This window comes from Glycine max, chromosome 17 (assembly GCF_000004515.6).
Source record: "Glycine max cultivar Williams 82 chromosome 17, Glycine_max_v4.0, whole genome shotgun sequence".
NCBI classification, from domain to species: Eukaryota; Viridiplantae; Streptophyta; class Magnoliopsida; order Fabales; family Fabaceae; genus Glycine; species Glycine max.
The window spans coordinates 27429470-27501558 of record NC_038253.2 but is presented as its reverse complement, the minus strand read 5'-3'; the positions used below and the strand labels follow the sequence as shown (position 1 = coordinate 27501558).

Below are 72089 nucleotides of genomic sequence, written 5' to 3'. Positions count from 1 at the left end.
ATCCTAATCAAGCATCATCCTCAGATTCCTCTTGTTGGACTAAACTCGACCAGAACCATATTAAGACAAACATGCATACAACTAGGTTACCTACCCCGATCCCTCGTGATAATACGATAAACTAGCCCTGTCCTATCAAGTTCTAAGAATCAAACCAGTTCCCACTGTTGAATGATCCTAACAAAGCATGCATCTAGGTGATCAAGGCAAAAGCACACTGAAATGACATACTGATAGCACAGAGAACACATAAAACATCATTAAATAGATATACAGGTATTTACATCAAGTACCTACCAGGAAGAACTAATAGAGGATTTAGCTCTCCATATCTGGGAAGCTTCCTTTACAACAAAGAGAAGAGAACAATGAAGGATTGAAGAAATACAAGTAGTGGGGATGTCTCTTCCACCTCTAGAACCTCACAATCACACACAGACTCATCTCATGCTCTCAGGATGGCTTCCTCTTCAAGCTCAGTTCTCTGCCAGTCTTCACATAGCAAAAGCTCTCAAAACTTTCTAGAACTTGGACCTTTCTCTCTCTAGAAATCTCTGAAAATGGATAAGCTCAAGGAAAAGCCCAAACTCCCTCTCCATTTCTGATTTCAGGCTTAAATAGGTGGCCTTGTTGGTGCTTGCTAGCATAAATGGGTTTCGGCTTAGCGCTCGTTGTCTCGCTTAGCGGATGCATGCAAGTGGTGCACTTAGCAAGATGAGCTCTCGCTTAGCACATTTTTTCAGCTCATCCTTCTTCCAGATTCTTCCTTGTGCTCAGCCGCAAGAGTGGTGCGCTCAGCGGATGGCTCGCTAAGCCGACAGATTGGCTTAGCGAGAAGCTAAAAATCAGCACTTCACAAACGTTCCTAATTAACCTGAAATTGAAAGGAAATGCTTATTAAATACACAAAATGGGAGTACTAAGTACTTAGTACCTATATTTAACAAAAAGTAATTACAACACTATAAAATAACCATAAATGGGAGGAGTTAGATACAATTTGCACAGATTTATTACACAAAAGTTAGTCGTATTCATTGACTAACAACTCCTTCAAATTTACAGTTTTGCTTGTCCTCAAGCAAATAAAGAACAGCTCACTGGTCCCCAAGTGACAAGAATATGCAGTGACTATGTACAAAGGTGTATGCAACAAAAATTATTGATTGCATGATAATAGAATGAAGCAAAATGCCTTCATCACTTGTCTTTCACAAAGCATGCAGTTATTCAAAGAGAAGAAGATAATGTATCATATACAATTAATTGAAGTTAGGCATAAGATAGATATCAAGGAAAGTAGCTTAAACCATGGTCTCACGGCTACGGTTTCACTTAAGCACAAGTGTTTAAGCTATTCATCAACAACAACTAGCAAGAGGTCCAATCTTTGAACTTCATCTCAAGCCATAAAGTCGGAAATGCATAAACATAATCAGAAGGACTTTCACAGGCTTGTAGTGAGGCTTGGCTACAAAAATAATTGGTTTTTCTAGGATTCAAAGGCTTAGATTCTAAGAGAGCACAAATCCCAGACTTATCCAAGTAGTCTTTTCAATGCAATTAGCTTACTCACTAGCCTTTCACTTTAACTTGTATTTGACCTTATTACAACAACACATACTTTCCTTGATTGCTTTTTTTTTTTTGTGTGTGTGCTGATGTGTTTTGCCTTCCACTTTACATCCCAGTTAACTCCCCCAAATTTGGGGTAAATTGCCTTAAACCATCTACTCTTCTAGAATCTAAGCAAGGTATCTGGAAATAGTCATTTAAGTTCAGGGTTCAATTTTGAAAATATCATTCAACTTACAAAGGGTGCAAAGGATACAATTATAATTCAAGGCAAGCTTTTTGGTCAATTGGCTTGTATATACAATCATGGCCTTCATCATGTCCTCATTCATACATTTCATTCTAAAATTAAGAGATTGATGCAAAGACTATTACTCAAAGCTAGTCGTTCACTCACAGTTTAAGATCACACTCTCACCGGTTATGGTTCAAGCTTTTCTTTCTCAATCAACCTGTCTATTGATTAACAATTCTAATTGCAAGCTCACATCCTTGTTTTTTCTTTGTCTAACATACACACTAGCTCAAACTTATGAAAAGAAACACAATCTTCATCATAATCATGCATTCAGTCCAAAATCATATTATAACACCCATTTCACAAAAAGATAAAAGTGTTTCACTGCATAATCATCAAGATCAAGTTAAATTGTTTTATATGCTTCAAAACATGCATACTAACTATTCACAAAAAACACAAGTATATAAAGCCATCAACCAAAATCACTAAAAACAATGTACTGAAACTAATATAGTTATAATCATTATCCAAAAAGCAAAATCATCGGGAATTTAAAATCCGTGAGACAGATCCTGGGTATCCTGTGTCTGAGCATCCTCCTCATCTGTCAGATGAAGTAGCTAGAGGAGAAGTGTTCAGTGCCAGGACTGGTGTGATCGGGTCCTTTGGTATCTCAAGTCTGGGGTGGAAGGGTCAGCTGCAGGCTGTGGTGAGGAGAGGTCTGCCACTAGAGTAAAAGGCTTTGATGTGCCCTCAAGTGGTCTCTCAGGAGTAACAGCAGTCTCTGGTCTCACCTGTTCTTCACCTGCCTCATGATGAAGAGTGAATGGCTCTGGAATGGTGGTCTCGGAGGAAGCATCCTGTACCTGTTGGGGTACCTGGGCTGTGGGACCTTCACCTTCCCTGTCAAGAGAAGGTTGGGCCCCAGGCCAGACTACTCTTTCTAAGAACTGCTCCACTGATAGGATGGATCCTAGAGGAGCTACCACCTGTAGACAACAACAACAACAACAACAACAACAACAACAACAACGCCTTATCCCACTAGGTGGGGTCGGCTACATGGATCAACTTCCACCATAATGTTCTATCAAGTACCATACTTCTATCCAAACCATTAATTTCGAGATCCTTTTTGATAACCTCTCTTATAGTCTTTTTGGGTCTTCCTCTGCCTCGAATTGTTTGTCTTCTCTCCATCTGGTCTACTCTCCTCACTACAGAGTCTACCGGTCTTCCACCATCTTCTCTACAATAGGCGCTACTCCAACCCTCTCTCTAATAGTTTCGTTTCTAATTTTATCCTGTCGAGTCTTACCACACATCCACCGCAACATCCTCATCTCCGCTACACCTACTTTATTCTCATGTTGGCTCTTGACCGCCCAACATTCTGTTCCGTACAAAATCGCCGGTCTTACCGCAGTCCGATAAAACTTTCCCTTTAGCTTGATCGGTACCTTTGCATCACATAACACCCCCGATGCTTTTCTCCATTTCATCCATCCTGCTTGAATGCGATGATTCACATCCCCTTCAATTTCCCCATCATCCTGTATTACAGACCCAAGATATTTAAACCGTGTGACTTGAGGGATAATATGGTCTCCTATTTTCATCTCTGAGTTAGAAACCCTCCTTCTTTTGTTGAACTTACATTCCATATACTCCGATTTGCTTCTGCTTAGGCAAAAGCCATGTGTTTCTAGAGCTCGTCTCCAAGTTTCCAACCTCTCATTCAACTCCTCCCTCGACTCTCCAAGGAGGACTATGTCATCTGCAAAAAGCATGCATCTCGGCGCTATCTCTTTGATTTGTTCCGTGAGGACATCCAGAATTAAGGTAAAAAGGTAGGGGCTAAGGGTTGACCCTTGATGTAAACCAATTGTGATGGGAAAATCGTCTGACTCTCCACCCTGTGTCCTAACACTAGTCGATACCCTATCATACATATCTTGGATAGCTCGAATATATGCAACCCTAACCCCTTTCTTCTCTAGAGCTTTCCACAAAATCTCTCTAGGCACTCTATCATACGCTTTCTCCAAGTCAATAAAAATCAAATGCAAGTCTTGTTGGGCCATGCGATATTGCTCCATCACCCGCCGTAATAAATAAATCGCTTCCATGGTCGACCTACCCGGCATGAAACCAAATTGATTCTCAGTAACTTGAGTCTCCTTTCTTAATCTCCGTTCGATCACTCTTTCCCATAATTTCATGGTATGACTCATGAGCTTGATTCCCCTATAATTTGCACAATTTTGTATATCCCCCTTGTTCTTATAGATTGGCACTAACGTGCTTCTCCTCCATTCCTCCGGCATGCGTTTTGACCTCATAATTTCGTTAAAGAGTTCGGTGAGCCACTCAAGACCTCTATCTCCAAGAGTTTTCCACACTTCAATAGGTATGTTGTCTGGCCCCACCGCCTTACCATTACTCATTCTTTTCAACGCTTCCTTTACTTCCTGTTTCTGAATCCGACGATAGTACTTATAGTTCCGGTCCTCTTCTCTTGTGTCTAGACTGCTAGAGTCATATCCATATCCATCATTAAATAAGTTGTGGAAATACGCCTTCCACCTTTCCTTGATATCTTTTTCATGCACTAAGACTTTGCCTTCTTCATCCTTAACACACTTTACTTGATCTAAATCTCTAGTCTTCCTCTCTCTACCCTTAGCAAGCCTATATATAGATCTTTCTCCGTCCCTGGTTCCTAGAGCTTGGTATAGTCCGTCAAAAGCTTGGGCTCTTGCCTCACTCACCGCCTTTTTGGTTTCATTTCTAGCTATCTTATACTTATCCCAAGTTTCAGAATTTCTACACCTAGACCACTCCTTGAAACACTCCTTTTTTACTCTAACTTTGCTCTGAACATTTTCATTCCACCACCATGATTCTTTACCCCTAGGTCCAAAACCTCTAGATTCACCCAACTTCTCTTTAGCCACTTTAATAATTTCTTGGGACATCTTGTTCCACATATCATTTGCACTTCCTTGTGATTGTCCACACCAACCCTCCCATATCTTTTGTTGGAAGATTCCTTGTTTCTCACCCTTCAAGTGCCACCATTTGATCCTTGGTGCTACCAGAGGACTTCTTCTCTTTGCCCTATCTCTAATTCTTACATCCATAACCAAAAATCTATGTTGGGTAGTCAAGCTCTCTCCCGGGATAACTTTACAGTTCAAGCAATACTTCCTATCAGACTTCCTGATAAGGAAGAAATCTATCTGAGAACATGTCCCTCCACTTTTGTAAGTGATAAGATGTTCCTCTCTTTTCTTAAACCATGTATTGGCTATAGAAAGATCCAAAGCCTCCGAAAACTCCAAGATGGATTTACCCTCCCCATTCATCTCCCCTAGGCCAAAACCCCCATGCACCCCCTCAAAACCTCTAGCCACGCTACCTACATGTCCATTGAGATCCCCTCCTAGGAAAACTTTCTCTCCTTGGGGTATATCCTGAAGTACCCCTTCTAGATTCTCCCAAAATTTTACCTTAAAGTGTTCTGCTAACCCAACCTGAGGTGCGTACCCACTAATAACATTAAAGGTGTTTTGTCCCACTACCAATTTTAAGACTATGATACGATCTCCTACTCTTCTTACATCCACGACATCCTTCTTCCACTCCTTGTCCACGATAATCCCTACCCCATTTCTTGATCTGATTTTTCCCGTATACCACAGCTTAAATCCCGAGTTGTCTAATTCTTTCGCTTTTTCGCCTGTCCACTTAGTTTCTTGTAGGCACATAAAATTGATCTTCCTCCTCACCATAACATCCACTATTTCCATAGATTTTCCAGTAAGTGTGCCTATATTCCATGTACCAAAGCGAATCCTCCTGTCATGAACTAGCTTCTTTACCCACACTCGTTCACGAAAATGTGGGAACCCTTGCTGACTTTTCACTACATCCGGGCGGCGATGCAGCGACCCTTGCTCTTTTGACACTGTACTCGAGCCATACAGCGCGTTGCTTCCGGGCAACGACCTAGCATTCACATTATTACGTAATTGATCCATGTCATAGAGATTCGACAAAGTTTAACGTTGGCTGTCGAAAGCCTAACACAACCCTCTCCTTTTATCCGGGCTTGGGACCGGCTAAGAATAGCAAAGCTACCACCTGTAGACTCTGCAGCAAAATAATCTTTCCCTGATGAATACTTTGAAGCATGTCTTCAAAGCGCTATGAGTCAACATGAGTTAGAACTTAAGGAGCTACAAAAGTAGATGTTGGAGTAGGTGTTGGAGTTGCAGAAGTAGATGGAATATCAGTTGGCCTCACCCTGGCCCTCCTAGCCCCCCGGAAAGAAACTGTTAAATCATCAGCGTTCCAATAGTTCTTCCTAATGTAGGCCAAGTTAATGGTCGGGCTCAGGCGCTCAAATGTGAGGCTGTCAGAGACAACCCCTTAGGCTCGGCATAAGGCGGTAATCAAACCCAAGTATGCAAGAGTTAGACTGGGCAATGGAAGTTATCTGTCCTGAAATGAGAGCATCAATGTTCATGTCCATATGAGAGACCAGGCCAAAGATGAACCTGGCTCTGTCCACAGTAAGATCTGATGTATGAGATGTAGGGGCCAGGTTGGAATAAGAGAGAATACTCCACACCTGGGCCAATGTAGTCAGATCCTTCCTGAGAATCCTTCTCGAATGGCCCTCAGCATTCAAAATGAACCCCCTTCCTGGTATGCAAAGAGCAGTCTCAATCTCTCTATGGTCTATTGGTAACCTGCAGTATCGAGAGTAGGTGGGCAATGTCTCCCCCTCCTCTAGGACTACAGGAGTCTCTAGAAATGTGTTAAGGCTGTCGGCATCTATCTTCACCAAGTGGCCTCTAACTCTGGCTTGCTTTGGTGAAGGATCCTCAGAGTTGTAGAGGTTAGCATAAAATTCTTTCACCAAAGCAACATCAATAGTCCCATCAGCCAAGTTGGTGAGGCGTTTGTGAAGATTATGCCTCTCCAACTCTGTCTTGAAGTCATCAAACTCTGTGTGGTATATCTCAACCTTTCTTTTTGGCAAAATACTCCTTCCCAAAATGTTATCTGTATAATGGTTCCAAGAATCAAGTGAATGGAACCGTCTAGTATCATACTGAGCAGTTGGCCTTGCCCCAATGCTCCTACGCTTCTTGGAGGCCATCTGCAACACAAAGGAACTCAAAAAGTTAGTTAGACCATAAGTTATTCAAATTGAAAAATAGAAAAGTAAGACAGGCGGCCTAGCGGATCATGGTCCGCTTAGCGTGCCTTAACAAAATAAACACTACCGCTTAGCAACATGGGGGCCGCTTAGCGGAATCAAAGCCGCAAAAGGTATGCGCTAAGCTCAGCAGGGTTGCGCTTAGCGGCCCATGAATTTTAGAAAATTTCACTAAGTATGTGGGCTTAGCAAGCTAGGCTCGCTTAACCCAATGGCTACCGCAATGAAATGAGCTTAGCCCAGATAGGCTCGGCTTAGCGCGCGGCTTTCAATCAAAAAATTTTGACTAAGTTGCCTAGGCTTAGCGAATCAGCCCCGCTTAACCACAGGCAACTCATCAGGGAGATGAATGTTTATCCCCAAAAGATGAACTCGCTTAGCGCGGTAGGCGCGCTTAGCGAGTTCATCTAAAAATGCATATTTTCAAGCAATATTGATGAACTTGCTTAGTGCAGCATGCACGCTTAGCAAATTCATCACATTTTCCAGAAAAACACAAAAAATGAAGTTCATTTTATTCTCTTTTTTTAGCCTCTCAAAGGAATATCAAACATGCAAACCAGTCAAAACTATCTACACAGTACAATCATTCACAATGTCCTTACTTTTAACTAATCTAATATCGTTAAAACCCTAAAAATTAAAAGCTAAATTCTATGGTTCTCTACCCTAAGGTTCACCAAAGTAAAAGAATAAAGGGAATGAGGAACTTACTTGGATTGTTGCTTGCTGAAGATGCGTAGAAGATGCAGAAAGAATGAATGCACGAATTTGGTGAGAGAGAGGATGCAGGCAATGTTATGAAAATTTTAGGCAAATGTGAGTGTAATTGATGTTACACTCACTTAAGAAATTTTCGACCCTCTCTCTTAGTGAACCGCAACGCTAAGCGAGCCAGAGAGACATTTGGTTTCTCAAAGCGGTTCACTTAGCGGAACTGTGCGCTTAGCCCAAGTTTGAAATTCAAAATCTAAATTTATTTTTTCATAAAGCTGGGCTTAGCGCACAAAAGGGGCACTTGGCGAATTCTGCAGATCATAATAACTACAACTCTTGCTAAGCCTGACTCTGGGCCGGCTTAGCTAAAATAATGCATCTTGAATACACAGGGACTTGCACTTAGCGAATGATAGACTGCTTAGCGCTGCTATGGCCGCAAGGAATTTGGCTTAGCTGGCATGATTTGCACTTAGCTCAATAAAACCCAATTTAGGCCGCAAAAAAACGGGCTTAGCGGCGACGTCTCTCGCTTAGCCAATGAATACGATGCACTTAGCAATCAGAACATCACTTTGCCGAATTCAAATCGAATTGAAATGGGCTTAGCTCAGCCTTGGCCAGCTTAGCGGACCAAATCAGCTTGAGATGCAAGGGTTGAGCATAAGCGCTAGAGACTCTCAGCTTAGCGCATGACAAAAGATGTGCTTAGCGCGAGGCTTGCTCTTAGCGAAAGGACTTGTAGAAGCTAAGACATTTTCATGTTTTGATGATGCCAAAGGATCATGCGCTTCTCAAGTTTAATTCAAGACAAGAATCCAAGAAATTCAAGATATATGATCAAGATAGTCTCTAGAGACTTAGGAAGGGAATTCCAAGTTGAAACTGCAAGAGGTTTGGCCAAAAAATTTAAGATAAAATTTTTTTACAAAAGATTTACTCTCTGGTAATCGATTACCAGAGGATGTAATCGATTACCAGTGGCCAAAATACTTCCTGAAATGCTTTTAAAATGATTTTGAATACTGTTGAAAGCATGTAAACGATTACATGAGTATTGTAATTGATTACCAGCAGTTGAAACTATTTATAACAGCTATTAGAAATTTGAATTCAAATTTTACAATGTGTAATCGATTACACTTGGATGGTAATCGATTACCAGCAGTTATTGAACGTTTTTAATTCAAATTTTAAAGCCTGTAATCGATTACACAAGTCTTGTAATCAATTACCAGAGGAGATTTTCATAAAATATTTTCCAAGAGTCACATCTGTTCAATTGGTATATGAATGGTCATCAAAGGTCTATTTATATGTGACTTGGAACACAAATTTGGTTAGAGTTTTTCTGAACAAAAAGTCTTATCCTCTCAAAAGCAAAATTGTCTTATCCTCTAAAACATTCCTTGGCCAAAATACTTGCAATTCAATAAGGAATTATTTGAGTGCTTCATTGTTCAATCTATCTCTTTCAAAAGAGATTTCTTCTTCTCTTCTTCTTACTTCTGAAAAGGGATTAAGAGACCGAGGGTCTCTTGTTGTAAAGCAATTTGAACACAAAGGAAAGGCTGTCCTTGTGTGGTTCAAAACTTGTACAGGGATTTTACAAGATAGTGGAACTCTCAAGCGGGTTGCTTGGGGACTGGACATAGGCACAAGGGTGTGGCCGAACCAGTATAAAACTGAGTTTGCACTTTCTCTTCCCTTAAACTCTTTTATTTATTGTTGCTTTACATTTACATTCAGATTGGTTATTATGAATCATCTTTTAGAAATCTATCTTTAAGGGAACTTGGAACTTGCATTAAAATTAAAGTAGAATTTTAATTGGGGAAATAGTTTGTAATATCTTAATTCAACCCCCCCCCCCCTTCTTAAGATATCTGTGGCCACTTGTCTAACAAGTGGTATCAGAGCTTTATTCTTATATAAAGTTTAGAAGCTTCAAGAATTATGGCCTCAGCAAAATTCTTATTCCCAAAAGGAAATTCAATAAATAGGCCTCCTATTTTTAATGGAGAGGGTTACCACTACTAGAAAACTTGTATGCAAATCTTCATTGAGGCAATAGACTTAAACATTTGGGAAGCCATAGAAGTTGGACCTTATGTTCCCACCATGATGGCTAGAAATGCAACAATAGAAAAACCTAGAGAATATTGAACTGAAGATGAAAGAAGATTAGTGCAGTACAATTTAAAGGCTAAAAACATCATTACTTCAGCCCTAGGAATGGATGACTATTTTAGGGTTTCAAATTGCAAGAGTGCTACGGATATGTGAGACACTTTACAAGTTACACATGAGGGAACAACTGATGTCAAACGATCTAGGATAAATACTTTAACTCATGAGTATGAATTATTTAGGATGAAGACAAATGAAAGTATACAAGATATGCAAAAAATATTCATACATATAGTTAATCATCTTGCATCATTAGGAAGAATATTGCCAAACGACGATCTCATAAATAAAGTGTTAAGATGTCTAAGTAGAGAGTGGCAACCAAAGGTAACAGCCATCACAGAATCTAAAGATTTGTCTATTATGTCTCTTGCTACACTATTTGGAAAATTACAGGAACATGAGATGGAGTTGCAAAGACTAAATCAACATGAAGAAAATGATAAGAAGAAGAAGGGAATTGCTCTTAAAGCCTCATCTTCAATCCAAGAAGAAAGTGACATAGAAGATTCAATTGACTTAGATGAAGATGAAGATCTTAGCCTCTTTGTCAAAAGATTCAAAAAAAATTTATTAGAATGAGAGGAAATCAAAGAAGACAAAACTTCAAACCTAAAAGAAGGACTGAAGAGTCATTTCAAACTCCAAAATGCTTTGAGTGCAATCAACCCGGACATCTGGGGGCTGATTGTCCAATCTTTAAGAAAAGAATAGAGAAGTCTAAAAAGAAGACTATTGGAGAAAAGAAGGCAAAGAAGGCCTACATCACATGGGATGATAACGACTTAGAATCATCTGATGATTCTGAAAAAGAAATGATTAATCTATGTCTAATGGGAAAAAACTATGAAAACGGCGAAGAGGTAACATCTTCTAACAAATCTATTTCTTTTGATGAGTTACAAGATGCATTTGCTGAATTACATAGCGAATCTATTAAACTAGCAAAACTTGTTTCTTCATCTAAGAAAATAATTTCAGATTTAGAGAAAGAAATTTCAAAATTAAACAAAGAAATAGATCTTCTTAAAACTGAAGTTTCAATCTCTAAATCTAGTGATAAAGTTCATGTTTCTACTATGACTAATGAAAAAGTAAATTCATGTAAATGTTGTAGCAAATATGTAGATGAAATTTAAAATTTTAAAAACTCACTTGCAAAATTTTCTATTGGCAAGAATAACTTAGATGTCATATTAGGAAATCAAAGATGTATTCTTGATAAAGAAGGAATTGGATACAAACTAGAAAAACAACAAAAGTTTTACAAAAGTTTATTTTCTTCCTCACAAAAATATAATTCTCCTTTCATTACATGTTTTTATTGTAGAAGAAAAGGACATGGAACATCTACATGTTATTTTAAGAAAAATTGTAACAACATTAAGATGATTTTGGTCCCAAAAGGATCCATTGTTCACACAACACTCAAGGACCCAATAAAAATTGGGTACCTAAGTCACAATGTTAATCTTGTAGGAACCATTGAGGAAAAAGTGGTACATAGATAGCGGGTGCTCAAAACATATGACGGGAGATGCATCAAAGTTCACACATATCTCTCCTAAGAAGAGCGGGCATGTAACTTATGGTGACAACAACAAAGGTAGAATTCTTGGAGTTGGAAAATAGGTACGAATTCTTCAAACTCCATTGAAAATGTTCTACTTGTTAAAGGCCTTAAGCATAGCTTGCTTAGTGTTAGTCAATTATGTGATAAAGGCTATCTAGTATCATTTGATTCTCAAAAATGTCTCATTGAACATAAACATGATACTAATATAAAGCATATAGGGTTTAGAGTTAACAATGTTTATATGATAGACTTAAGTAAAAAATTAGAAAATAATCAATGTTTTCTTGGCAAAGATGATGATCCATGGCTATGGCATAAACAAATTGCTCACATAAACATGAAACACTTAAATAAATTAATTTCAAAAGATTAAGTTGTTGGTTTACCTAAAATAAAATTTGAAAAAGATAGATTGTGTGATGCACACCAAAAGGGAAAAAAAAACTAGAGTTTCATTCAAATCCAAAAACATTGTTTCAACTACTCAACCATTACAATTGTTACATATGGATTTGTTTGGTCCTTCTAGAATTATGAGTTTTGGTGGAAGCTATTATGCACTTGTCACTGTTGATGATTATTCTAGGTATACTTGGACACTATTTATCACTCATAAGAATGATGCATTTCAAGCATTTAGGAAACTTGCAAAAGTTATTCAAAATAAGAAAATATCAAAATTATATTTATTAGGAGTGATCATAAGGGTGAGTTTGAAAATAAAGAATTTGATTTATTTTGTGATAAGCATGGCATTGAACATAACTTTTCTGCACCTAGAACCCCTCAACAAAATGGAGTTGTTGAAAGAAAAAATAGGTCTTTGGAAGAAATTGCTAGAACCTTATTAAATTATACTCCTCTTCCAAAATATTTTTGGGCTGAAGTCGTTAATATTGCATGCTATATCATGAATAGGGCTTTAATAAGACCTATTTTAAAGAAAACTCCATATGAACTGTTCAATGGTAGGAAACCAAACATCTCACATCTTCATGTTTTTGGTTGCAAGTGTTTTGTATTAAACAATGGAAAAGAAAACTTAGGAAAGTTTGATGCTAAGTCAGATGAAGGAATTTTCCTTGGTTATGCTTTGCATAGTAAAGCTTATAGAATATATAATAAGAGAGCAATGACAATTGAAGAATCGATTCATGTTTCCTTTGATGAGTCTAATGCTATTTCTTTAAGAAAGGATATTTTAGATGATATTGCAGAATCTTTACAACAAATGCACATTCATGGACAAGATTCTAAAGGAAAAGGAGAAGGAAGCAATGAAGATCCTCCAGTAGAAGTCAAAGCAAATAATGATCTTCCAAGAGAGTGGAAAGCTTCAAGAGATCATCCCCTTGACAACATTATTGGTGATATCTCGAAAGGGGTAACAACTAGACACTCTCTCAAAGATTTATGCAATAACATGGATTTTGTATCTATGATTGAACCAAAGAATTTAAATGAAGCCATAATAGATGAAAATTGGATAATAGCTATGCAGGAAGAACTAAACCAATTTGAAAGAAATAATGTTTGGGAGTTAGTTGAGAAACCTAAAAACTACCCAATCATTGGAACAAAATGGGTGTTTAGAAATAAATTAGATGAAAATGGCATAGTTATTAGAAATAAGGCTAGATTAGTCGCCAAAGGATATAATCAAGAAGAAGGGATAGATTATGAGGAAACATATGCTCTAGTTGCTAGATTAGAAGCCATCAGAATGTTATTAGCCTATGCCTCCATAATGGACTTTAAGCTTTATCAAATGGATGTAAAAAGTGCATTCTTTAATGGCTTTATTCAAGAGGAAGTTTATGTAGATTAACCCCCTGGATTTGAAAACTCAGACAAGCCTAATCATGTTTTTAGATTAAAAAAGGCTTTATATGGCTTAAAGCAAGCCCCTGGGGCTTGGTATGAGCGTCTGAGTAAGTTCCTTTTAGAAAAGGATTTCTCTAGAAGCAAAGTAGATGCTACTCTTTTCATAAAGAGAAAATTACATGATATTTTATTGGTTCAAATTTATGTTGATGATATTATTTTTGGATCTACTAATGAATTATTGTGCAAGGAATTCTCTCATGACATGCAAAGTGAGTTTGAAATGTCAATGATGGGAGAACTTAATTTCTTTTTTGGATTACAAATTAAACAAACCAAGACTGGATTTTTTTTCAATCGATCCAAGTACTGCAAAGAGTTAATTCACAGATTCGGGATGGAAAATGCTAAGCACATGGCTACACCAATTAACATTGTTTGCTATTTAGATAAAGATGAAACCAGTCAGTCAATAGATGTTAATCAATATTGAGGTATGATCGGATCCCTTCTTTATTTATCTGCTAGCAAACCTGATATAATGTTTAGTGTGTGTATGAGTGCTAGATTTCAATCAAATCCCAAACAGTCACATCTTAGTGCAGTTAAAAGAATCATAAGATATTTGTTAGGCACTATGAATATAGGTTTATGGTATCCTAGGAATTCCACATGCACCTTAATAGGATACTCTGATTCAGACTTTGCTGGTTCTAAAACAGATAGAAAGAACACAAGTGGAACTTTTCAATTCATTGGATCTACTCTAGTCTCTTGGCATAGTAAGAAACAAAATAGTGTTGCTTTATCCACTGCAGAAGCGGAATATATTTTTGTCGACAGTTGTTGTGCATAGATTTTATGGATGAAGCAACAACTCTTTGACTATGGAATCCTTCTTGACCATATACCTATCAGGTGTGATAATACAAGTGCAATTAATCTTTCCAAAAATCCAGTTCAACATTCTAGAACCAAGCATATAGAAATTAGGCACCATTTTCTAAGAGATCATGTGCTGAAGGAAGATTGTGTGTTAGAATTTGTTGATACAAAGAATCAGCTTGCTGATATCTTCACAAAACCTTTCCCCAAAGAAACATACTTTTCCATTAGAAGAGAATTAGGCCTCTTAGATATTATTGATTTGGATAAATAAGGATTGATTGGTTGATTGAAATATTTATGTTTGATGATTGATTGATTGTATTTGATTCTAAGATTTTGATTGTGTTTGATTGGTGTGTTATTGTGTGATTGATGCTTGTTTGATTGAATTAAATGAGTATCATTATTGATGATTAATATAGTTAGATGTTTTTTTTAGCATAGACATAGATAATTTTTAGAGGAAAAAGCCTAGTTAGTGTTCTGGTAATCGATTATCATTACGTGTAATCGATTACACAAGAACAAGTAGCCTGTAATCGATTGTCAAAAGGCTAAGTGCTCCTGTAATCGATTACCAAACCTTGTAATCAGTTATAGAACATCATCTTCTATAAATAGGCACGTTTCAGAAGCTGCAGTCATGAAAACTTTGAGCTACGACGCCCCTTTTCTCCCAAAACTTCCAACCATCATATCTCACTCGTTTCTCAACCAAATCACCTCCCACAAAGCCCATTTTTCATCATTTTCAATTCTCTTTCATTCCAACCAATAAAAATCTTCAATAACTTCATCAAATGGACGAATCATCCAGGAAGCGCAAGGGTTCATCTACCTTCGCTATGACAACTAGAACACCTCGTCCCGGAGCCACCGGAGCATCCCTAGCACCAATTCCACCTTCCTTGTCATCCTCTACACTATTTTCATCTGATGAACAACGTATCCGGTACTCCTCTCTCTTTAAATCTCATCCAATTCTTGTACCCAAATATCTTGACCTAGAATTCTTTGATGGGGAAGCATTTGATTGTTATCAAGTGTTTCAAAACACTGGTCTGATTCCATTTATGTCATTAAAATTACCATATTATCCTGAATTAGTTCGAGTCTTTTATTCAAATTTGCAAATTCAGGGTGGCACATTAATTTCTGAGGTGCATGGCATACCTATGATTATTGATGAGTCTATTTTCTTTTCTCTGACACAACTACCCAGTTAGGGTGCACCTTTTGAGGGCACCATTGTTGATGACTGAAAGTTTGATTACTCCAATCTTGATGCCAACCGTATGGTCTACAATGATCAGGCAGATATGACCGACAGATTGTTTGCCGGTTCATTGACATTCGATTGTCGCATCATGCACTACATCATTGTTCGTATTCTATTACCCAGATCATCAAACTTAGCTCAAGCCTCTGAAGAGGATTTAATATTTATGTGGGCTTTTCTCATTGGTCGTCCGATCGACTGGGCCCATTTGATCAGATACCGCATGCATAAGGCATTGCGGTCAAATGCACCTCTGCCTTATCCATAGCTTGTTACTTTGTTTCTTCATCATTTTCAAATTCCCTTGGATAATGAGCCCTTTGTGAAAGTCAAACGCTCCTTTGCTATTGGTGCCAGTACGGTAACCTCCTTTGGCTACCGTAAGGACATGGATGGGAAATGGTTGAAGAAGGACATGCAACCTCCACAAGACGAATGTACTCGCTCTCCTCCACCTCAACGAGATGACTCCTCAACTCTCATGCATGAAGTTCTTTCGGTGTTACGAGGCCTCCATACCTATGTTGGTGAGCACTTTGATTCCTTGGACGGTCGTATCAATGCCATTGATGCTCGCTTTGTAGGCATGGATACCCGCATCCCTCAGCTTGAGGAGGATATAAGTTATGTTCATCAGTGCTTCGATCTTCCACCACCATCTTCATAGATTTAGATAATTATTATATTTAATTTTACGCCGTGTATTTGGCTATGTTTTATGATATTATTCTCTGAACTTTGGTTATATTTAAGTATTTGGCACTTGGTAAATTATAAATGAATTATGTTTGACTTCGACTTGTGAATGGTTACGACTGTGTTATTTTCTTCCTTATGTTAATTTCCACGTACTTTGGCTTTTTGATGTTGCCAAAGGGGGAGAGAAACGGGGATTAGAAGCTTAGAAATTAAGAGATCGTAAATTCCAAAACTTAAGGGGAGTATGGGATGAGTGAACGTTCTATCTTGTATATATTCTATCTTGTATCTTGATTTCAGGATAAATTGTCATCATAAAAAAGGGGGAGATTGTAGAAGCAAAGACATTTTAATGTTTTGATGATGCCAAAGGATCATGCGCTTCTCAAGTTTAATTCAAGAGGATCATGCGCTTCTCAAGTTTAATTCAAGACAAGAATCCAAGAAATTCAAGATATATGATCAAGATAATCTCTAGAGACTTAGGAATGGAATTCCAAGTTGAAACAGCAAGAGGTTTGGCCAAAGAATTTAAGATAAAATGTTTTTACAAAAGATTTACTTTCTAGCAATCGATTACCAGAGGATGTAATCGATTACCAGTGGCCAAAATACTTCCTGAAATGCTTTTAAAATGATTTTGAATACTTTTGAAAGCATGTAAACGATTACATGAGTATTGTAATCGATTACCAGTAGTTGAAACTATTTATAATAGCTATTAGAAATTTGAATTCAAATTTTACAATGTGTAATCGATTACACTTGGATGGTAATCGATTACCAGCAGTTATTGAACATTTTTAATTCAAATTTTAAAGCCTATAATCGATTACACAAGTCTTGTAATCAATTACCAGAGGAGATTTTCATAAAATATTTTCCAAGAGTCACATCTGTTCAATTGGTATATGAATGATCATCAAAGGTCTATTTATATGTGACTTGGAACACGAATTTTGTTAGAGTTTTTCTGAACAAAAATTCTTATCCTCTCAAAAGCAAAATTGTCTTATCCTCTAAAACATTCCTTGGCCAAAACAATTGCAACTCAATAAGGAATTATTTGAGTGCTTCATTGTTCAATCTATCTCTTTCAAGAGAGATTTCTTCTTCTCTTCTTCTTACTTCTAAAAAGGGATTAAGAGACTGAGGGTCTCTTGTTGTAAAGTAATTTGAACACAAAGAAAGGGTTGTCCTTGTGTGGTTCAGAACTTGTAAAGGGTTTTTCCAAGATAGTGGAACTCTCAAGCGGGTTGCTTGGGGACTGAACATAGGCATAAGGGTGTGGCCGAACCAGTATAAAACTGAGTTTGCACTTTCTTTTCCCTTAAACTCTTTTATTTATTGTTGCTTTACATTTACATTCAGATTGGTTATTTTGAATCATCTTTTAGAAATATATCTTTAAGGGAACTTGGAACTTGCATTAAAATCAAAGTAGAATTTTAATTGGTGAAATAGTTTGTAATATCTTAATTCAACCCCCCCTTCTTAAGATATCTGAGGCCTTTTGTTTAACAGACTGATTTTCAGAAAAAAAAAATTTCTAAATTCTATTTCAGTCCTTTTCTCTAGAATTTGAAACCCTTATATCTATCATTCAAAAACAAGCTGATATACCCCAATGTAATGATTATGAAGCAAGTTCCACGTGATGCAATGCATATATATAAAAAAACAAAATAGCAGAAATTAGAGTTGGGTTGCCTCCTAGGAAGCGCCTCTTTAACGTCATTAGCTTAATGTTTTTACCTCAATGGGCGATCAAATATTGGTCCTCACCTTCAGAACTTCTTCTTCAACCTCCATCACCTACAAGCAAACATTATGCTCTGGCACTAGCTTGTTTTCTTCAAAAAGATCAAAATTGATCTTCTGATCTTCAAAACCCATCTCCAGTGTCTTTCTTCCCATATCGATTATGCAACTTGCAATTGACATAAAGGGGCATCCCAAAATGACTGGAACCTCATGGTCTTCCTCCACATCCATGACCACAAAATCAGCTGGAAAGACCATATGTTTCACTCTTATTAGAATATCCTCAATTACCCTGTAAGGTCTTGTGATGGATCGGTCAGCAAGTTGTAAAGTCATTCTTGTGGGCATGATTTCCAACTCTCCCAACCTTGTACACATGGAGAGCGGCATTAGGTTGATATTGGCTCCCAAATCAATGGGAGCCTTTCCCACAATGACTTCACCGATTGAACAAGGAATAGTCACACTTCCAGGGTCCTTATGTTTTGGTGGAAGAATTCTCTGTATTACAGCACTGCAGTTGCCTTCCACAACAATATTCTCTTGGTGGATGTATCTGCTTTTCCTCATAAACATATCTTTCAAAAATTTCTAGTGGAGTGGCATTTGTTGCAAAGCTTCCCCAAAAGGCATAGTTATTTCCAGTTTCCTGAAAATATCAAGGAATCTCGCCAGATGGCGGTCCTTGTCCTTCTTGGAAGGTACCATAGGATATGGTACTTCCGTATCCTCATTTGAAGCTTTTTCTTTCTTCTTCTCTCTTGCTTTCTCACTTCTACTCTTTTCTTTCCCTTCTTTATTGTTAGTGTTTGGCTCTACTGAGCTTTAAAAGATTGGCTAAGATTTTGTTAAAACATAAGCACTTAGACAATGAAGGAAAGCTGGAGTTGCTGCACATGATGTCCAACGTTATGTCAAGGAATAAGATCGGGCTGCACAATGTACAAGGCAAGATAAAATGTCAAATGAAGAATTGAAGTTGCAGGATCCACGATGTCGGATACAATGTCCTGACATCCTGCTCGAGAATACTGGAGTTGCTGTACAATGCAAGATAAAAGACAAGTGCAGAAGTGAAGCTGCAGGATCCACGATGTCGGATACAATGTCCTGACATCCTGCCCGAGAATACTGGAATTGCTGTACAATGCAAGATAAAAGTCAAGTGCAGAAGTGAAGCTGCAGGATCCACGATGTCGGACACGATGTCCTGACATCCGGCCCGAAAATACTGGACATATAAATCTGTTATATCTTTAACAGATTATTGTGCAGTTAGCAAGAGATTAGAAGATCTATCTTTAGGAACGAATTAAAAGATCATTAAAGTTCGAATTTCAAAGTAGAAGAGTTCGTTCAGGGATTAAAGATTAAAGATTAAAGATTCAAACTAAAAGATCAAAAGTTATCTTTTAGTTCTTTAACTGCAGATTTTTCAGAAGAAGATAGATCTCCTCCAGCATCAAGCCGTTGCAGCCCAGAAACGCAAATTGCTATATAATCATGGAGGCTGCACGAGTTCTGTACCAAGTCCGGGATTGAAGAGTTATTTTGTGAGTTTTGGGACTTGAGTCTTTTGTGAGCCACCTTGATGGTACCCTAACATCAAGTGTTGGACCTATGTGTGTAGAGTTGATCTCTTGTGTCTAGAGTTGATCTCTAGTGTGTAGAGTTGATCTCTTTTGTTCAGAGTTGATCTCTGGTGTGTCTTTGACTTAATTGTAAACACAGGAGTGTGAGTGAAAGGGAGTGAGCGGAGGTTCTCATATCTAAGATTGGGTCTTAGGTAGAGATCGCACGGGTAGTGGTTAGGTGAGAAGGTTGTAAACAGGGGCTGTTAGACCTTGAACTAACACTATTGAGAGTGGATTTCCTCCCTGGCTTGGAGCCCCCAGATGTAGGTGAGGTTGCACCGAACTGGGTAAACAATTCTCTTGTGTTATTTACTTGTTTAATCTGTTCATACGGACACATACAATCTGCATGTTCTGAAGCGTGATGTCGTGACATCCGGTACGACATCTGTCCCCTGGTATCAGAATTTCAATTGGTATCAGAGCCAACACTCGAAATCACAGAGTGAGATCTAGGGAGATAAATTCTGATGAACATGGAGAAAGAAGACGGACCAGTGAACAGACCACCAATTCTTGATGGAAGCAACTATGAATATTGGAAAGCAAGAATGGTGGCCTTCCTCAAATCACTGGATAGCAGAACCTGGAAAGCTGTCATCAAAGGCTGGGAACATCCCAAGATGCTGGACACAGAAGGAAAGCCCACTGATGAATTGAAGCCAGAAGAAGACTGGACTAAAGAAGAGGACGAATTGGCACTTGGAAACTCCAAAGCTTTGAATGCACTATTCAATGGAGTTGACAAGAACATCTTCAGACTGATCAACACTTGCACAGTGGCCAAAGATGCATGGGAGATCCTGAAAACCACTCATGAAGGAACCTCCAAAGTGAAGATGTCCAGATTGCAACTGTTGGCCACAAAATTCGAAAATCTGAAGATGAAGGAGGAAGAATGTATTCATGACTTCCACATGAACATTCTTGAAATTGCCAATGCTTGCACTGCCTTGGGAGAGAAGATGACAGATGAAAAGCTGGTGAGAAAGATCCTCAGATCCTTGCCTAAGAGGTTTGACATGAAAGTCACTGCAATAGAGGAGGCCCAAGACATTTGCAACATGAGAGTAGATGAACTCATTGGTTCCCTTCAAACCTTTGAGCTAGGACTCTCGGATAGGGCTGAAAAGAAGAGTAACAATCTGGCTTTCATGTCCTATGATGAAGGAGAAGAAGGTGAGTATGACCTGGATACTGATGAAGGTCTGACTAATGCAGTTGTGCTCCTTGGAAAGCAGTTCAACAAAGTGCAGAACAGAATGGACAGAAGGCAGAAGCCACATGTCCAGAACATCCCTTTCGACATCAGGAAAGGCAGTAAAAACCAGAAAAGATCAGATGTAAAGCCCAGTCACAGCAAAGGAATTCAATGTCATGGGTGTGAAGGCTATGGACACATCATAGCTGAATGTCCCACTCATCTCAAGAAGCAGAGGAAAGGACTTTCTGTAGGTCATTCTGATACAGAGAGTGAACAAGAAAGTGACTCTGACAGAGATGTGAATGCACTCACTGGGAGATTTGAATCTGCTGAAGATTCAAGTGATACAGACAGTGAAATCACTTTTGATGAGCTTGCTACATCCTATAGAGAACTATGCATCAAAAGTGAGAAGATTCTTCAGCAAGAAGCACAACTGAAGAAGGTCATTGCAGATCTGGAGGCTGATAAGGAGGCACATAAAGAGGAGATCTCTGAGCTTAAAGGTGAAGTCGGTTTTCTGAACTCTAAGCTGGAAAACATGACAAAATCAATAAAGATGCTGAACAAAGGCTCAGATACGCTTGATGAGGTGCTGCTGCTTGGAAAGAATGCGGGAAACCAGAGAGGACTCGGATTTAATCCTAAGTCTGCTGGCAGAACGACCATGACAGAATTTGTTCCTGCCAAAAACAGGACTGGAGCCACGATGTTACAACATCGGTCTCGACATCATGGAACGCAGCAGAAAAAGAGCAAAAGAAAGAAGTGGAGGTGTCACTACTGTGGCAAGTATGGTCACATAAAGCCCTTTTGCTATCATCTACATGGCCATCCACATCATGGAACTCAAAGCAGCAACAGCAGAAAGAAGATGATGTGGGTTCCAAAACACAAGGCTGTCAGTCTTGTTGTTCATACTTCACTTAGAGCATCAGCTAAGGAAGATTGGTACCTAGATAGCGGCTGTTCCCGACACATGACAGGAGTCAAAGAATTCCTGCTGAACATTGAGCCCTGCTCCACTAGTTATGTGACATTTGGAGATGGCTCTAAAGGAAAGATCATTGGAATGGGAAAGCTAGTTCATGATGGACTTCCTAGTCTGAACAAAGTACTGCTGGTGAAGGGACTGACTGCAAACTTGATCAGCATCAGTCAGCTGTGTGATGAAGGATTCAATGTAAACTTCACAAAGTCAGAATGCTTGGTGACAAATGAGAAGAGTGAAGTTCTAATGAAGGGCAGCAGATCAAAGGACAATTGTTACCTATGGACACCCCAAGAAACCAGCTACTCCTCCACATGTCTATCCTCCAAAGAAGATGAAGTCAGAATATGGCATCAAAGGTTTGGACATCTGCACTTAAGAGGCATGAAGAAAATCCTTGACAAAAGTGTTGTTAGAGGCATTCCCAATCTGAAAATAGAAGAAGGCAGAATTTGTGATGAATGTCAGATTGGAAAGCAAGTCAAGATGTCCCACCAGAAGCTTCAACATCAGACCACCTCCAGGGTGCTGGAACTACTTCACATGGACTTGATGGGGCCTATGCAAGTTGAAAGCCTTGGAGGAAAGAGGTATGCCTATGTGGGTGTGGATGATTTCTCCAGATTTACCTGGGTCAACTTTATCAGAAAGAAATCAGACACCTTTACAACTGTCAAGCACTTCCACATCTTTGGAAGTCCATGTTACATTTTGGCAGATAGAGAGCAAAGGAGAAAGATGGATCCCAAGAGTGATGCAGGAATATTCCTGGGATACTCTACAAACAGCAGAGCATATAGAGTATTCAATTCCAGAACCAGAACTGTGATGGAATCCATCAATGTGGTTGTTGATGATCTAACTCCAGCAAGAAAGAAGGATGTCGAAGAAGATGTCAGAACATCGGGAGACAATGTAGCAGATGCAGCTAAAAGTGGAGAAAATGCAGAAAACTCTGATTCTGCTACAGATGAATCAAACATCAACCAACCTGACAAGAGACCCTCCAATAGAATCCAGAGGATGCACCCCAAGGAGCTGATTATAGGGGATCCAAATAGAGGAGTCACTACAAGATCAAGGGAGATTGAAATTGTCTCCAACTCATGCTTTGTCTCCAGAATTGAGCCCAAGAATGTGAAAGAGGCACTGACTGATGAGTTCTGGATCAATGCTATGCATGAAGAAGTCTATGTGGAGCAGCCAAAGGGATTTGTAGATCCAACTCATCCAGATCATGTATACAGGCTCAAGAAGGCTCTCTATGGATTGAAGCAAGCTCCAAGAGCTTGGTATGAAAGGCTAACAGAGTTCCTTACTCAGCAAGGGTATAGGAAGGGAGGAATTGACAAGACTCTCTTTGTCAAGCAAGATGCTGAAAACTTGATGATTGCACAGATATATGTTGATGACATTGTGTTTGGAGGGATGTCGAATGAGATGCTTCGACATTTTGTTCAACAGATGCAATCTGAATTTGAGATGAGTCTTGTTGGAGAGCTGATTTATTCTCTGGGACTTCAAGTGAAGCAGATGGAGGACTCCATATTCCTCTCACAAAGCAGGTATGCAAAGAACATTGTCAAGAAGTTTGGGATGGAGAATGCCAGTCATAAAAGGACACCTGCACCTACTCACTTGAAGCTGTCAAAGGATGAAGCAGGCACCAGTGTTGATCAAAGTCTGTACAGAAGCATGATTGGGAGCTTACTATATTTAACAGCTAGCAGACCCGACATCACCTATGCAGTAGGTGTTTGTGCAAGATATCAAGCCAATCCCAAGATAAGTCACTTGACTCAAGTAAAGAGAATTCTGAAATATGTAAATGGCACTAGTGACTATGGGATTATGTACTGTCATTGTTCAAATTCAATGCTGGTTGGGTATTGTGATGCTGATTGGGCTGGAAGTGCAGATGACAGAAAAAGCACTTCTGGTGGATGCTTCTATTTGGGAACCAATCTTATTTCATGGTTCAGCAAGAAGCAGAACTGTGTGTCCCTATCTACCGCAGAAGCCGAGTATATTGCAGCAGGAAGCAGCTGTTCACAACTAGTTTGGATGAAGCAGATGCTGAAGGAGTACAATGTCGAACAAGATGTCATGACATTGTACTGTGACAACATGAGTGCTATTAATATTTCTAAAAATCCTGTTCAACACAGCAGAACCAAGCACATTGACAGTAGACATCACTATATCAGAGATCTTGTTGATGATAAAGTGATCACACTGAAGCATGTTGACACTGAGGAACAAATAGCAGATATTTTCACAAAGGCTTTGGATGCAAATCAGTTTGAAAAACTGAGGGGCAAGCTGGGCATTTGTGTGCTAGAGGAATTATAGCAACTACAGCAATCTGAACGTGCCCAAACGAATCACTTAACATTAATAGCACGTTCACTACTGAACCAAGGAAAATTCGACCGTTGCTTCACACGACCCTCTACATTCCTCATTCAAATTTATATCTGCTTGGCATTCGTGTTTTTACCAGCATTTCCCAATAGCCTTCTGAAATTTACGAAATCATTCCAAACACTCTGCTTTTCCATGGCTACCTCACCAAAAGAAACTTCCGCTTCTGGTTCACCCGCTGTACCATCATCTCCGCACCAGGAACAACCAGAATTCAACATCCAACCCATACAAGTAATTCCTGGTCAAGCTTCTGTCCCTGAGAAACTGGTTCCCAGAAGACAACAGGGAGTGAAGATTGCTGAAAACCCTAGCCTTGCAACAAGTCCTAGGGAAGTAGACACGGAGATGGACAAGAAAATCCGCGGTATTGTGAGTAGCATTTTGAAAGAAGCCTCTGTGCCTGAAGCTGATGGAGATGTTCCAACATCTTCCACCCCGAATATTTCTGTGCCTAATGTTGAGAAAGATGTTCCAACATCTTCCGGGCCAAATGCTGAAGTACTCTCTTCCCCCAGCAAAGAGAGATCAACAGAGGAAGATGATCAAGCGACAAAGGAGACCCCTGCACCAAGGGCACCAGAACCTGCTCCAGGTGACCTCATTGACTTAGAAGAAGTCGAATCTGATGAAGAACCCATTGCCAACAGGTTGGCACCTGGCATTGCAGAAAGGTTACAAAGCCGAAAGGGAAAAACTCCCATCAAGAGGTCTGGACGAATCAAGACTATGGCCCAGAAGAAGAGCACTCCAGTCACTCCTGCCACATCCAGAAGAAGCAAGGTTGCTATCCCCTCCAAGAAAAGGAAAGAAATTTCCTCATCCGAGTCTGATGATGATGTTGAACTAGATGTCTCGACATCTAAGAGGGCCAAGAAATCTGGAAGAAAGGTGCCTGGAAATGTTCCTGATGCACCATTGGACAACATCTCTTTCCACTCCATTGGCAATGTTGAAAAGTGGAAATATGTATATCAACGTAGACTTGCCTTGGAAAGAGAACTGGGAAGAGCTGCCATGGATTGCAAGGAGATCGTGGATCTCATCAAGGCTGCTGGACTGCTGAAGACTATCAGCAAGTTGGGAGAGTGCTATGAAGGCTTAGTCAGGGAATTCATTGTCAACATTCCCTCTGACATATCAAACAGAAAAAGTGATGATTATCAAAGAGTGTTTGTCAGAGGAAAGTGTATTAGATTCTCCCCTGCTGTGATCAACAAATATCTGGGCAGACCCACTGATGGAGTAATAGATATTGATGTTTCTGAGCATCAAATTGCCAAGGAAATCACTGCAAAACGAGTCCAGCACTGGCCGAAGAAAGGGAAGCTTTCAGCAGGGAAGCTAAGTGTGAAGTATGCAATTCTACACAGGATTGGTGCTGCAAACTGGGTACCCACCAATCATACTTCCACTGTTGCCACAGGTTTGGGTAAATTTCTGTATGCTGTTGGAACCAAATCCAAATTTAATTTTGGAAACTATATCTTTGATCAAACTGTTAAGCATTCAGAATCTTTTGCTATCAAATTACCCATTGCCTTCCCTACTGTATTGTGTGGCATTATGTTGAGTCAGCATCCCAATATGTTAAACTACACTGACTCTGTGATGAAAAGAGAATCTCCTCTATCCCTGCACTATAAACTGTTTGAGGGGACACATGTCCCAGACATTGTCTCGACATCAGGGAAAGCTGCTGCTTCAGGTGCTGTGTCCAAGGATGCCTTGATTGCAGAACTCAAGGACACATGCAAGGTGCTGGAAGCAACCATCAAAGCCAACACAGAGAAGAAGATGGAGCTGGAACGACTGATCAAAAGGCTCTCAGAAAGTGGCATTGATGGTGAAGCAGCTGAGGAAGATGGTGAAGCAGCTGAAGTAGAAGAAGAAGCTGCTGAAGAAGAGGAAGAAGCAGCCGAGGAAGAAGAAGAAGCTGCTGAGGAAGAGGAAGATGCAGCAGAAGAGACAGAATCAGATGATGATTCTGAAGCCACCCCATGATCATCAGACCCTTATGTTTGCTTTTCACTTTTATTAGCTAAAGGGGCATGTCCCTTGAACAATTACTAATTATTGGTCTGTAATATTCGCACATTAATTTCATGCATCCTACTTTTGCCAAATTTATGTCTAAAAAGGGGGAGTAATAGTATTATGCTTGCTATTATGCATGATTTTGAGTAATAGGATACTATGTATGCAATAGATGATGTATGGCAGTAGGATAGTAGGATACGATGTATGCATGATTCATGACCTTGAGGGGGAGTTGTATGAATATGATTTTGAGGGGGAGACTGCTGCTGATGATGACAAATGTAAGCTACTAGAAGCTGCTAGAAGATGCTGCAGTAAGAGCATGAAGACAGGGGGAGCAGATAGCGGATGTCACATGAGATGTCTCGACATCCTGGAAAAGACTAGTAGCTGATAGAAGATGTTGCAGTAAGCATGGAGACAGGGGGAGCAGTAGCAGAAAGCTGATGTCACGAGAGATGTCTTGACATCCTGGAGAAGACTTGTAGATTTGCAACTTGAAGAATTTCCGCTGTGCTTGATTACTCTGATAATGAAAGTTGCTGATCCCACTTGCATAACTGCTCGTACCTGCACAGGAAGTGTCTAAGTATGTTTTAGACAAAATTTGCCAAAGGGGGAGATTGTTAGTGTTTGGCTCTACTGAGCTTTAAAAGATTGGCTAAGATTTTGTTAAAACATAAGCACTTAGACAATGAAGGAAAGCTGGAGTTGCTGCACATGATGTCCAACGTTATGTCAAGGAATAAGATCGGGCTGCACAATGTACAAGGCAAGATAAAATGTCAAATGAAGAATTGAAGTTGCAGGATCCACGATTTCGGATACAATGTCCTGACATCCTGCTCGAGAATACTGGAGTTGCTGTACAATGCAAGATAAAAGACAAGTGCAGAAGTGAAGCTGCAGGATCCACGATGTCGGATACAATGTCCTGACATCCTGCCCGAGAATACTGGAATTGCTGTACAATGCAAGATAAAAGTCAAGTGCAGAAGTGAAGCTGCAGGATCCACGATGTCGGACACGATGTCCTGACATCCGGCCCGAAAATACTGGACATATAAATCTGTTATATCTTTAACAGATTATTGTGCAGTTAGCAAGAGATTAGAAGATCTATCTTTAGGAACGAATTAAAAGATCATTAAAGTTCGAATTTCAAAGTAGAAGAGTTCGTTCAGGGATTAAAGATTAAAGATTAAAGATTCAAACTAAAAGATCAAAAGTTATCTTTTAGTTCTTTAACTGCAGATTTTTCAGAAGAAGATAGATCTCCTCCAGCATCAAGCCGTTGCAGCCCAGAAACGCAAATTGCTATATAATCATGGAGGCTGCACGAGTTCTGTACCAAGTCCGGGATTGAAGAGTTATTTTGTGAGTTTTGGGACTTGAGTCTTTTGTGAGCCACCTTGATGGTACCCTAACATCAAGTGTTGGACCTATGTGTGTAGAGTTGATCTCTTGTGTCTAGAGTTGATCTCTAGTGTGTAGAGTTGATCTCTTTTGTTCAGAGTTGATCTCTGGTGTGTCTTTGACTTAATTGTAAACACAGGAGTGTGAGTGAAAGGGAGTGAGCGGAGGTTCTCATATCTAAGATTGGGTCTTAGGTAGAGATCGCACGGGTAGTGGTTAGGTGAGAAGGTTGTAAACAGGGGCTGTTAGACCTTGAACTAACACTATTGAGAGTGGATTTCCTCCCTGGCTTGGAGCCCCCAGATGTAGGTGAGGTTGCACCGAACTGGGTAAACAATTCTCTTGTGTTATTTACTTGTTTAATCTGTTCATACGGACACATACAATCTGCATGTTCTGAAGCGTGATGTCGTGACATCCGGTACGACATCTGTCCCCTGGTATCAGAATTTCATTTATTTTTTTCAACTTTTTCTTTTTCTTCATTTTCTTTTTCTTTTTCTGCCTCTATTTCTTTTTCTTGGTCGTTTATTTCTTTCTCCTCAAACATTATTGGTTTTTCACTTTCCTGACTTGTCACATCTGTTACCTCCTCTTTCTTTTTCTCAGTGTCATCCTTTACGACAATTTGTTTTTCCAAAGCCATCCTATCCTCATTGGGATTCTTGTCATCACAACAATGCATTCCTCTTTGGGATTCTTTTCCGTGTTCGCCCAAAGCTATTGGACGACTTTTCAGCTAATTGTTTGGCTAGTTGGCCCACCTGGATCTCAAGGTTCTTCAATGCTAACTCAGTGCTTTTGTGATTTGACATGGTCACCTGCATGAATTGAGTCAGAGTCTCCTCCAGCTTGGTTGTCCTCTGAAAAATGTTAGGCCCTTGTTGAGACGGCCTGTTGGAAGGTCCACCCTGGTCTTTGTTGAATTGATTACCAGGGTGTGATCTCCACTGTCCTTGTTGGTTGTAAGGACCCTATTGGAAACCTGAGAATCCACCTTGATTGTATCCCTGCCTTTGTTGATTCCCCATGTAGCTAACCTCTTGCATTTGCTCTTCAAAAGGAATGCAAAGACCGGATTCATAAGTACCACCACATATGGTGCAACCTGTAACCTGCAAAACACAAGGCTGCAAAGGTTGACCATTAGACAAGTTAGTTGGCAACTTACTCAAGGTTTCTGTCAAGATCTCAAGTTTCCTAGAGAGCAACTTATTTTGTGCCAACACAGTGTCTTGTGATGATAACTCTAGTAAACTCTTCTTAGTGGGTTGATGCACTCTATCACTGGCAGACATGTTTTCAATCAACTTTATTGCTTCTTCAAGGGTTTTCAGTTTTATTTTCCCCTCTGCAGAAGCATCTAACAGCTGCTTAGATTACGGCCTTAGCCCACCTATGAATATGTTAAGCTGGGTTGGCTCAAAGAGTCCATGGGTGGGGGTCTTTCTTAACAAACCTCTAAACCTCTCCAATGCTTCACTTAGGGATTCATCAGGGAACTGATGAAATTGCAGCTTTCCCTTCCGCAGTCTTTGACTCGGGGAAGTATTTCTTCATAAATTTCTCAACAACTTCTTTCCAGGTCTTCAAACTGTTACCCTTAAATGAATAAAGCCACCTCTTAGCTTCTCCTGCCAAGGAAAATGAAAATAGGTTGAGTCTGATGGCTTCATCTGGCACGCCTGCAATCTTTACAGTGTTACAGATTTCAATGAATGTTTCCAAATGTGCATAGGGGTCCTCATTTGGTAATCCTTGGAATAAGTTCCCCTATATTAAATGAATTAAAGAATGAGGGTAGTTTTATGTTGTAAGCTTGGACTTTCGGACGTGCAATGCTGGTAAAGAATTGTGGTACTGAACTGCTTGAGTAGTCCTCAAGGGTAACCTTTTGCTGGTGTTCATCAGCCATGATAACGGCTTTTGGTAAATATGTCGTGGATTCCCTTGATGATGGTGAGTCAGATGATGTAGAATCAGAAAAATGAGTTTCTTCCTCTAGAATGGAAGCTACTGTCTTGTCTTGCAGTAATTTTCTTCTCCTCTCGGCTCTGTTCCTTCTTAACGCAGCTTCAATCTCCAAGTCCAGAGGAACTAAATTGCCTGTGGGAGATCTATGCATATAAAAAACTAATAGAAACAACGGTTATCCAGTTCAAGAAGAAAACAAATATAGATTGAAAGCAAATATTCATAGTTAATCAAAGAATAAAGAATAGACACCTAGGACTAAACTAACTTTCCAAATAGAAAGAAGTTCCCCAACAACGGCGCCAAAAACTTATTCGAACCCGGCAAGTGCACCGGATCGCGCAAGTAGTATAAAACAGTACGAACCAAGTATCAAACTCTCAGGGAACTTGTGTTACTTGGTAAAGCTATATTCAGTGAATAGGTGTCTAGTATGAAAAGATATGTGTGGACTATGAACAGGTATGTAAATTAACTATTAAAAAGGAAAATCACGTGATTAATGATGTGTAAAGACAAGTAGACAACATGTTGGTCTTCCTATTAGGTGCTTGATGTTATAAGGATATTCTCTACTTAACAATGCTCATGTGTTCTATGGTGTCTCCTGAACTGCTAAACCCCGATCCCTCGTGATAGTCTAGCCTAATCCTGATCAAGCATCGTCCTCAGATTCTTCTTGTTGGACTAAACTCGACCAGAACTGCATTAAAACAAACATACAAACAACTAGGTTACCGTACCCCGATCCCTCGTGATAATACAATAAACTAGCCCTGTCCTATTAAGTTCTAAAATGATGTACTGATAGCACGGAGAACACATAAAACATCATTAAATAGATATACAGGTATTTACATCAAGTACCTACAAGGAAGAACCAACAGAGGATTTAGCTCTCCATATCTGAGAAGCTTCCTTTACAACAAAGAGAAGAGAACAATGAAGGATTAAAGAAATACAAGTAGTGGGGATGTCTCCTCCACCTCTAGAACCTCACAATCACTCACAGACTCATATCATGCTCTCAAGATGGCTTCCTCTTCAAGCTCAGTTCTCTGCCATTCTTCACACAGCAAAGCTCTCAAAACTCTCTGGAACTTGGACCTTTCTTTCTCTAGAAATCTCTAAAAACACAGAATCTCAAGGAAAAGCCCAAACTCCCTCTCCATTTCTAATTTCAGGCTTAAATAGGTGGCCTTGTTGGTGCTTATGCGCTTAGCGCAACTCAGGCTCGCTTAGTGAGCATAAGTGAATTTTGGGTTAGCGCTCGTTTTCTCGCTTAGCGGATGCATGCAAGCAGTGCGCTTAGCTGGATGAGCTCCCGCTTAGCGCATGTGTCCAACTCATCTGCCTTCCAGATTCTTCCTTGTGCTTAGCCGCAAGAGTGGTGTGCTCAGCGGATGGCTCGCTAAGCCAGCAGATTGGCTTAGCGAGAAGCTAAAAATCAGCACTTCGCAAATGTGCCTAATTAACTTGAAATTGAAAGGAAATGATTATTAAATTCACAAAATGGGAGTACTAAGTACTTATTACCTATATTTAACAAAAAGTAATTACAAAACTACAAAATAACCATAAATGGGAGGAGTTAGATACAATTTGCGCAAATTTATTACACAAAAGTTAGTCGTATTCATCGACTAACAAAAAGCTTCTACTGAGCAAATATAAAAACTAAACAAGAAATATTTACAATCCTACCAAAAACAACCATAAATTGGGAGAAATATATACATTTTTGAAAACTTTTCTATACAAAAGTTAGTCGTAAAAGACGACTAACAAATACCTTCATCCTTAAGTAACTAGCTCGTCGGGTGAGTTGATACCTTCGGGATGAAGCTACCAACTCGCTCGGGCGAGCTACCACTGCCCCAAATGGCTTTTTCTATAAATAGCCATGCAGGGGAGGGGTTTAGGGGGGTTCAACAAGTTTGGGATAGAGAAAAAACATAAGAAGAGGAAGAGAAGAAGAAAAGTGAAGTCGAGGCGCCGCCGAATCGCGACCATGGGTCATTCCCTACATCGCTTCTCTTACTAGCCTTGTACCTTGTGCAACATCTGATTAGTTCTTCTTCATTTTTCTTTTCTTTTCTTAAGAGTTGAATATAATCCATATACCTTTATGGGTCCTCTTTGTTATTTTGTATGTACTCATCCTCTCCCCTTTACGGTTGGCAATTTCACTTTACTTGTAAGGTTTAGTTCTAGCCGGTCATTAGTGTCATGAAGTTGCTTCCTCCTTTTGTGGGACTAGAAACTAATAAACAAAAAAAGACAAATAAAGGAAATCAATTCACAACCAAACTTCTTCTTTTTATCAAATATCACTTGAAATCATTTCAAGGTCCAACACCTTAACGACTCCATCCGCTTTTCAAATTTTTAAATGTCATTTCAAGGTCCAACGCCTTAGCAACTCTTTGCTCACGATTAAAATAAATCTTTCAAAAAACATAAAATCAATTTAACGCACAAAAATTCAGATTTAAAAAACTACGTAAGTCTGAATTCCTCATTGCACCTGAGGATACGTAGGAGCAAGGGTACCCCCTTGTCGACCCTAAAAAATAAAGAAACATAAAAAGGGAAAATACATAATTTTGAAGTCACGTTATGCACACTCAATTAAAGGTTGTTATCCCTTGTGACGGGTGCGTGGGGTGCTAATATCTTCCCCATGCGTAAACAACTCTCGAACCCTTATTTTCAAAATTCGCAGACCTCCTTTTGGTTTTTTCTAACGTTTTCCCTTAAATAAACGTTAGTGGCGACTCCCACGTGTTTTCTTTTTAGAAAACACACCTTTTCTTTTCGCCTTTCACACCCCCATCATAGGGTAGGTTGCGACACATCCAAATTAACACTTAATCATAAACTCCAAATAAATAGAATCACAACATTCCACAAGATGCAATAACCAATCAATCAGTAAAGCATAAATAACAACTTTCTATAAGCTTACCCGCCACACGTATGTGTCAACAAGAACAACATGGTGTTGATCAAGCAAGAAGAGAGCAATGCAAGCAACCACTTTAGGACCTACATCAGGTAATGTAGAAAGTGTAGATACAACATCTCGAAGTTCCATCTTACGAAGAGAGCAAAGCCACTCTTCACCTCCACCTGGTTTTGACTGCAATGCATTAACTGTACCAATTATATATTTAGCCCTAGCAACAAAACAATCACAAACTAAATAATCAAAACACACAACACAGTAGTTATGGTGATCAGTTACCTATAATCGAAATCGACATCTCTGAGTTATTGCTCTGAGACAGAGGAAAGTTGTTCCAAAGAAGGAAAAGCGTGGAACTGAAACCCTCCAAAGTCTCCCATGTGAGTTCCCAAGGACGAAACGTAGTTCACCATCTTCGTGATTCTCCCAGTGTTGTTATTGGAAGATCCATCATTTTTGTTTCAACAGATTCACATTCCCATCGCTGCTTCCTCCGATTCCCTTTCATCAAAATCAAAACCCAATGAAAAATTCAAGAAGATTGGAATAAGAGATACCATGTTTTCATACTGATCAAGGATGGAATCTTCGACTTCCTCATTGATAGAATCTAGATTGAGGATTAAGGGATGGAATCCACAACAATCTTCTTCACGAACCAAGCTCAGGGCCTGAGTCATTGCAGCTCTCGCCATGACAATTCTATGCCATGGTGGTCGCACATCATCGATGTTTGAGAGATTACAAAGCTTAGGTTTAGGGGTGTCATGTGCAAAGAAGAAAATAGGAAGCAAAATGGCAAAGAAATAAAAGGTTGTGTGAGGTGGAATGGTGGTGGTGGTGGTAGTGGTGGTGAGGCTTTGGGGGGCGATGGTGAGGCTTAGGGTTTTGAGAGAGAAGGTTAAGAGAAGTAGAAGTGAGCTTGTGAGATACAGAAATGGGGTCTTTTCTTAAAACCTCAACATTGGTTTTATAAAAATTGATGTTGCCTAAGCACTCATAATATTGGTTTTAAAAAAATCAGTGTTGAAATAGGAATCTTAACATTGTTTTTTTTTAAAAAAAAATGATGTTAAAATCTTCCTGTTAACATCAGATTTTCTAAAATCAATGTTAGCAATGACATTTTATTTACAAAAATGCCACCACATATTTTGTTATATCGGTTTTCATCAAAATCGATGTTAACAAGGAGATGTTAAAACCTATTTTTGTAGTAGTGCACCATGCAGCCAAGGCTAGTCCAACAATAACATTGCGTTTCACAACAAAAAAGTTGATGTTTAGTGGTGTCTTTTCCTAACATTTACAATAAACCGTTAGAAATATATTGATTTCTGACTCATATATTTAACCACCAAAATATTATTTTAATATTTATTTAAAAATTATCTTTCATTATTTTTCATATACTATTTCTCTCTCTCTCTCTCTCTATATATATATATATGTGTGTGTGTGTGTGTGTGTGTGTGTGTGTGTGTGTGTGTGTGTGTGTGTGTGTGTGTGTGTGTGTGTGTGTGTGTGTGTGTGTGTGTGTGTGTGTGTGTGTATCTTTCTCACGCGAACATTTCATTTTCCCATTTTCTCCTCACTTTGACTCTCGTATAATAATTGATTCCTTTGCAAAAATAACACATAGGCTATCAAAGAAATTGGTGTCTCATGCTCTCACTTCCTAAATCTCTCTATCTTAACCCTAAGCAATTGTTTCAATTTCTTAGTTTGTGATTTATTCCATTTCTTAGGGTTTTCTGATTTCAATTTGAGTTTCACTAATGCTTAGGGTTTTGATTGAATATCATCGGGGTTTTAGGGTTCCTACGATTCCTAAACTTGGTGAAGCGACGACAAAGTGGCTGTAATTTTCAATTTTTCACATCAGAGACTTAACCATATATTTTCCAATTGACATTCTACTTTTCATAGCATCTCTCTTACTACCACCAAAAGCCCTAACTTTTCAATGACTTCTTTATGCACTGCTCAATCTCTGCATTATGGCTTAGGGTTTCAAGCATCACTTTTCTCGTAGGTTTGATTTATATCATTCATGTTTTATATGTGTATGTTTGGATTTGAATTTGTAATTGATTCCTAGATTGGTATTTTTGATTGTTTGGGTTTTTAGTTTTAAAACTTGTTGTGTGCATATATCTAATGAATATATAAATAGTGAAATTTGAGCTTGATTGTGATGTTGTTGTCTATGTTTTGCTTGAATAAGTTTCCTTTCTCTATAGTAGAAGTGTTGAATCCACATCCTTGGTTTTAATAATGACAAACCATTGACAATGCAAATTGAAAGGATGACGAGTTCAAGTGATGGCTAACATTCTGCTTAAGTGTTTCAGTGTTTATTTCTTTAAGAAGCATATATGGTATTTCATTCCGAGGTACTTAGAATGATGCTCAAAATGGTTTAGAATAATTGTTAGAGTTGAGAACTCAGAAGTATTCTTGAATCCCTCTAAGTACTTGATCCTTGGCAAGATATTGAACAACAAGGTCTTCTATAGAAGATTTATCAAAGGCTACATGAAAAGAATCCATTATCAAAATGAAGCTTTGGCAAAGTAGATCATAAAGGTGAAGACCTGACTCTGACTTTCTAAACATCAGAATGACTCAGATCAAACTCAGACCCTTTCTCAAATCATAAGCATTGATTAGTAGTTCCAACAAGATATCTTAAAATTCTTTTAATTCAATAACACGAGAAACTATTGGACAAGATTGAAATCTTGCACAAAGACAAACAACAAACACAATATTTGGTCTACTAATAGTAAAATATAATGAGCAACCAATCATACCTATATACTCATTTTCTGAAGTATCATTACCTTTCTCATCCTTGTCAATGACTTTGGAAGAATGCATAGGGGTTGCAATAGGTTTGGTTTCATCCATTATGAACCTTTTTAGTGGGTGGATATATGGACCCAAGTCCGCGAACCAGGCATATAACAAGTCTTTTTTTAAAAAAATTGTATAATTATATTTAATTTTTGAGTCTGACCTATTAAGCTCGTGGACCTTGCAGGCTTTATCCATGGACTCGTGGACTACCTGTTTAACCCACCTAAGTCCAAGGTACAAGTATTGTTAATTTGTTATGTCAAGATTTTGATCTTTAATTTGGATTTTTATTGTTAATTTGTTATGTTTAAAATGTTGGTATATTTTAGTGTGATAAATTTTAGCTTAAAAATGAAGTGAAAAAATTCTTTTAATTTTATACATTTTTCACTTTTTTAAAAAAATTATAGAAAAATATATTTTTTTTCAAATTAATATTTAGGTCTGAAGATCGATTTTTTTGTTTGTGAACTTTTGTGGGCCAAATATAGAACTTAAAAAAAGTCCATTTATTTTGTGGACCAGACTTATCCGGTCCATCTAAAATGGGGGCTTCATAGGCTGAGGCTTAAATAGGCCTAATTGGTCCGTATACCAACCCCTTCTTATTAGAAGGTCCTTTTTATATTTCTCTTGATGGATGAAAATTCCATCATCTTTCTGAATGATTTGAAGTCCTAGGAAGAACTTTAGCTCACCCATCATACTTCATTGTCTCATATACTTGCACGTCCTTTCTGAAGTTGCTCAAAAGATTTTGTCATCTACGTAGATCTAAAAAATCATAAGGTACACATGTTGCTACGCATGCTAAGGTTTGACAAGGCTTTGACAAGCTTGTACACATGCTGAGGTTTTTCTTTATCTTCATATCCTAGTGGCTGCTACGCATACACCTTTTCATTTATGAATCCATTTAGAAAGGAACCCTTAACATCCATCTGGTATAGTTTAATGTTTTTGTGTGTTGCATAAGCTAAAAGTATTATGATGGCTTCAAGTCTTGCTACTGGTGCAAAGGTTTCTTCATAGTCAATTCCATCCTTTTGATTGTATCCTTAAGTAACCAGTCTAGCCTTGTTTATGACTACTTCAATAATGCCCTTGACTGTTAACTTGTTGGTAGCTCACACTCTATGACACTTCACACGGTGACACTTCACTCAACTTCTCGTTAGTCAGAATCCTCTACCAGTCAGAATCCTTCGTAAGTAGTCTTTTTCGAGACCTAGACAATCTTCTTTGACTGCTTTAAGAGCAATGACTATTCGCACAAACCAACACGAGACTTTTAGTGTGCTTTGTCCTCTCACACGCTTTCTGAGAAACATCTTATAACTACTCCAAGCTAAACACACTTAACTATGAAGTTCTTAAGTGATAGGCTATCAAAAAGTAGATGCATCTTGTTGGTATAGGAAGTACCAATTAGTTCATTTCAAGCCATCTTCAATTTTTCAGTCACATACCTGCACAACCTCTGGATCTGTCTCTTTTTGGCGTGATTCATCGGGGTGTTACATACCCACTTGCTTCTGCCTAGTTCATCCTCAAACCACATCATACTAGGAAAGAGGTTTGCTCTGATACCATTTGTAATACCCCTGATTATCGACTTCTCGATGGCTTGCACTTTATGATACTTCACATGGTGGCACTTCACTCAAGTTCTCATTGGTCGAAACCCTCTATAGATAACCCTTTCTGAGACCTCAACAATATGCTCTGACTGCTTTTAGGAGAAATGATTGTCCCCACAAATCAACACGAGAATTTTCAGCGTGTTTTATCCTCTGTAGCGTGTTTTGTTGTTAGTGGTTCTCTGGTTACTACTGACGTGACTGTTAAATTTTTTAAAAAATGATTTGTGATGGTTTATAAAGTCGCTAGTATTTATTTAAGGCTAAAATTAGTTTTTGGTCCCTGATAAATTAGCAAATTATTTTTTAGTCCATAAGAAGATAAAAAAATTGTTTTTGATCTTTGGTATTTTATTTTAGTCATTGATAAATAAGCAAATTTTTTTACTCAATATTTGATTTCAATTGTTATTTTTTTTAGCAAATTACAACAACCTCTCTTAAGGTATGTACTATTTATACATGTATCCCTTTCTTTTTGGACACTAGAAAAAATCCATTAACTTTTGTGATCCCGTTACACTAACGTTCCTTCCATCATTGATGGTGTTAACTTTGTTTATTTTTTAGATCATGTGGTAAGCACATGACTTTTATTAACATTTTAATCATGAAATTATGCTCATCTCCTTCCGTTGTTTAACATCACTGTCTTTGGTACACCATTGTTGAATCTTTATGAGGCACTATTGTTGCTTGGTGTGGTGAAGTTGGTGCTAGTTTGTTTTCTTGGGTTAATGTTCATGATATTGATTTTCTTTTTCGTTTTTGATGACGATTAACTGTTCTACTAAATTCTTTTTTACATTCTAACAAGTGATAGGTAAAAGGGGTATTGGGTGTAATTCTTGTAAAACAAAGGGGGGTCACGTGTATTATTTGTTAAAAGACATGAGGAAATGTGCCTAGCACCATCGTGGAGGCGAAGAGGAATGCCAAGGAGAAACTACCACTACGGATGCGAACAGGACTACAAGACAATGACGATAAACATGGAGTGCACGACTCCACCTTTGGCTGTGCAGAGAAGACGACCTAGCACAGTTGCATGGGATAAAAATTTCTCTCTATTTAAATAACTTAGCCATCAAGAACAATTTCAGATTTTTCTAAAAATGAATTAAAATTTAATATAGATATTTTTAATTTTCAAATGATAGCTTAACACTATTATATTAGGGGTGGCAATGTAATGACTTTAAAAAGAAAAGATACATTCGTAAATACAACAAACTTTAAAAAAAAATTATGAAATTTGTTCTATTTTTTTTATTTATAAGAATTGAACACAGTAGCATTAACCATGATACCGCAAATTTACAACACTAAAGCATCGGTTCAATGGGAGTTAGACCCTTTAATTTATTCCATTGTTATCAGTCCTATCAAGTATTTTTCATTCATAGTGCTGCTTAATCTGAAGGCGGGGGAAGGAAGCTTTAGCCTTTTTAAACTTGAAAACCAATCAAAGCCCCCAAAACACTGTTACACAGTCCTGAGTCTTGTCACTGCCTCCCTAAGGTCGCTGTCGCGCTACCTCCCTCGCTCAAGGCCTCAAAAAGCCCAAACAAAGCATATTCCAACAACCATTTGGTGGGAAACTCCGTTCTTTCATGCTTCTTCCCCGTTTCTCCCACCTCCTCCGCCACCCTCCTCCTCCTCTCCACGCCATGGCGCGTGCCGTCACGTGCGCCACTCAGCCCCCTCATTTCCACCGCTCATCCGGCATCGCTACCTCTCGCTGCGGCGTTTCTCTGCCCTCCAAATCCTCGCTTTTCGGCCGCACCTTTCACGCCCTCGCGCGGTGCGCGGGCGAAGAAGCAGCGACGCGGCGGCGGCCAGTGGCGGGAGTCCGCACCGAGCAGAGGGAGTACCGGAAGGCGAGGAGAAGAGCGCCGCCCAAGAGCAAAGGCAAGGAGCTTCAACTCTGCGTCGAGATTTGCATCGAAGAAGATTTGCCTGACGATCCTGAAATTTTGGTACTGCACACCGAAATTTTATGGTTTTTTTTATTCATTTTTAATTTATCTGTATTAGAAACTGAGTTGATAGGGTCATAACTAGTATCAAGTTTGCTTGCATGCATCATGCATGCTTGATTAGCAAGGTTTTAAATATCGGTCTGCATCAATGATTTGTGCCGCATCAAGGTTTTTTAACTGGCTGCGACCGCAATTGGCACCGTATTGGTCACATTTATCCGCGATTTGCCGTGATATTAACAAACACGACAAAACCACAACGCGACCACAACGGATATTTAAAACCTTGATGATTAGTTTTGCCTAATTGAAATCTTGTGAAATTGCTTGAGTTCTGGACTTAATTAGACACTTATTCAATATAGAGCTAAACACATGTAAGCTTATTGCATGTTAGAGCATCTCCAACCAATGGAAGTTCTTATGAGCAAGGTTTTTACATGTCTACGACCGTGACTGCAACTAAAAAAACCTTGCTTTTGAGGTTCTTAAGTTTAAGAACTGGTTTTTACTCAGGATCCATTGGAGGAGGTTGACATGATTTTCGACTGTATGCAACGGTTCTTATACAAGCAACTGGTTCTTATGATTGAAAAAAAAATCATGTGAGATGATTAAATTTGGGAGTGGGACCCATTTCATGTTCTTAAATGATTGTATTATTGGAGTAATTCTTAAATCTGATGTATCATGGTAGGATCCATTAAAAGTGAGTTAATAATCTTCACTTTAAGTGTATCAATGGAGGTGCTCTTAGAAGATTACAAGACAGCTTGATGAAACACTTGCTTAAGTGCTTATATGTTAAGTTCAAATAAACTCCATAATCCATATAAACTCTTATGTATCCTCTAGATTTTTTTTTTTTTTATGAATTTATGTGAAAAAGCAATGTTTGTATTGGAGTTCTGCATCATTCATTTTTTTTTGCCTCTTTGTTTTTACTGGGTACAGAGCATTGCAGAGTTGCTTCGACTAAATGTTCCAATGGCGATGAAACTAGCGTTTGATGGTTTGAAAGGTTTGGGGTATAAAACACGAGACACTGCTATAAGAGATGTTGGTGGGTTTGATAGTGTTGAGTTATCAGTACTTCTTTGCAATGATGAGTTTATACAAAAACTTAATAAGGAATGGAGAAATGAAGATCATGCCACGGATGTTCTGTCAATGTCGCAACATGTACCTGGGCTCAAGATTCCTATTGTAAGAATTGCATTGTCTTGCTGATTATAAATTGTGCAGGGTGTTGTATTGTATACAATAAATAAAGTTTAGAACTTATGTGTTGGGATGCTCACTATGTGATGAATTCCGTTGTTTACAGCTTATGTTGGGTGATATTATAATTTCGGTTGAGACAGCGGCAAGACAAGCCGAGGAAAGAGGACATACTCTTCTTGATGAGATCCGAATCCTCATGGTTTGTGTCATGATATTCTTACTATTTTCTCTCTGGTTCTGAACTTTATTGTGTTAGATTATGGTATGTCTTCTCCTGCCAGCATAAGTGGAAAGTGAGCTGGAGTTTCATTTACTTCTCAGCATGGGTGTGTACTAGTTCAAAAAGATAATACAATGAGCATGTTGGAATTTTTTCTTCTAATACTATGTCTACGTTGTGTGAACTGAAAGATGAACTTGAAAATATCAAATACTTTATCTTTTTGCAGGTTCATGGCTTGTTACATCTTTTGGGATTTGATCATGAAATAAGTGAAGAGGCTGAAGTAGAAATGGAAAGAGAGGAGGACATCCTTTTAAAGAGTCTTGATTGGAAAGGAAAAGGGCTAATAAAGAGTGCATGTGATGCTGAAACAAATTCAAATTTTTACCCAGACAGTTCAGATGGTAATTGTATTTTTTACTAGTATGCCTTAGCAATCCTCAACTTGACTAATTTTTTGGTTATGTTTCCTTTCCTCTAATTCAAGTAACTATCACTTGCATAAAATGTGTATGGGGAAATAATCTTATAGATGAATTGTCAAAAGACAGGAAGAAAGAAGGCAGTCTTAGATTTTACAAACCAAAGTTCAGCTATATCTTCTGTGATATGGATGGTAAGATTGCAGCAAAGCACACTCTTTATATATTCCTTAGTCTTTTATCTAGATTTTAATAGACTCCTGTATTATATACAAAGGAACATTGCTGAACAGCAAAAGTCAAATTTCTTCTACAACTGCCAATGCTTTGAGAGAGGCGACATCCAGGGGTGTGAAAATTGTGATAGCTACTGGAAAAGTAAGATTAATATATCCATTCTTTGTCAGGTGTCATATTAATATCGATTATTTATTCTATACCGGATAATAGATATCAATCCTTGGTTTCTGCCACTGCTATGTATCTTGATCTATTTTCTAATATAAACTTAGACATTCATATGGTTGAAAATATGTTCTGATCTTTAGTTTTGAAATTTGGGAAATAGGCTCGTCCAGCTGTGATAGACATTTTTAAGATGGTAGATTTAGCTGGAAAAGATGGCATTGTTTCAGAATTTTCTCCTGGGGTTTTCTTACAGGTAATTTTTCTGTACCCTTTTGATGTTAATGATGCTTTTTGATTTAGCCAGGCTGTCCTTATATGTAACCGAAAGCATTATTGAGTATTATAACCCCTTCTCTTACATATTCGTACATTTGTTTGTGTATAACAATTTTGCATACATGTAAACACCTATTCAATATTCTCTATCAAAATTTACTATAAATAGTTTTGCTACCTAAATGTCATTAAAATAGCCCAGCAATAGATTTTAGAAATAGTAACAGTCTGTTACTTTAAGGAAATGTTTTTTGTTTTCAATAATAATTACAAAAATCCTACATTGTTTTCTCTTTGTTTTCTATTTTGAAGTATTTGTCAGTTAATTATTACTGTAAAATTATTTTAAAGCACAGCGATGCAACTAGAAAACAAAGTGGCATTTTTCTAATTATTAGTAAAAACAGAAAATATTTCCTTAGACCAAATAGACGATAAAGTTGCCAAAGCCATATTAATCACTACATGGATATCTGTTATTTGATGAAAGTGAAATGACCTTGAGGATGACATTATGGAGATTTCATAGAATGAGTAATGGATAACCACAAATGTAGGCTTTTACTATGAATTTTTTATATATGCTATCTATTAATATTTTCTTCCACATGCCTAGATTAATATGTCAATACTTCATTCTCTTCAGATCTAATTATATGAAAAATACATACTAGAACTCTGGCTCTGTCCTGATTGAACTGTATGAGTTCCATATCTTTCTGTATATTATGTATTTATATGTCCATACAGCCATACATATATGATATGTACTAGGACTTTAGTTCAGAGTTCAGACCAACTTTCAAAGAGAATTTTACTTCGCTCCTATGTTATTTATGGCGGGTTATAGGGCCAGCCAAAAATCCATCATATAAATATGGCACATGCAGGATATGGAGGAAACATGGTGGACAGAAGCAACACCACTTAATGACTCTTTTCTTTTTCTCATTTTCCGCATTCTGCCTAGTATAGGTTCTAGGCTTTCCAACCCCTGAAGCCTCATAAATAGTTTCCTAATTCCATGTGCTATCATCATCTGAAACTGGCTCATTCCTATAATCTTCATTATTATGCTCTGTCTCTCCCACTAATTACTTGCTAGTTGCTACACTCATAAATGTTATAGAGTGCAATTGGATCAATTTCATTTCTGTGATCAGGTCTTTATCTGAGCTGTTGGTTATATTTGGCACAAATCAAATCATGCAGACTTTTGTGGTCAATCCTATTTCTCTCTCTGGATATAATTAAAGAATTATTTTTTCCCTATAACAAAATAGTATACTTGGCCATCAAAATAATTTAAAAATAATATTATGAGTTATGAGTATTGCTCAGATATACTCCAATTGGGTTCACATCCCAATGCACTAGATGTCAAGCTTGATCTTGATAGTTAGCGTCTGTAAAATTGACGTTGATTGGCCATACATTTGCCTCTGTTCTGCTTCTGGTCTTCCCTGACCTATGACCATTTTCTAGCAAACTTGCCGCTCTGTCTGGCCCTCCATGACTTTTGCTGCCATGCTCCGTTCTTTCCCTGACTTCCTGCATTGTTCTTGTGAAATATACGTTTAGGATATGATTGATATGCTTTACTTTTATAGCTGAAATTAGAGATTTCCTTATTTATTATTCATTATTAGGTTTCCCTATTTATGTGTCCATTCTTGTTATAAATAAAGGCATTGTGTGTGGTAATAACACAACACAATAAATTACTCTTTTTAAAGTTCTGTTTTTTAATCTCTCTAAAACAGGTCTTTCAGCTTGCTGTGGTCTCTTCTAAGTTTTAGCCTTTAGGGTCCATTCGGTAGAATGGAAAGAAATGGAAAGAAAGTGAATTGAGATAAAAGTTTTGAATTAAAGTAGGGTGTAAAAGTGTGGGTCCCACATTAATTTTCTGCTCATTTCTCTGCAAACAAACACTCCCTTAATTTTTTTTTTCTCTCTCTAATTGGTTAGATAATGGCCATTCTATTACCAGCTATAGCATTTTCAGGGTTGGTCACTCCGTGCCGCTATTTGGGATTGACAACTATGGTGCTAAGGCCTGCCCTTGTATTATATCTCTAACAAGAGCAAAATAAAAAAGTTAGGAAGGGGGAAAAATCCGTTTATTTTTAAAAAAATTGTAACAAATCTCACCATATTTTTAAAGATTTCTAAAACTATACCATTGAAATCCCTGAAATTTGTAAAATCAGATAATTTCCTGCTTGCTAATATCCTAAGTGAAAGATTTAATTAATAGACCATATCATATCCTTTTTTGTAACATTCCAGATACACTGAATGAGGCCAGCTTCCTTTCAAATGCAACGAAAGGATATTTGGAAGAGAAAAACATACCTAATTGCTTATGTAACTCTTATTATAGACATGGTGGTCATCAGAACAACCAGAGTAAGAAGTCGTGTATAATACAGGTTCTTTTGGCAGTTTGACCTATCTATGCATGGATTTTTCACCATAAAGATGTTGTCGCCACTAAACTATATAATTCTTCTTTGATGGAAGCTTAATATTGATTCACTAAAACTATATCATCAGTGCATTTTAAAGCACAATAGAAATTCAAAGGGTACATGGCCTAAATTGATAAAATCAATAAATTGATGAATATAGCATTGTATTGTTTAATTGAATAACCAACACCATGAAGTGTCTGTCTTTAATTTTGTATATAACTGTTCCTCTTTCATAGTTTCTTTGTTGCAGGTTGCTTTTTATTTTCATGTGCCTTATATTCCATACCACATGATTCCAGGGATTGCTTGTTTATGGAAGACAAGGTCGGGAAATATTTAGGAGCAACTTAGATCCAAATGTCTGTAGAGAGGTAACTTTTTTAGCCAATTAGCCCTCCTTATTCATTTCCTGGAACAACTTTTCCTCTAGAAGAAACAACAAATACTTTATTAAATTTCAGCATGTTATGCTATACTACTGCTTTGTCCTTTTGGACCTGGTTGCAAAAGTCAGCTATGGCTTTTTTGACTGTGTAGTGTTTATCACTGTATCCCCTAATTGCTTATGTAACTCTTAGTGACCAGCTTAAGTTTGTCTGACTAAAATTTTTTCAAGTTTTGCTTTCTTTTTACTCAAACGAGAAAAGGATAACATTTTTGATCTGGCACACTTTCAGGAACCTGTGGAATTACTTTCTTATGCAGTTTTCTACATAACAAAAAGATTGAGGATTCCAACTTTCAAATCTGAATATATGATTACTTATTCAGGACTTTCATTCTTGTCGTTGTATGAAAGAAAGAACTGTGTTTCTGTAACATGCAGGCTTGTCTTTACTCTTTGGAGAATAAGGTTCCACTTATTGCATTTTGTGAAGGGCGCTGCTTAACCCTATTTCATGATCCATTAGTTGATTCACTGCATACAATATACCATGAACCAAAGGTATCTATTTTTTTATACGCTTCGTTTCATTCTATTTGTCTATTTACTTTGTGTCTTAGCCAGCGATACTTTAACAGGCTGAGGTCATGCCTTCTGTTGAACATCTATTAGCTTCTGCTGACATACAGGTATTCACTAGGACAAATCCTTGCTCTCTAGTTTCAGCTTTTGATTACTTATGCATGGACGCTGAACGATAGCATTCTTAACAATTCATTACAGGTAGCTATTCACTGCTCACTAAAGGTCTTTCATGCCAGCAAAGGAGCAATGACTTATAATTTGTAGTTTGACATTTAACCTTAGAAGTACATTTTTATTTTCCTTTGAAGGTGCCCATATAGTTTTATTGCGTCAAGTAAATATTGCATGAATTTGTGTTTGACTGCACCCTGTCCTCAAATAGAACTCCTTATGAGCATAACTAAATCTATTATGATTGCTTGTCAGTTGGGGTAACACTTATGATAGAATAGATGGCAGAAACCCGCCTTAGTTGTTTTGGGCATGTGTAGAGAAAACTTGCTGAAGTCTTGGTAAGGATGGTGTATCAAAACCGTTAAGAAGGACTTAGAGGTCAATAGATTGTCTGTAGACAAGATTTATGGCATCATTTGATCCTTGTAGCCAATTCCACAAAGTAAGAAATGGCTTGGTTGTTGTTGTTGGTGGTGCTTCCGTTTTTTGTTCACTTTTCACATTTAGATATTGCAATTGCTGACACTTTACATTTGATTCTACAGAAAATGATTTTCTTAGACACTGACCAGAGGGTGGAATGTTACCTTGCGGCCGTACTGGTCAGATGCAACAAAAGGTCGTGCCTCTGTTGTTCAAGCTGTGCCATACATGCTGGAAATTGTACCTGTGGGAACATCGAAAGGGAATGGAGTAAAAGTGCTGCTAGATCATTTTGGGGTTACTGCTAAGGAGGTACCACAAATATCAGTTCACCTTACATTGATTGCATTATCTGTCTCTCCAAGACTTCTGACAGTAACATTATTCACTCACAAAAATGGAAGGGGTGGTAATATTTGAGTTAAAAGTAGGAGTGCCATTGTCGTAAAAGTTGAGATTTTTTTAAAATTTAATATGATTCATAAAATGAGTCTAATAAAATTTCTCTAAAAAAGGCTATGTTTAATATAATTTACAAATGATATACTTATAATTAGCATGATGAATTCTGAATATTGATTTTAAAAGAAATAGAATGCTTTAAAAAGAACATAGGCAAATAGAATACACATGTATGTGTGTGTACTTTAATGGTTTTCATTATTATTATAATAATCATTTAAAAATATTTATTATTCTTTCTGATTTTTAAATAATTTTTTTCTTTCTTTATATGGCTAAAACTTATATAAATTTTCAATTTTTTTAATTTTATAAAATTAGTTTAATCTTTTTTCTCTTTTTTTTGTTTTATTTTTTAATATTTTTTTGGTGTCTGGTCCAAGATACTATTTTTATTATTATTATTTTCTATTGTTTATTTGTCTTTTTTTGATAAATTATTTTACAATTTTTAATAATTACAACAATATTTAAATATTTTTTATTTTTTAGTATTTATATACTTTTTTATGCTAATAATGATAATTTTTTTATCAATTATAATATTACTTAGTATTAATATTTAAGTCTGGATATTTATTATCTTGTTATAATATTACTTCATTACTTTTATTTAATAAAATTTTATTATTTTATTTTTGTCTAATTTTGATCATTTATTTTTTCTATAATATATGAATATTATATTCATTTCAAAAGGCTACTGTTTTGCCAGATTTATATATTTCATTATAATATATTCGGATCTTTTAGTAATCGTGTTTTTAGAGATTAATCACTGTAGATACAGCTGCTATATATATATATATATATAGCAGTTGAATTTTTTTTTGGTTACAATACAGCAGGTGAATGACATTTTTCCCGATCTATTTTTTATTGTTTAAATGTAAACTGTTAGATTCTAGCTAAGTTTTCCATGGCAAGATTTCATGATTGCATTTGGCAGTGTGGCATATTTCTTTTGAATTTTATTAATCAGAGATGTTTATAGTATATTGCTGATTTGAGGTGTCAAGTCTTATAATTTATTAGTGTATGCGTATAGAATTCCTTCTTTTTATTCGTTCTAATTTTTTTTAAGTGCAGATAATGGCTATTGGTGATGGGGAAAATGATATGGAGATGCTTGAGCTGGCTTCTCTAGGCATTGCACTTAGTAATGGATCAGAGAAGACCAAAGCCGTTGCTAATGTAATTGGTTTAAGCAATGATGAAGATGGTGCAGCAGATGCCATCTACCGGTATGCATTCTGAGCAAGAGAAGGCTACAATAAGCATTTCATTCAAATTTTGTTGTCGGGGTTTAAGCTATCACCCCTGATTAATTATTTTTTTTCCCATTTATTTTCTTTCACAAAAAGTTGAAGATGAGGAAAGCATAGTTATTAGAATCTTACATTACATTATTCGAATCTTATGATTCAATACAATTCAGCTACCTACCGATTCTTATCATAAGATGAATCTTAAATGACTTTGTATCTTGAGATACATGAATGAATTAGTGTAATTTTCGTATCATTGATTCGATTCAACGATTGGTTCTATGATCCATATTTTCACTTTTCTTTCACTAACACATGAAAAAAAATTGAAAAGTCACTTAAATTGTTGAATTGAAGGAACACTTCTGAACTTAGCCTATTTGATTATTCCTCTACTTATTGTCACTAACTCATTCAATACATATACTATACTTAACTATTTAATTTTTTTTTTTCTGTTCTAAATTAGAAGTTTCAAAAACACGTAACTAATAATATTGTTTTGTGAGGTTTTTGGTTAACTTGTTTCATCTATCTCCAGTTTAAAATCTTACATTGAACATTATATGTCATCTATATGATATATTTTTAGTAATTTTTCATTGTCTTTGAATCTATTCGATGCAAATTATGATTTATGATTCAAAAATTAGCTCAATGATTCACGATTTGAATTTTGATTTGATAATCTTGGAGGAAAGTATGCCATGCCATCATTTATCTCGATCATCATAAGAATTAGTAACTAATCCTTCTTTTATTAAGTTTTCAAAGGGTTTATGTAATTATGTCCAAAGGCATGGCATCTTTGCTTCCTCTTATACGATATGAATTATGAAGGAAAATTCAGGCTGTTATCGTGAATATTATTTTGGGTTATATGCATCTGCCATGGAAATATTAACTTATCGGTCATGGCATTTTTTGTTGGAGTTTGTTAGGTGCACCCAAGCATTATTGTTGGTACACCTAGCATTCTAAAAAAATGATAAAATTGTTCTTGCTTGGTTTCTCTTATGGATCAAGTTGATTTGTAAGTTGATCCATAAGAGACTTACGGATAATTTACGGATCAAGTTGATCTGTAAGAAGAAAAAATAATAATTTATTTTATAATATAATTTATAAAGATATTTATTTCATTAATTATAATATAATTAAATATAATTATTTATTTATTAATTATAATATATTTATAAATATTGATTTATTATAAATAATTAATTTTTTAATATTTTTTTTAGAATAAATTGGTTTAGAACATAATATTAAAATACTTACTCAGTCCCATTATAATTATTGTTTAAGGTTATTTTATACATATTAATAAAAATCAATAAATATATAAAAGATAATAATAATTTTATAAAATTAATATTATCATCATTAATTTATTTTTTATTTTTATAATTAATCATATCATTAATATTATAAAGAATATAAAAAAATAATTAGTATTATATTAAAAATTAAAATACTAACTACTTTATAATACATTTTTTTACATGATCATTAGTATAAGTGGAAAAATAGTAATTATAAGAGAATTTAAAAATATTAGTATGTTATATAAAATAAGGATCTTAGATAACGAATGATGTCCATTTTTTGTTTAATTTTTTTTGTACGAAAATATTAATTTAATTTTTTGTATGACCTCTACTCATGATGTCCATTTTTTGTTTAATTTATTTTTTTCTACACCCTTTTCAACTTCTTTATTTCAATTATATTTCAAATTTTTATTTATTAGTTGGTAAACTAAGTTAACTAGACCATTTATAATAATTTACATATATTATAACTAAGTTAACTAGACCATTTTAATAACACGCGTGTATATAGACTCAAATGGAATACACAATCAATGGAAATAAATAAAACTAACATTACTAATGAAAATACATAAAACCAACAATACTCATGAAATGGGTTCATGTACAATATATGTATATACATGGAATATCAATATAAAATATGTACATAAACTACGCCTGATCCGTGCGCTGCCTGCGTCTAGACCTAACATATACTAGATGGTCTTGTGTCACACTCCTGGCCAACCTGAGGCATTCTTCGATCACCTCATGTGTCGATGAGCCAGGCGTGACCACCCCTAGACTCAGATGGCGCTCCAACCTCTTAGCAATGTCATCAAAAACTTCTTGTTACATACAAAACAAACTGATTACACAAATTATTATGCAAATATTGAGGTAAATGACGTAAATTATTAGTATTACTTACCACTGCATGTCTAGGCTCCTCTGCAGATGTCGACGATGCTCCTGGCTCCGGCACGTGAGGGATATCCGTCTGCGGGGCCTGAGGGACGACTCGGGGCTGCAGGGCGTGACCATGAGGCAGAGGATCTAATGCGTGGCTTGGTGTCATGAAAGGATGGGAGATGCGGAAGAACCAATCCATGTAGTCATTGGAACACTGGTCTGACACAACGCACACCTCACCTGTTGGAACGATATGATCCTCGTAGTGCATCCACCTGTCGTGTATATCATCATACGAGACCCATGAATCGACAGGAGGAGCAGGAATGGTCTGCGTGTAGCCAAACTGCCGCACGACCCTCTCCGTTCGGTAATAAACAGCAACAGACCCCAGCGCAAGAGACCGGAATAGCACAATCTGACGTGGAAGTCCCGGACCTCCCGGTGCTCCCCATAAGGGATTCAACAGACATCCGGAATCCGGAGTCGGTCCAAGTGCTCCCTGTACGTTGGCGTACGAATGCTCTTCACGGTCTTCTTGGTCGCAATCCACCTACACGCACGCGGAGAATCCTCGTCGTACTCCTGATCAGCAGTGGAGTCCGCGACTAACGGAAAGTGCTCGTAAATCCAGCACGACAGATGTAACATCAAAATTATAAACATTAATAATGAAAGTGTAACAAAATTTAAAGTTGAACATTGTTGAGGCTGAACGAATAAAAAACATATTTGTTACCTGCAGCAGTGTGATGTAACCGCCAAGCTGTCGGTTGTGGCTCATAGATGCATCGTTCAGCTGGTCGTACATATGCACCAAAGCAGCCACTCCCCAGGCGTACCTCTCCGTCATACTGAGGTCATGAAGGGCCTCCAAGTAGACAACATGGACATTGGTTGCACTCTTGTTAGCAAATAGAGTGCAACCCAGAAGATGAAGTAGATATGCGCGAGCCGCAGCTGTCCAATGACCTGCCTGGCATCGGCGCTCATATATATCACGTGCCCATTGTAGGCGTACGTATGGTCCACGACACTGGGCTGTCTCAGCCATAACAGACTCTACAGAGACCATCAATAAGTCCACCAGCATCTGAATCGCATCGTCCACATACAAGGGCTCAAAAGCGTGTAAGTCGCCAATCACGGGAAGATGAAGAAGCGAGGACACGTCGTCCAACGTGATGGTGAGCTCTCCCACCGGGAGATGGAAACTAGACGTCTCCCAGTGCCACCGCTCGACAAACGCGGACAAAAGTCCTCGATCGCCGGTGTCTACCGAACACGTGATCAGAGGACTTAGTCCTGTTTCAGCAACAAGTCCCTCAATGGCAGGGGCAGGCCTGCCTAAACTGTGGACCTTCCTCCCATGAGAGGATAGCTTCAATTCAGGACGCTCCTGAATTGAAGTATAAAGGAACGCAAAATTCGTTAAAATCATCATTTAAAGGAAAACTAATTTCAATCATAAAGTATAATTTACAAGTAACTAAAAATAAATAGTATAAATACCTCTCCCGTCCATACGCTGCAAGCAACGTGATCCGCATACTGGGTCAACACGGATGGGTCGCTCGGACCACCCGGAAATCCCTCATGCTCATCCTCAACAGCCTCTGCGCCTGTGTCCGCAGGAATGTTTGCCACAACGTCCTCTACAGCAGCTGGTGCCTCCATCGAGTCATCCTGAACATCTGGCTCATCGTGCGCCACAGTCACAGCGACTCACTGCCTCCGTGCGGATGCAGTAGGCCGTCGACGCTGCAGAGCATCATTGGAATCATCACGATCTCCTCTGCCCACACCTCTGCCAGTAACCTAACCTAAGGCACGACCTAATCCTCTGGTCCTAACCATGATCTGCAAATGAGTACCGCAAATTCAATCACCAATTTCATTCACTCAAAGTAACGCAAATTTCACGTGGTTGATCTAAACTACAATATACTTGACCCTAATGATGATAAGTCTTCTCATCAGCAAGTTTCATATAATCTAGCCTTCATGTACACTTGTGGTTCATGAAAAGTTTCGTATAAGCTAGCAAGTACCAAAGAATTGTTCATGAGAAGCCTTCATGAATAAGCAAGTACCAAAGAATTGTTCTAGACATGGGAGTGATAAATATGTAAAGTTTGATGTTCATATTAATGATGATGAAGATAATTTGAGTGAACCAGATCAGACAGAGTTTGTGGGAACTTTTGTTAATTTGTTCCATGGACAAGGCCATAATATCAAAGTAACAAGTTTTAAGGTAGGGATATCGAAAGTGCTCGATTGTTTAGAAGTTGAAGAAGACGATGTTGTGCTAGTTACTTTGGTGCCTAAGGTTGGAAAAGGAGATGTCATCATAGGAGGCATCAAAGTTGAGTTTATTTCAAAGTACAAGGATTAGTTTTGTTGTTGTGTGTGCATCTCGAGCTCGTACACTTTCTTGGCATGCCAAATTAACAACAAAGACTTGAAAGAAAATGTTAGCAAGATGGGTCAACAAAGCTGAGTCATTTTCAATCCATGAACTAAAACTAAAGACAGAACCACATCATGATAGACACCAAATCTTTGTGAACTCTCACATCATGATAGACAAAATCATTCTCAATTATGATTCCTTGTCCTATGCTGAAATTTAGTTATTTGAGAATTAGTACTGGTCTCTAGTGTAAAATATTCAGACTTTAGGTCCATTCTTACTAATCCATTCTGGGAAAGAACTTGAACAAGTGCAGAGGAAGACAAAAACAACTACGAATCCGAGAGAGTTAGAGGATTGAGTGAAGGAATAAAATAGCTAACTTGAACAAGTGCAGAAGAGGACTTAAATTCTTACTAAAATGTACAAATTTGGAGGACTCTAGTAGAAGTAACCCACTGCAACCTCATCACTAAAGACGTAGAGAGGGGGAGACTACTTTAAACTAATTCAATTTCCATAACATGTTCACTTCATTATGATATCAATGTCAATTCCCTCCCTTGTTGGCTACCACAACTAGGACCATTCCTTGTTATACTGCTTGTGACAATTCCATCTAAGAACAATATATATTAATATATAGAACAATATTGATGTTCAGTCTGAAATAGAAATAAGAACAGCTAGTAAAAGCTGCAATCATTATAGGATTTGAATTAATTGTTCTCCTAACCCTCATAAAACTTTCTCTCTAAATGTTTTCTATATACACTAATTGATTATCCTTATAGCATTCTATCTAGAAATAATCCACATTGACCAATATGTTTTTGTTGACCAGTTCTATAAAAAGCTAATAATGCTAGTCCTAAATATGTTGTGAACGTTGAAATTGAAGTTAGTAGTGTGACCACCGGATAATGAATGTTTTCTCCTTTTAAGACATGAATAAAATTCAATGTCTTTGTTCAAAGCAAAGGAGGTTGGGCTGCTTTTTGAAGAATGAAATGATTGCAGGCCTTTGAGCTTTAGAGGGAGCAAAAGAAATTCATAGGCATTAGGTAGGTGAGTTAGGTGAAGCAATGATTTCCCATTTTCCTTTTTCTCTCAAGGATCAACATTTAATCAAGTTTTAGGGATTTGTCCTAATCATGTTACTTTTGAACTTAATTTGCTGAGGTTGTCTAGGCGTTTGAATCAGATTTCTGATACCACATTCAGTTCTAAGTGGCAATTACATCAAAGGCAATTACATATTCGTATTAAATCAAATTGAAACAGTAGATATTCTCCAAAATGACACTATTTATCAAATATTAAGCATACATTCAGAGGTGATCCTAATAATCAAAATTCCTAATTTCAAAAAAAGCTCACAATGTATCAAATAATTGGCAATTTTTCAAATAAAATGAAGTTGTGAGTAGTTTACAGATCAAGTGATCCGTAAACTACTATCAAATAGTTTACGGATCACTTGATCCGTAAGCATATTCCGGATCAACTTGATCCGGAAAATGCTTACGGATCAAGTGATCCGTAAACAACCCAGCAACTTCCCGATAGCGGTTTCTGCCATCGCCGGCAACAATGGTGAAAGAAGCAAAAATGCGAAGGAGAAACTTACCTCGAAGAAGAAGCAGAAACGCAAAGAAGAAGCCTTCCTCCTAATCACGGCAACAATGGCGGCAACGCTTGGGAGCTTCACTTGGGAAGAAGATGCAGAATCGTGGCGCGGAGAAGAAGAAGAACAAAGAAGATGCAGAATCTCGAAGAAGAAGCAGAAGAATGAAGAAGCAGAAGCATAACGGTCCGAGGAAGGAAGAAGAAGTAGGCGCGGGAGAGAAAGAGGCGAGAGTTATTTTTTTAAAAAAATACTGAGGGGCTAAAAGGTCTTTTCACACAAATTGCTGGGTGCACCTAGCATCACTCTTTTTGTTGAAAGGTTGGGGCAATAAAACTAGTGTTGCCGGACAATCTGAATGTAGCCTTTCAAATGTGACTCTAAGGGTAGTTTGATACCTACGAAAGTATACAACACAAGGAGAACAACATATACTAATTGTTTAAATTATAGAATATTTTTTTGTTTTGTGCATTGCTTGTGCATGCAATTTTTAAGTAAAAGAATATTAAATTTACTATTATACCTTTTTTACTATTAATTATTTTAATATAATTTATATTATTATTATTATTATTATTATTATTATTATTATTATTATAAACTAATATATAATATAATATATATCATAAATAACATAATATTATATCATATAATGTAAAAGCGTAAAATAAAATTTTATTTTTTCTTTTTTTAATAAAAGAAAAGCTTTATACTTCTTATACTAGTAATCGTATAATTTTTTTTAAAAAAAATAGTAAACATCCATACACGATATGATAATATCGGTTTTTTACTGAGTTATTTTCAGTCTAGTTGATGTTGTTAATTGTAACATCCAATTTTCACCAAATAGGAATTTATGTTTTAGGAAATTTAATATTTTTTTAAAATATTACTTGTTTGATTTTAAAGAATTATTATTGTGAAAAATTGCAAGTAATTCCTTTAAAATATTTTATTGTATGTATTGTGTGATATTTAGATTATGTGTCAATTATTTTATGATTATATGTTGCTTTTTATGCAGATTTGATTGTTTTAATAATTCAGTTATTACTTATTTTCTGTGTTGTTATTATGGACCTACAATGAAAAGATGTTAACTTTTGGGCTTAGAAAATAATACAATAAAAAGAAAAGCTGATGAGGGTGCGGATAGCAGAAAAGGGACGCTGGAAGTAAATCTGATCGTTTCTAAAAAAAGCCGATTTTTTTTTTCTTTCGGAATAATTAGTATTAAAATTCCTATTTCAATTAATTAAGTTAAATAGGATTATTAAAATAAATATAAGAGTTATAAAATGAAGAGGTGGGATTAATGAACTTAAAGGTTTAGTAACCATAGGACATTAGGACTTATGGGTTCTCATGCATCATCATTAGTCCTATTTATCACCTTCCCTCCCAACCTGGCCTATAAATATCACCTCTCATGTCTTAGTTCATAGCACTTTCATAGAGGAATGTAAGAAAAATTAGAGAGAAAACTAGATAGAAGGAAGGTTTTGGAACACTCTCTTGGTGGTGGTAGTGGGCACGAGCTTGAGGGAGACAAAGGAGGAGGTCTTCAACTTCATCCAAGCTTAGGAGAAATATATAAGGATGGAGTTGTATTTTTCCATGGTATTCTTCCATGAAATTGTTAAGGTTTCCTTTCGTTTTTATGCTTTGATCAAGTTATTATGTGTTTTAGTTTTTGTGTTTAGATTTCCTTGTTATTATAAGCATGATAGAATGATTGAAATGTTGCTTTTATATTGTTACTATGTTGATTCTGTTTCTAATAAACATAAATTGTCGTTATACTATATTGTTCTTAGATTGAGGGGAAAGAAAATGATGAACTTGAGATGAACACATAAGAACATGCAAGAACCAAATGAGTGTGGTGAAAAAATTAGAAGAATAATCCTTTTAATCCTAGAGAGGGGAGTGAGATACATTATAATGTTAGTAACTTGCTTATTTTAATTATTAAAAATTATAACTTGTAACAAAGCTTTTCTAGTTAAAATAGTGTACTATTTTTATGATTGTATTATATTGTTTTAGATTCAATTATTATAAATTTGAAAAGAGAATTATATCAGAAACATAAGAATCCCGTATTTTTGTCAAAGAAAAATGAGAAAGAGATTATATTTCAAATATGAATCTGAATTTAATATTACTAAGTAATTTACTTGAAAATATGTTTATGAAAGTTTATTATTTTATGAGAAAATAATATTTTATGTGATACACTATTATATAAAACTGTTACATAATATTTTATGTAAGAAAGAGTTATTTTAAGTGATTACTAATTATTATTATATAAATTGTTTCATAACATCTTATAAGAAAAGATATTTTATGTCACTTCCAAAATATAGACATTTTTATAAATACATTTTTATTGAGATAATAACTTTTTTGTAATTATTATTTTACGAAGAAAAAAAAATATTGTTTTATGTACATTTAAAATATCTTATGTTGTCATAATAGTTTATGGCAAATCGAAAAAAATTAATGGCTGAGTCGCAGATAATGTCGCTTTCTTTAAGACGTTTCATGGCACTGCCAAAAATTGTGCAAGTAAACTATCAACCACGAAGTCCCTAGGATAAAACAGCCCAGATCACTGTATAAGATTCTCACTGCACTGAGGAAACCTTTCTAGAATTACACCCTCTTGTATGACTTGAAAAGTCACTCTAAAGCCACCCGAAAATATGACTTGAAAAGTCACTATTATAGCCAACCGAAAATATGACTTAAAAAGTCACTCTTATAGCCAACTGAAAATATGACTTAAAAAGACACTCTTATAGCCAACCGAAATTATGACTTAAAAAGTCACTCTTATAGTCAACCGAAATTTTAAAGCGATAGAAAGAAAGAGGGAGAAGTTTGCCGGAAATGCATCGGCTGAAATATGGGAGGGAGAAAGAAAAGTTGAGGAAATGCTTCTTAACTGGGACAAGGAAAAATGAAGAAAGGAACTCTCTCTATATATAAGGAGTGAAACATTATTCAAGTGTTTATCTTGAGCGATGTGGGACTTGAAGCCTTTTTTTTTCTTTTTTTTTTCAAACTTTCATCCACATTCTCCTTTGTTCTAACAATCCCCCACTTGAAATTTGAAAAGAAGATTTTTGAGGATTTCATAAAATTGTGCATAAACAAAGGTGTCATACAACTTGAACCTTTGCATAGTGAGTAAGATTCAGATTTTACTAGAGTGACTCGAAGTCTTGAACTCTATCTCCGACATCAAATCACACATAACCTTTTCATAGGTGTATTCTATAAAGTCCGTGCGTTAAAGGCCATGCACGTCTATCCCGGTATAGTGAACGCTCTAGAAATTTTTGCCCAAAATTTCATATGAAGCGGCCCCCACTTCAACATTCACATAGGTGAGTCTATCAAGAGTACTCCTGTAGCCTAGGTACTCCACTCAACATAGAGTATAGATCTCATTAAGAATTACGAATTTTTTTTCCATAACTCATCCTCTTGTTACTTCAGGAATCATGCTGCTTTCACTTATAACAGCATGTTCATCTCATATCACTTCATAACTTGTTATTACCCATTGAACCTAGTTCTTGGGATCTCCAATCATTTAGGTCGGGTTACCATCATGAATGATCATCCCAGTAAGGGCAATAGTCTCATTCTTTAAGAAGTGTTATGGACTTTCTCTCTAGCTAATCCTTTCGTCAAAGGATCTGCTAAATTATCATCAGTGCGTACGTGATCCACTCTAACAGCTCCTGTTGAGAGTAATTCTCTAACAGTGTTGTGCTTACGACGTATCTATCTTTTCTTACCATTGTAATAGCGGTTCTCAATTTTTGCAATAGCCACGGTACTATCGCAATGGATCAACACAACTGGTATTGGTCTTTCCCATAACGGAATCTCTGCAAGTAAGCTTCTCAGCCAACTTGCTTCCTCACTAGCAGTTGCTAGTGCTATCATCTCAAATTCCATAGTGGACTGAGCTAAGATAGTCTGTTTCTTTGACTTCCAAGAAACAGCACCACCAGCCATGCTAAATATATAGCCGCTGGTTACTTTGGAATCATCTGAAAGAGTGTTCCAATCAGCATCGTTGTATCCTTCAAGTACAACGGGAAACCTTTTATAATGTAATCCAAGGTTTATGGTTCTTTTAAGGTACCTCATTACCCTTTCAATAGCGTGCCAGTGCTCTATACTAGGTCTACTAGTAAACCTGCATAATAATCCCACAACATAGGCTATGTCGGGTCTAGTACAATCAGTGGCATACCTAAGGCTGCCAATGATACTTGCATACTCAGTTTGTCGTATACCTTCACCAATGTTCTTAAACAGTTTTACACTTGGATCATATGGTGTACTAGCAGGTTTACAGTCAAAGTAGTCATATTTCTTTAAGATCTTCTCAATGTAGTGAGATTGATCTAGAGAAATTCCCTCTTTTGACCTAGTAATCTTAATACCAAGGATTACACTTGCTTCTCCGAGGTCTTTCATATCAAAGTTGTTACACAACAATGATTTCACATCGTTCACTACATGAATATTTGAACCAAATATGAGAAGGTCATCGATATATACACATATTATAGTGCAAATATTATTTACAGATTTGTAGTAAATGCATTTGTCACTTTCATTCACCTTAAACCCATTCGAGACTATTAATTTATCAAACTTTTCATGCCACTGCTTAGGTGTTTCTTTTAAACCATACAAAGATTTATCTAACTTGCAGACTTTATCTTCTTGTCCATGAATCACAAACCCTTCAGGTTGCTCCATATAGATTTCCTCTTCCAATTCACCATTTAAAAAAGCAGTTTTAACATCCATTTACAACCAATTGGTTTGCAACTAGGAGGCAAGTCTACTAAATGCCAGGTCTTGTTAGATTCTAAAGAATCCATCTCATCATTAATGGCTTCTTACCACAAGTCAGCATCCAAAGAAGACAAAGCTTCTTGGAGGTTTGATGGATCCTCCTCTAATGTATAGGCCATATAATCGGGCCCATAATCTTTAGCAATTCTTGCTCTCTTACCTCTTCGAGGCTCTATATTTGGTTCTGGTTGTGCAAGATTTTCACTACTAATAGCAGGAAGATAACTGGATGAAGTACCCCCATTATTCCTTAATTTAAAAGGAAATTTATTTTCATAAAAATAAGAATCATTTGACTCTATGATCACTTTTGCGTTTAGGTCATAAAACCTATACGCTTTGCTATTAATAGCATAACCAATGAACACACATTCATAGGCTCTACTTGCAAGTTTAACCCTCTTGGGGTCTGGGATCCTTACATAGGCCAGACATCCCCAAGTTCTCAAATAAGACAAAATTGGTTGTCTTTTCTTTAATATCTCATAGGGAGATATCTTGCTTTTTGATTTGGGGATTCTATTTAGCACATAACAAATAGTTAATAAAATTTCGCCCCACCAAAAAGATGTTGTACTAGAACTCAACATAGTAGCTACAACTAATTCTGTAAAAATTCTGTTCTTTCTTTCAGCTTTACCGTTCATTTCAGGTGAATATGGAGCAGTCGTCTCATGTATGATTCCATGCAAATTATAAAACTCATTAAACAAACTGGAATCATACTCTGTGCCTCTATCACTTCGAAGTTTCTTAATTTTCTTATTGAATTGATTTTCAATTTCTGTTACAAATAACTTAAACATATCAAGCGCTTCACTTTTATTTTTCATAAGATATACATATGTATAATCAGAGCAGTCATCAATAAAAGTGATAAAATATCGTTTTCCATTTCTGGTCAACGTTCCATCAAATTCACATATATCAGAATGTATTAAATCTAATGGCTCAGATTCTTTAACTACTGATTTATGTGATTTCTTAGTTATTTCAGATTGATTGCAAAAAACACATTTTTCAAAGTGATTTGAAGATAGCTTTGGAATAAAACCTAAGTTGCTCATGTTAGATATGCAACGACTATTTATATGACAAAGTCAAGAATGCCAGATATTAAAATCACACAACATGTAAGCAGAAGGAGAAACTTTATTAATATCAAGATTCAAATTGAACATGCCATCATGGCGTACCCTTTCCCTACAAATACCCCATTCTTGGTCAAAGTAAATAAATCTGCACCTATGGTCTGAGTAAACCCAGCCTTGTTTAAAAGAAAACCAAAAACCAGATTCTTTCTCATCTCTGGAGTAAGCATCACATCTTTGAGAATCAAAGTCTTTCCAAAGGTAAACTTCAATTCAACATCTCCAGTTCCTGCAACAATAGTGGTGTGGGAATCACCCAGCAACACTTTCTTATTTTCAACATTCGTGTATGTTTTAAACATAGCACAATCATAGCAGACATGGCAGGAGGCGCCAGTGTCTACCCACCATTCATCTGACCCTTGGGGGGTTCTTGTTGCGGTTGGAGTTATTGTTCACATTGCGGTTCTGATTCTTAAATTTTTTGCCAATAGGCTTCAGAACTGCACCTGTGTTCTTCCTTTTAGTGTTGTTGTGAGACACAACCAACTCTTTATCTTTCTGATCTTGTCTACGTGCCTCTTCCTTAATGAGCAGACGTGTGATCAAGGACTCCAAAGAGAATTCTTTGGTCTTATGTCTGAGAAGGTTTTTGAAATCCTTCTAGCCAGGAGGCAGCTTGTCTATGATGACAGCAACATGAAATTGCTCATCCAATGCCATACCCTCTGATATGATATCATGAGCAATTTTATGTATCTCATGGGATTGAGACTCTACTGATTTATCATCAGTCATTTGATACTTGAGGTAGCGGCTAACAACATACTTTTTAGTCCCAGCTTCCTCAGTATCATACTTCTTTTCCAGAGCCAGCCAAACTAATTTGGCAGACTTATATGGGCTATAATAATCATAGAGATCATCAGCTAACCCATTCAGAATGAAATTCTTGCATAGGTAATCATTTTCATTCCAGAGAGCTAATTCCATAGTCATTTTATCCTTCACTTCCTTCTCAGCATCCTCAGGTACCATCGGAATATCAGTGTTCAAAACATACACAACTTTTCTCATAGTTAAAGAAAACATCATCTTTTGTTGCCAACGTTTGAAATGATACCCTTCAAACCTAAAATGTTTGTTGAGGTCATTGTTGTTCGAGCCAGTAATATCTACGGTAGCTATAGCAGAACCGAAACCGTCTTAAAATTGTTGTCACAATAGTTTATGGCAAACTGAAAAAATTATTGGCTGAGTCGCGGACAATGTCGCTTTCTTTAAGATGTTTCGTGGCACTGCCAAAAATTGTGCAAGCAGACTAACAACCACGAAGTCCCCAAGATAAAACAGTCCAGATCACTGTATAAGATTCCCACTACACTGAGGGAACCTTTCTAGAATTACACCCTCTTGTATGACTTGAAAAGTCACTATTATAGCCAACTGAAAATATGACTTAAAAAGTCACTCTTATAGCCAACCAAAATTATGATTTAAAAATTCACTCTTATAGCCAACCGAAATTATGACTTATAAAGTCACTCTTATAGCTAACCGAAATTTTAGAGCGACAGAAAAAAAGAGGGAGAAGTTTGCCAGAAATGCATCGGCTGAAATATGGGAGGGAGAAAGAAAAGTTGAGGAAATGCTTCTCAACTGGGACAAGGAAAAATGAAGAAAGGAGCTCTCTATATATAGGGAGTGAAACACTATTCAAGTGTTTATCCTGAGCGATGTGGGACTTGAAGCCTTTTTTGTCTTTTTTTTTTCAAACTTTCATCCACATTCTCCTTTGTTCTAACGTCTTGCAACTTTATTTGAATAAATACAGACTCAATATTGATATATAAGGTCCCGTTTGAGGTGCTTTTACATTTTCAGTTTTAAAATATTTGAAAATCAAATCCAGTTTTGAATTTTTAATTTCAACTTTAATTTTGAAAACTGTTGTAAAATACAAAAGAAACCTCATAATTAATTTCAAAATCAACATTTATGAACTTTTTAGAACTCAAAGAAAATTGAATGTTCTTTATGAATTTGCATGAATCCAAAAATTAACAATAGAAAACTATACTAAAAATCAACAAATCTCAAACAATGAAAAAAGGAAAACAAAAGATCTCAAAAACAAATTATTACACAACATCAAACAAGAATCAACACAAGAAATGAAGATGAATAAGGGAAACCAAAAATCTCATAAGAAATTAATACTAAAAATCAAGAGATCTCAAACAAGAATCAAAAAGAAAAATTAGCCCCAAAATCAACAAGAATCAAGACATGTTCCTGAGTGCACTCTCCATTCTTCTCACCACAAACCCAACCCTGATGACTTTGCCATTACATTAGCACACAATGCGTTGTGTCGACTCTAATCCCACCATGTTGCAAACAACAACAAAGGTGACGACGATGGTGGTGATAAAACATAGGGTTTCACACACACGTAGAGTCAAATCTGCCGTCATTGGTGTTGTATGAACATGCGGTGGTGGTGGGAGACAAGAATGTTGGAGAAGGGTGACGATGTCATTCTATAATGAAAGAAGACGAAGTTGCAAGGTTTGATGCTGCCACCACTAGTGGTTGACCGGCGTAGGGAAAACAATGAGATGACAAAGGGTGGTGAATGTGTTTGGGTTATGGATGTGCAAAGTTATGGTGGGCTAAGGGAAGTGCAGAGGCGACAAAAGAGAATAATCTTTGGGGGAGAAAGTGGTGGGTGATGGGAGGCAGACGACGACAGACAAAGAGAACCAACAAAGAAGATGATAGAAGTTGGACAGAGAACAACATGAAGGGGGAGAGAAAGCAACGTGAAGGTAGAAGTTAGTCTCTTGGGTTTAGGGTAAAACCAACAACAAAAACCCATAAACCTATTTTTTGGTTTTTGAAATGAGGTGAAAATTGTTTTGAAAAGAACTAAAATCCAACTTAGCCCCATTTTAGCCCAATGCGTTTCCGTTTTGAAATTGCATTTTAAAACCAAAAACCGGAAACTAACAACCAACCTGAAAGGGGCCTAAATTGATAACGTTTATAAAAATGAAAGTTTGTAACTATATTTTAAAGTGTGTCACATGTATGTATATGATATACACATGTTATTTTATTCAGTAAGTATTGAGTCAAAAGACATTTATGTCTTAAGACAAATCAAAACTCCTAATTATTTTGATTAAATGAAAATAAATACAAATATTAAAACTTGAATCCAATGTGTTATTAGATTATGCTAGCTGAGTCTATGTCTGAATAATCAGACGATAGCAAGCTTAAGCCATCTTTTGATAAACATTTAAGAGTTGACATTTATGTCTTAATTTAATACTTTATGTTTGGAATTCACTTTGCAAAGACATTCTCCTAAGATCTTTCAAAATCCTATAAATAATAATTGAAGATCAGGTTTTGAAAGTGTCAAGCTCTAAGCCAACCAGAGTGGACTCTTTGCATTAAGAAAGGACGTGCATTTAATGTAAGCATTAAATACTCTAATGACCATTATCATCAGATGAAGAGCAAGTGAAGAAATCTCCTCATTGTGAGACAACAAATACATGAAGATGAAGGCTATAAATACTAGAAGCTTTGAAGAACAAGATAACAAACCTTGCGTGAAAACATTCTTTATTATTTTTGTATATTCTTGTAAAGTTCAAAAGCTCTCAAAACACTTTGAACATATTGAGAGAAAAAAACTAAGGGATGATTATGAATCCATCTATAAGACGACCACATAATTAGTCAGTGTTCAAACTCAAACAAAAAATATTTTTTGATTGTTTAGAGTCAACAGAGACTTGATAGGACAAAGAATATTGTGTGTTGATCAAGTTTGGGGTAAAGCTTGGTTTGCAGAGTTAGTCAGAAGTGATTGTGACAAAATACTTGTAACTTGTGAGAAATTAGTGTAATTTGGTGGTTTGTCAAGAATTCAACGTACATAAACTTAGTGGAACTTGAAACTAGGTGGTTGTGACAAATTTGTCTATATTTTGAAAGGCACATAAACTAACATCTTTTCTCATAAAAACTTATGAAACAATTTATATAATAATAATTAGTAATCATTTAAAATAACTCTTTCTTACATAAAATATTATGTAACAATTTATATATGATAATGAACCACAAAATAATTTTTTCTCATAAAATAATAAACTTTCATAATCATATTTTTAAAGAAATTACTTAGTAATATTAAATTTATATTCATACTTGAATACAATTTCTCTCTTATTTTTCTTTGACAAAAACGTGGGGTTCTTGTATTTCTAAAATAGTTCTCATTTCAAATTTATAATAACTAGATCTAAAATAATATAATACAATTATAAAAATAGTACACTATTTTAATTATAAAAGCTTTGTAACAAGTTAGTATTCTTAGTAATTAAAATAAATACGATACAAAAAAAAAAAGAAATAAACAAGTTACTAACACTAGGAGATGCACCTCAGGCCCATCTTTAGGATCAAAAGGGTTGTTCTTCTAGTTTTCTCACCACACTCACCTTGTTCTTGCATGTTTTTATGCGTTCATCTCAAGTTCATTTTCTTTCCATTCAATCTAAGAATAATATACAGTATAACAACAATTTATGTTTATCAAAAATAGATTCAACACAGTAATAAGGTGAGCTCCAAAATCTTCATTCTCTCTAGTTTTATCTCTAATCTTTCTAACTTTTCTCTAAGAAGGTGTGATGAACTAAGGAATGAGGAGTGATATTTATAGGCTCGGAATGGGAGGTAAAATGACAAATAAGACTAATAAAGAATAATAAATGGAAGAATTCATAAGTCCTAAGAATTATTCCCACAACATAAAAAGAAAACTTTTCGCATTTTCCTTCTAGAAACTGAACATATTTACTTCCAGCACCTCCCTGTTCTGCTATTCACAACCCCCATTAGTTTTTGTTTTTATTATTTTAGTTTCTGAGCCCAAAGCTGACATCTTTTCATTCAAGGTCCATAATAAGAATATCTAGAAAATAAATAATAACTGAATTATTAAAACATGTAATCAAATAAAATGTAATCATAACAGAATTCAAGAATTCACACATAATCTAAATACCACAAAATAAAATATTTTGAAAGAATTATTTACAATTTTTAGCGACAATAATTCTTTAAAATCACACAAGTAATATTTTAAAAAATATTAAATTTTCTTTCTTTATTTACGAGACGTTAAAACGTACACACTGGCCAAAAATGACATTTATCATGTTTACACTCAAAAGATTAAGCATGTGATTCCTCATAAATGCTTTAGATTGATTTTATGTTTTTGCTTTTCATGATTACGTCATCTCATTAACTTTTCTAACGATATTAGTTCAATTTAGATGGTAGAACTAAATTAAATTTATTTTAAAGTTACATACTTAATTGAAAAAAAATAAAATATAATATAAAAAATAAATTAGAGGACAAATAAATTAATTTAACCTGATATAAAATTTAAAAGAGTGAAAATATTGTTGGCGCAATGGCGCGTGAGGCATAAAGTTGCAGCAGCCAATCTGAGCCGGGTTTTAAAACTACAAAGCACTGATTGGGGGTGTTTATGAAGAGGGGAGGGGATGTCAGGTGCAAAAGTTGGGTGTGAATAGCAACCTCCAACAGAATAAAACTATAAAAGCTGGGCCTAACAATCCAGGAGGCCCAGGAATCCTTTTTTAAAATAATTAAAAAAGAAGAAAAATATTCCAGCCATTGCCAGGGAGATGAAGAACTGGTGGTGGGAGTGACAGCAACGCCACATGATATCCACATTACGTGTTGCTTAACGTTTTTTTATGACCTTCCAAAATTCTAATTCTTTCTCTTCTCTGAATTTCAACGACCATTTCATGGACTCTCTTTCTCTATCCCTCACTCAACGCATCAAAACACTATGGGCCTCGGTTTCGGCTTCGGGCTAAATCCCAGACTCAGATATTGTCTGCTTCTTCACACTCCTCATTCCTTCACCAATTCACCTCTCTGCCTTTCTCCATCTTCTGGTCACTTCTTTTCTTTCCTTTTACACCTTAATTACCGATCATCATCATCATTTTTATGATATTTATCTAACTTTTGTTTTGAGTATATGATAATTTTTTCATTGTTTAGAGTTTCTGATATGTTAAAAATTTTGTTCCTGTTTCTTGACGTTAATCAAGTGATGATATAACACCATCTCAACTGCTGATATATATTGGAAAAGCAGTTGAACTGGATGGTGCTATGTCATCACTTACAAAAATCGGATATATATGAGGATCTCAAACATACTTAAACCTTTTTCTTCTTATTATTATTGTTATTGGCACAATTTATTCTTCAGAAACAATCATTTTATATCTAAATAGAGAGGAAATAGTGTATGCAATTAACCAAGGGCATCTAGCTCATTTGTTTGAGCAATGGACATGAATTGTTTTAAACCTCTTGGTACTTGAGTAGGATTGCTACGAATAAAACAAAAAGGGTGTATGCACTTACTTAATGTAAAGAGTTTTTACATTATCATCATTGAATCATAAATTGTCATCTATGATAAATTTGTTGACTCTTACAGTCAGTAACTTAAAAGTCATATGAATGATTTTTGATCAGTTGATAGATATATGACAATACATGTAAATTAAACTAAAAGAAAAAGGCTTAACAAACGTTATGGTAAATTCATAATTAGTTTTTTTTTTTTAAAATTAGAAGGTTAATAACATGGCCATACTTCATTAGTGTGTTTCTATTTCTTTTCTATTGTTTTCAATTTTGGGTTAAATATGGTGCAGCTGGAGTCAGGGAAACTTGTTTCAACTTCACGAGGTTATCTTTCCCCTCAACATTTTATGAGGAAGGAGAAGCTTTGCAAAAGGATTTTGGAAGGGTGTTTGCATTTTCATCATCAGCCTTGGAAACCTTGGAAAATGATTCATTAGGAAGAGAAGAAACCCAGGTTCAACATAGTCCTTTATGACAAGCCTTATGATTTTCTTATTCGAAAGTTACAATTCATGTGGCATTATTATATTGGAATTTGACTTGTCTAAGTGAGAAAATAAGGGTGTATTTATTCTTGATTTACATTAAAGTATTTGATAATTTGAACTCACTTCAAATTAACTGTGAATGTATCCTTACTTCTTCATTTTAGAAGAGTTGAATCAATTATCGTCATGAATGGATAATTTTTTCAATAAGCACTTATGGGAGAAGAAAATAAGAAGATAAAATGAATTAAGTTTCTCTCCTAAGTTAAAACTAGCTTATGCATAAGCTAATTTATAGTACATCTTTCATTTAGCTTCTCCAAAGGCTGATTTTAGCTTATCCATAACGTACATTTTACCTTTTTGATCTTCTTCTTAGTATTAATGAATAAGTTTATATCCAAATAAGCTCTACATTGATAGCTTAACTATACAAGATGTTACTTTCCCTTCCCAGGTAAACAAAGGAAAGAGGTCACTGAGTAGTGTACATAAAATGATTGATAATACCCAAATGCCTTTTGGAGAGGTATCTACTGTTTCTAAGAAGTTTGAGTCATTCAGGGCACAGCATTTTCGTTTGTTAATGGAGAACCTATGTGTTTTAGAAGAAACTTTTGTTGATTCTGAAGCACTGAGGTTGGAAAAGGCTATTATATTGCAACTAGGAAAGCTTGGTGCTCTTGAGTTATTCAATGTTTGTCTATCAAGATCACTTGGAACCTCACTTGTGTCAAACTATGCTGACAAAGTGGATGACTACAAGGACAAAGTTGTTGTCCAGTCTAGCAAGAAAAAGGAAAATAAAACCAGAAGAAAGAGAGAATTTGTTTCCACAGCAGTGTCGTCCCAGTCATTGACTTTAAAAGCTAATCAGGAAGATCTGTTAGGTTTCTCAGCTTCACTTGTGAAAAGAGCACCAAATACTAAAAATAAAAGGATACTGGTTGCTAAAAGGGAGGCAGAGATGTCAAAAGGCGTAAAGGTTAGTGCATTACCTAGAAAATATGGGATTTTGTACCATTTTTGTAAATTACAGAAACATTTAAATTCTGTAATCTGTACTACTCTAGGTGCTAGCAGAGTTAGAGAAAATTAGGACAGCTATAGAAGAGGATACCAAGCGAGTAGCAAGCTTGAGTACCTGGGCAGAAGCATCTGGAGTTGATGAGAAGGTGCTACAGAAGCTATTGCATCGTGGCTATTATTGCCAGGATGAGCTCATACGAAGTACTCGTTCCTTAGTTCTATACCTTGCCCGAAAATACAGGGGTATGGGAATAGCTTTGGATGATTTACTTCAGGTTTGTTCCAAATGTCATTGCTCGTGATTTTATTTGTAATTTGTCATTGTTTCTTATGATTTGTCTTTTACCTATTTGTGCACTCGTCATATACAGTTGTAAGTTATATCTCAAGAACCTGAGTTTCCTGATTAAGAGTCGATATTTTATAGAGCTAACAATTAACAACTTGTGAGAGTTAAAATCACAGTAAATACTTCAAAGATATCAGTTCAATGAAAGAAAGGTCATGTAGAGAGGCATAGCATAAGTTACACATTTCCCTTCATGATGTTTTCATCCAAATCAATTCAAGTGCTCCCACAATTTATGATCTCTAACTTTAAACATAACTATTACATGTGATCTCTTATTATTTTTTCCTTTCATGATAAATCACTCAGATCTTACCATGACGAATTGAAATTTATTTTCTCAACTAGATAAAACAAACCCATGGGAAAGATTGTATTCTGTGGATAAACTGCAAATAGAAAATTATTAGCTGGTAAAAAAGGCGCCAAGACTGAATTTTTAGTGAAGAAAATTATTATGGGCATGGAAAATGACTTCTTCATCCTTAGTTTTAACTATTAATATCAGTGTTCCAGAAATTTTCAAGGATTCATGGAGTACAAGGGGTCTGAAACATGAGACTTTTTTTTTCTTCTTCTTTTTGTTGGAAGGGTGGTGGTGGTTATAATAAAATATTTTAAACTTTTGCAATTTAGCAATATATATTTCTGCATAGTTTCAGAAAGAGATAAACATGGAAAGCTAAGCCACAAGCAAGATCTTAAATAGGATAAACCCAAAACATCATAGGATTTTGCTTGGAACCCAAATTAGAAAATAAAAGAAAGGAAAGAAAGATGAAATTTCTTGATTAAAAGAACAGAAAATAGGAGAAAACTCTCCTCCAAGGGTTTCCCATTCACAAAGGATTTCTCCTTTCACAAAGAGCTAATGCTCAATCTACAAATGATGAGATCCCCCTCTCTCCTATCCCTCTTCCCCTATTTATATCTAATAAACCCCTCTAACTAACTAACTAACTAACTCATTAATAGTCTAACTATCCTAACTAACTCTCCCTTTTCTTTATATCCTAACAATGCACCCCTCCTAAAAATCAACCTTGTCCTCAAGGTTGGAATTTGAAAACTGGAATTGCACACTGAAACTTCCTCATGTTTTCTTCGATTCTTTGAAGACAACTGCACCCATTGTAGCTTAACTAGGAATGACCCACTGCCCCTGAATGCGGGGTTGAGTTCTGTGGCTCCGGTGGAGGTCGGGATGGAAGCAAATTCTGAATAATCTGGACCTCCACGTGTGATGCTGCAATCTCTGTCCACCTCTGCGCTCTTAACATGTCATCAGCTACGCAAGAATCCAAGTTTAACAGTATAAATCCTGCCACTCAGTTTGAACTCCTAGTTTGTAACACCATTCTTGTTCTGTGATGAAACTTCATGGGTAAACCTGAGTTAGCTGTTTCAGTACTGGTTTCATGTCTGCTCTGTTTTCCATGGACAACCCTAGGTCCAAAGGTCTCAAGGATGATTTATGTTTCTCCTTGACTGTCACCAACTCAACTGAAACTTCATTTAGAAGCCACAAACTGTGGTGGTATCTCTACACTCATCTTGGCCCATTACATCCATAATCAGATCCACTATGCAGAAAGTTGGACCCACTTTATAGAATTCCAAAACTTCCCCTTCCTCTTTCTCATCCTTCAGAACTGAATCATTTACATTAACAGGATGTGCCTCTTTGGTGTCCCTCCATGGGGAATCAACTGTGAACCCGCTGGCCACTTTATGCAAACTTAGGTCTGGCAGCTTCGGTGGTGGTGGGGAAGAGGATGGACCCCATATAACTTGAATCATCATGACTGCCTTTGTACATCCCTTCTGCCTTGGCTACATTGTCGAGCTGTCATCCATAGACACAACAAAGATGGCATTCCAAGATTCCAATATCATTGATGTTCCAACCACCTTCATGAATGATTTATGTTTCATCATAACAATCTTTTGATGGAAATCTGAATCTTGAAAACAATGAGGCTTGGTTGCATCACAAAGTTCGACTTTCTTCTTGATCAACTTTGGTATTGGGTTATAAAGAAAATGGTCTTTGAACAGTCCACATTCTTTACTTTGTTTTCCTTGTGTTTCTCCCTCTTATCGAAGGATCAACTTCTTCCTCCATCATAACTTTTTCAATTTTTGTTTCTCTTGCTAATATTGTTTCATCATTTTTGGTTTCCTCTCCACCATAGTGTGTGGTTCTTGATTATTGAACCTTCTTTACTTTTGTTTTCTGATTTCCAGAACTGCATTGGGTCACCGTCACACTTAAAATTGCTACCCTTTGAATCAATTTCCCCTTCTATGCTTCCATCAAAGGTGGGTAGTTCCAGATTTCTTGTCAAAGAACTAGCCTTTACTTCATTGCATTCTGACCCACTTCTCTCCATGCTATTTTTGTCTTGCTGAGTCGAATAAGGATCAACCTCTTCAGTCAATATCTTGCCAACATATGTTTCAGCTCTAAAATGTTGGTCCTCTCTTTCAAGAACACTGTGGAACTCTCCCTTTTATAGATGAGGGTTTCCTTTTTCTTGCTTGACAAGCACTCCAAGATCAATTCTTTGATCTGTTTCATGTCTGGCATATTGTCCTTGATGTGGGCAATGTCACATCGCAGATCCGTCTGTTTCTCCTCTTGATCCCTGGCCAATTTCTCCAATGCTCCCACTCAGTTTTCCATCATGAACACGAATCCTGCAGGTTAGACCAATTGTTGGGAACCAAGAATTGAAATGAGAAAGAAAAGAAAGGATTTTATTGACTAGTAAGAGAAGAACAGAAAATAGGAGAGAAAACTCCCCTCAAGGGTTTCCCCTTCACAAAGGATTTCTCCTTTCACAAAGAGCTAATGCTCAATTTACAAAATGATACAGATCTGAATCTCCCCTATGCTTCTTCCCCTATTTATATCTAATAAACCCCTCTAACTAACTAACTGACTTATTAATAGTCTAACCATCTTAACTGACTTTCCCTTCTCCATATATCCTAACAGATTTAAGTCCTCTGCTCCCAAAACATCATAGGTCATGCTGCACATGATGAATGTAATCATTTTGGCTGTAAGTTTAATGGTTTAAGGTCAATGTCACATGCATGTTTTTGTAGCTTTATGATTTGATCATTTTGTAAACATATGACAACATGAAAGGACAATTGAAAGTTGTAGTGTGCTTCCATAGTTCCATCAATACCTAGGTAAATATTTTCATGAAGTTGACTAAAAGTAGAAATGATAGAATTAAAATGTAACTATCAACACCTGCATGAATCCTACTTCAGTTAGCTTCTCATTGATCCATTGTAACTATCAACATCTACATGAATCCTCCTTCAATTAGCTTCTCATTGACTCATGTTTTTTCTTCACATTTCATAGGCAGGATACGTAGGTGTTCTTCAAGGAGCTGAAAGATTTGACAGTACTAGGGGCTACAAATTCTCAACCTATGTGCAGTACTGGATAAGGAAATCAATTTTAAGAGTGGTGGCACGATATGCTCGAGGAATTGTAATTCCTGTATGTTCCTCTTTTGCTTAGGAGATTGTTTTAGTACCAGTCTCATCCAAGACGATCTAAAATTTGATCCCTGTGTTCTTTTCATCTTCATTATTCTTTTTAGTGGTCGTTGAACAGGGCAATAAATCAGATCCAGAAAGCTCGAAAAGCCATGAAAAGTACACACAAGAAATGCCCAGATGATTACGAAATTGCAAAGATGACAGGTCTTTCACTGGATAAAATCAAATCAGCTAGCAATTGTCTAAGAATAGTTGCTTCAATTGATCAGAAGGTGGGGGACTACCTTGGTGTAGAATATATGGTAAGACTATGATTCACTCAGTCTTTGCCTCTCTTACCCACTTCTCATAAGTTTTTATTGCATGTTTTGATGATTTGATCTATTGCTATATGGTTTTTAATCATCATTATCTTTGTCATTGAAGAGAAAGGTGCAAAGCCTTGTAAATGTCTGGGAGTATGAGAAAGACCT

The 72089-nt window shown here is 36.7% G+C and overlaps 4 protein-coding genes across 9 annotated transcripts in view; 2 read left to right on the top strand and 2 right to left on the bottom strand.

The window, feature by feature from the left end:
* Positions 1 to 18034: 18034 nt before the first annotated feature.
* On the bottom strand, positions 18035 to 18559 carry LOC102661237 (uncharacterized). The gene has a single exon (XM_006601516.1). It carries the CDS (start codon positions 18557 to 18559, stop codon positions 18035 to 18037), a length of 525 nt encoding a protein of 174 aa, XP_006601579.1.
* Positions 18560 to 38524: 19965 nt separating this feature from the next.
* On the top strand, positions 38525 to 47698 carry LOC100803046 (endoribonuclease YBEY, chloroplastic-like). The gene is given in 13 exon segments (XM_026126500.2): positions 38525 to 39115; positions 40073 to 40324; positions 40446 to 40541; positions 40792 to 40969; positions 41113 to 41181; positions 41265 to 41365; positions 41556 to 41648; positions 44445 to 44516; positions 44972 to 45091; positions 45169 to 45219; positions 45835 to 45855; positions 45857 to 46024; positions 47264 to 47698. Coding segments are annotated over 13 exon segments (1755 nt in total). The 5' UTR covers positions 38525 to 38749; the 3' UTR covers positions 47432 to 47698.
* A 1732-nt stretch (positions 47699 to 49430) lies between these two features.
* LOC102661089 (protein MAIN-LIKE 1-like) lies at positions 49431 to 51347 on the bottom strand. Its single transcript, XM_006601515.1, has 4 exons — positions 51183 to 51347; positions 50410 to 51069; positions 49690 to 50223; positions 49431 to 49583 (listed from the first exon to the last, which is right to left on the bottom strand). Exons 1-4 carry the CDS (start codon positions 51345 to 51347, stop codon positions 49431 to 49433), a joined length of 1512 nt encoding a protein of 503 aa, XP_006601578.1.
* Positions 51348 to 65441: 14094 nt separating this feature from the next.
* The window catches only part of LOC100802522 (RNA polymerase sigma factor sigC), a 7973-nt gene continuing 1325 nt past the window's right edge, over positions 65442 to 72089 (top strand). For 2 of the 6 annotated variants that reach the window (XR_001385820.3, XR_001385821.3), the window contains exons 1-6: positions 65452 to 65735; positions 66513 to 66676; positions 67168 to 67695; positions 67784 to 68014; positions 71474 to 71614; positions 71732 to 71918. Coding sequence is in view for 3 of the 6 variants with exons in the window: in XM_006600996.4 (XP_006601059.1) it covers positions 65627 to 65735; positions 66513 to 66676; positions 67168 to 67695; positions 67784 to 68014; positions 71474 to 71614; positions 71718 to 71918; positions 72043 to 72089 (1421 nt within the window). In the remaining 3 variants the exon portion in view is untranslated. Of the gene's footprint in view, positions 65736 to 66512; positions 66677 to 67167; positions 67696 to 67783; positions 68015 to 71473; positions 71615 to 71717; positions 71919 to 72042 lie in introns of all 6 variants that reach the window. The other 4 variants (XR_001385822.3, XM_006600996.4, XM_003551079.5 and 1 more) reach the window with 4 other exon arrangements.

Excerpts from the sequence above, each read along its gene's own strand:
- LOC102661237 (XM_006601516.1), bottom strand. The coding sequence starts at position 18,559 with ATGTTTATGAGGAAAAGCAGATACATCCACCAAGAGAATATTGTTGTG.
- LOC102661089 (XM_006601515.1), bottom strand. The coding sequence starts at position 51,347 with ATGGAGGCACCAGCTGCTGTAGAGGACGTTGTGGCAAACATTCCTGCG. Across the intron at positions 51,070-51,182 it reads GCAGCGTATGGACGGGAGAG|GAGCGTCCTGAATTGAAGCT; the intron begins GTATTTATACTA and ends ACTTCAATTCAG. Across the intron at positions 50,224-50,409 it reads GTTACATCACACTGCTGCAG|GTGGATTGCGACCAAGAAGA; the intron begins GTAACAAATATG and ends GCGTGCGTGTAG.